At 37.3% G+C, this 71,723-nt stretch overlaps 1 protein-coding gene across 1 annotated transcript; it reads left to right on the top strand.

Annotated features, from left to right (window-relative positions):
- The first annotated feature begins 20,939 nt into the window (after positions 1-20,939).
- Positions 20,940-67,247, top strand: LOC114092549 (complement C5-like). Its single transcript, XM_071600407.1, has 19 exons — positions 20,940-21,010; positions 29,734-29,926; positions 35,110-35,272; positions 37,910-37,980; positions 41,040-41,131; positions 43,697-43,779; positions 46,271-46,361; positions 47,962-48,076; positions 49,325-49,451; positions 50,035-50,150; positions 52,066-52,251; positions 53,499-53,702; positions 54,483-54,692; positions 54,813-54,962; positions 55,918-56,047; positions 58,117-58,182; positions 59,603-59,800; positions 66,187-66,282; positions 67,243-67,247. The coding sequence occupies exons 1-19, from the start codon at positions 20,940-20,942 to the stop codon at positions 67,245-67,247; spliced, it is 2,367 nt and encodes a 788-aa protein (XP_071456508.1).
- The last annotated feature ends 4,476 nt before the right edge of the window (positions 67,248-71,723 follow it).

The raw sequence follows: 71,723 nt of genomic DNA, 5'->3' as shown, positions 1-71,723 counted from the left end.
CCTACTTGATCATGGTGCACAATTTTTTTGATGTGTTTTTGTATCTGATTCGCCAGAATTTTATTGAGGATTTTTGCATCTAGGTTCATTAGAGATATTGGTCTGTAGTTTTCTTTCTTTGAGGTGTCTTTGTCTGGTTTCAGAATCAGGGTGATGTTGGCCTCATAGCAGGAATTTGGAAGAGCTCCCTCTTTTTCTATTTCCTGAAATAACTTGAAAAGTATTGGTATTAATTCTTCCTAAAATGTTTTGTAAAACTCTGCTGTATACCCATCCGGTCCTGGGCTTTTCTTGGTTGGTAGTCTTTTGATTGCTTCTTCTATTTCATCCATTAATATTGGTCTGTTCAAATTGTGTGTATCCTCCTGACTCAGTCTAGGCAAATCATATGACTTAAGAAATTTATCGATGTCTTCACTATATTCTATTTTATTGGAATACAGGTTTTCAAAATAATTCCTAATTATCTTCTGTATTTCTGTAGTATCTGTTGTGATGTTGCCTTTTTCATCCCGTATGTTAGTAATTTGAGTTCTCTCTCTTCTTCTCTTTGTTAGCATGGCTAAGGGTCTGTCGATCTTATTTATTTTTTCGAAGAATCAACTTTTAGTTTTGTCAATTTTTTCAGTAGTTTCTTTTGTTTCCATTTCATTGATTTCCACTCTGATTTTAATTATTTCTTGCCTTCTGCTACATTTGCTGTTGTTTTGCTCTTCCTTTTCTAGGGCTTTGAGATGAAGTGTGAGCTCATTTATTTGTTGGTTTTTTCTTTTTTTGAGGAATGACCTCCAGGCAATGAATTTCCCTCTTAAAACTGCTTTCATTGTGTCCCATAGATTCCGATATGTTGTGTCTGTATTTTCATTTATCTCTAAGAATTTTTTGATTTCCTCCTTTATGTCTTCTGTAACCCATTGATCATTCAGTAACATATTGTTCATTTTCCATGTGATGTAGGATTTTTCCTTCCTTCTTTTATCATTGATTTCCAGTTTCATTCCATTATGATCAGATAAAATGCATGGTATTATCTCCACCCCTTTATATTTACTGAGGGTTGCCCTATGGCATAATATATGGTCTATTTTTGAGAAGGATCCATGTGCTGCTGAGAAAAAGGTATATCCACTTGATGATGGTTGATATATTCTATATATGTCAATTAAGTCTAGGTTATTGATTGTGATATTGAGTTCTATAGTTTCTTTATTCAACTTTTGTTTGGAGGATCTGTCCAATGGTGAGAGAGGTGTGTTGAAGTCACCCATAATTATTGTGTTGTGGTCTATTTGATTCTGGAACTTGAGGAGAATTTGTTTTATAAACGTCGCAGCACCATTATTTGGTGTATAAATATTGATAATTGTTATGTCTTGTTGGTGAATGTTTCCTTTTAACAGTATATAATGTCCTTCCTTATCCCTTTTGCTTAACTTAGTCTTGAAGTCGATTTTATTCGATATGAGGATGGCCACCCCTGCTTGCTTACGAGGACCGTGTGCATGGTATATTTTTTCCCAAACTTTCACCTTCAGCCTGTGTATGTCTTTTCCAATCAGATGTGTCTCCTGGAGGCAGCATATTATTGGATTTGTTTTTTTAATCCATGTTACCAGCCTGTGTCGCTTTATTGGAGAGTTTAGGCCATTAACGTTTAAAGTGACTATTGATAGATGGTTTGTACTTCCAGCCATGTTTGATTATTTATCTTTTTTTTTTTTTAATTTCGTTTGTTTCTCCATGATTAGCTTTCCCCCCGCCCTCTGTCTTTACTGAGGCACTTCCCACTGATGGTTTTGGTTATTGTTTTTCATTTCTTCCTCGTGTAGTGTTTTGCTCAAGATGCTTTGCAATGCTGGTTTTCTGGCTGCAAATTCTTTTAACTTTTGTTTATCATGAAAGATTTTTATTTCGTTGTCATACCTGAAGCTTAATTTTGCTGGATACAAAATTCTTGGTTGGCATCCATTGTCTTTCAGTGTTTGAAATACGTTGTTCCAGGATCTTCTCGCTTTCAGCGTCTGTGATGAAAAATCCGTTGTTAACCTTATTAGTTTACCCCTGAATGTAATCTGCCTCCTTTCTCTTGTAGCTTTTAATATTTTCTCTTTGTTCTGTATATTGGATATCTTCATAACAATGTGTCTTGGCGTTGGTCTACTGTGATTTTGTATGCTCGGTGTCCTGTATGCATCTACAATTTGTATATCCGTTTCCTTTTTTATTTCTGGAAAGTTTTCTATAATTATTTCATTCAGCAGGTTGCTCATTCCCTTGGTTTGAACCTGTATACCTTCCTCTATCCCTATGACTCTTAAGTTTGGTTTTTTTATGTTATCCCATATGTCTTGGATGTTTTTCTCGTGATTTTTTACCAGCCTTTCTGAGTTGGCTAGACTCTTTTCAAGATGATATATTTTGTCTTCATTATCTGACATTCTGGCTTCTACTCGCTCCACTCTGTTAGTGATACTCTCATTTGAGTTTTTAATTTGGTTTATAGTTTCCTTCATTTCTAGAATTATTGTTTGATTTTTTTTATAATCTCTATCTCTTGATAAAGATGCTTAATTTCTTCTTTTATCTGTTTATGTAATTCATTTTTAATGTGTTCTTTCACTGTTTGAATTTGCTGTCTCATATCCTCTTTAAGGTTCCATTCCATCTGTCTAAGGTAAACCTTGAGTTCTTTATTTGACCATTTTTCTGATGCCTCTAGGTGCTCCTGAATATTTAGGCTGTTCTTCATTGTTTGTACTTCTTTTCTTCCTTGCTTTTTCATGCTGCTCATGTTACTTCTTGTTCTGTTTGACTGCTGAGTTACTGTTTACTCCTATAAATTTATTTGATGCTTGGGAGGAAAGGTATTAGAAGGGAAGGGAAGAAATCACTAAAGAGAATGAGAGTAGGCAGGTAGAATTCAAGGAAGGGGGAATAAGGAAATTGAAAAGAAATGAAAAGACAAAAGAAAAAAAATAGAAAAGAAAAAAAAATTTAAAAAAAAATAAATAAATAAAATTAAAATTAAAAAAATAATAAAAAAATTAAAAAACAACAAAAAAAGAAAATGAAAAAAAAAACACAAATTAAAAAAAAATTAATAAATGCAGTCTTAGAGTTTGATTAACTTCTCTTCCAGTAGGTGGAGCTGTTCCCACTGGGCCAAGCTTCTCCTCTCAATACGCGGGAACCAATCACTGTGCAGCAGCTCCTCCTCCCAGACTGGGCGGGTCTCCAATCCTGAGTGCCTAGGGCCTTCTCTTGTGTCTAGTCACTTCCCCACTTTTCCTCAAGCCAGGCCCCGCTCACCGGTGACGCTCACCACAATACTGGCTACACACCAGGTCTGGTGCTCTCGGGAGCCCTATTTTCATGAACGACTGGGCACACTCTCCATGTTTGCCATTCCCTCAGACCCTAAGTTTGTAGAGCTTGGGGCTGAGAACCCTCAGCGAATTTTGCTTGCCCTCCGGTAGCCATGCCCCCGGTAGCTGGTGCAAGAGACCTCAGTTGTCAGCACTGGTGGGAGCGGTAGCCAGGAGTTCCGCGCCACGGGTCCCGCGCCACTCCTGATTCCCTCGGTCTGGCTATCGCACTCACGGGAGAGCTGGGAGGGGCCCTTAAGGTTTCCCCGCTGTGTGGAAAGGGAAGGCTAGGGGGTTACACACCTGTCGCCGCCGGTTTCAATGGAGTTATCTCCTCTGCAGCATTCTGGTGACGTCAGTTCTCTGCCATGGTGGTATCCCATGCAAATGGCGACAGTTCATTCCCTTTGCCGGGTGACCAATGCAACGGGTGGGTCCTGACTGGCTCTCCCAAGCCCCGTTTCAATCCTGTGGCCACTGCCTATGAAGGCTCAGTTGGCATTAACCTCCGTAGGTTCAGAAGGGCCAACCAGTTGTTTCAGCGGGATCGTTTAGTGCTGAGTCACAGCAGTTTGTCTGCGAGAAGCAGGCGAACGGGAGCTTGAATTCAGCCAATCCGGGCTGTAAAACATAATTTTCTATATAAAAAATCATGTTCTGGGACTGGAGTTGTAGCTCAGTGGTAGAGCGCTCCTCTAGCACGCGCGAGGCCCTGGGTTCATCCTCAGTACCACATAAAAATAAAATAAAGGTAATGTGTCCAACTACAACTAAAACAAAATATTAAAAAATCATGTCCTATGTCTAAATTTAAATGCTGTATTAGACCTGTGAATATTGATATATGAATTTGACCTGAGTCTATGCAAGTAGGATGGCTTTTCACCTTTTACAAAATACCAAATTTCATGGGCTGACTTGCAAAGCCCTTGATAATCTTTCCTAAATGTATTGGGTTTGTTATTTAACTCTCCACTCTCTATTCATTTTGTGAGTATAGATCTTAAAACCCTACTATGGGCCAGTCCTGTGAGAATGCAATTGTGAATGAGATAGACAGTTTCTATCCTGAAAGACATTGTAGTGGGGTGGAAAATATACAAAAATAAGACACTATAGCAGTGGAGTACAATTCAAGATTTGGCATTGTTCTGGATAAATCTATTTATGGATTTGGGCTTAGAAGGCAAAGACCTACAATGTATAGTGTTTCGTAAAACTCTCCCCAGTTACCCAATAAGCAGCATAGGCTGCTTCCGATGCTCAGGTTTCAGGGGACACTGTCACTCCAGGAATTCAGAAGACCTTCCCTGATATTTGGGGTTTACTGTAAAGAGGACCAGGTCAAGGTCTTATGTTCTAAGATCCTGTCAGGTGAACCCAGATACACATACACCACACACCACCTGAATCCAAACTTTTATTTACCATTCTCTTCACCAAGACTAGAGAGACTTTCCCATATGATTGAAATGGCAGACCTAGAGAATATGTAAGACCAGAACAGCTTCCATCTTTCAAAATATTATGTCCATCTTTCAAATATTTTCAGCTCTAAATTCCTATCCTTTCATTCTTAATAATTTTGTAAGTTAACACTTTGAATTTCTATAAAAGGGAAAGCACTTCTTTTCAGAAGAATGCCAGCTAATAGATAAAATGACAGAATTAGGAGTTCATCATTTTGCAACTCTTAATATATTTTATTCAAAATTCACCAATATAAGTACCATTGAATGAAATATTGTTGGAAAAATAACAGCCATTTGAGATCAAATGGTTACATATTTATTACAAGGAGAAAATCACTTTCCTAATGTGAACTGAGGAAAAAGAGAAATAAATCACTTACTTTATTTTTATTTATTTATTTTTGTTGGCAACATATCTTTCCCAAATTTCATTGTAATGATTCACATGTGTTAAACAGTTACATGTATTTAACACATATACATCATCCTTGGTCATGATATACAATTTTTTTGATGTATTGGTGAATTTCGTTTGTTAATATTTCATCTAGTATTTTGGCACAATGTTCTTCCGAGATATTGACCTCTATTCTTGTGGTGTTTTCTCTGGCTTAATTCAAGATGATACTGGCTTCACAAAAAATATATGAGACTATTCCTTCCAGTTCTATTTGTCTAGAAAAGTTCAATAAACATTGGTATTAATTCTTCTGTGAATGTTTGGTAAAATTCAGCTATGAAGCCATCTGGTCCTGAACTGTTCTTTGATAGGAAGATTTTAATTACTTCTAAGTTTTCCAATTTGTTGGCATGTAATTGGTCATAATAGCCCCTTAAGATCTTTTTTATTCCTATCACATCTGTTGTAATATCTGCACTTTCATTTTTTTGTCTTCTTTTTTTTTCATTAGATTCTCATTAAGCATTTGTGATTTTGTTTATTTTTAACTATTAGTTCTATTGATGATCCCCCATCTATGGTTTTTCTATTCTCAAGTTATTTCTTTTTGATCTCTATTGTTTCCTTCCTTCTGTTAATTTGGGGCTTAGTTTGTTCCTCTTTCTGTGATAATATTAGACTATTTGTCATCTTTCTTTTTTAAAAATATTTTTTTTTGGTTGTAGATGAACACAATATTTTTATTTTATTTATTTATTTTTTTATGTGGTGCTGAGGATTGAACCCAGTGCCTCACGCATGTGAGGCAAGCTTTCAACCAGTGAGCTACAACCCCAGCCCTCATCTTTCTTCTTTATTAATGAATGCATTTATAAATTGAACTTCCCTCTTAAAACTGCTTTTACTGCACTCTGTTAATTTCATTACGATGGATTTTCATTTGTGATTTGTCTCAAAATAATTTTAAAATACTATTTTGAATTTTTTTATCCATTGGGTTATTCAGGAACATGTTGTTTAATTTTCATGTTTTATGAAGTTTCTAAGGTTTCTTTTTCTATTTCTATTTTCATATCATTGTTATGATTCAATCTTCTTTAATTTGTTAAGACTTCTTTTGAGCACTAACGTATAGTCTGTCCTGGAGTATGATCCATATGCACTAGAAAACTAATGTGTATGACTGTGGGTGCCACAATGGCCTACAGGAATTTGTGGCAGTGGTGGTGGCAGTAAAGGTTTTTGAGGTCCTTTTATTCAAAAAAGAATTAAAAATTAATTTTAAAAATTTAAATTAATACTTTATTTATTTATTTCTTTTTTTTAGGTTTTTTTTTTTTTTTTTTTTTAATTTTTATTGTGGGTTGTTCAAAACATTACAAATTTCTTGACATATCCTATTCCACACTTTGATTCAAGTGGGTTATGAACTCCCACCTTCACCCCATACACAGATTGCAGAATCACATCAGTTACACATCCATTGATTTACAAATTGCCATACTAGTGTCTGTTGTGCTCCGCTGCCTTTCCCATCCTCCACCCTCCCCCCTCCCCACCTCTCCCCTCCCCTCCCCTCCTCTCTCTCTACCTCCTCCACTGTATAACCCTGAGGGTCTCCTTCCATTACCATGCAATTTCCCTTCTCTCTCCCTTTCCCTCCCACCTCTCATCCCTGTTAAATGTTAATCTTCTTCTCCTGTTCTTCATCCCTACACTGTTCTTAGTTACTCTCCTTATATCAAAGAAGACATTTGGCATTTGTTTTTTAGGGATTGGCTAGCTTCACTTAGAATAATCTGCTCTAATGCCATCCATTTCCCTGTAAATTCTATGATTTTGTCATTTTTTAATGCAGAGTAATACTCCATTGTGTATAAATGCCACATTTTTTTTATCCATTCGTCTATTGAAGGGCATCTAGGTTGGTTCCACAGTCTTGCTATTGTGAACTGTGCTGCTATGAACATCGATGTAGCAGTGTCCCTGTAGCATGCTCTTTTTAGGTCTTTAGGGAATAGACCAAGAAGGGGAATAGCTGGGTCAAATGGTGGCTCCATTCCCAGCTTTCCAAGAAATCTCCATACTGCTTTCCAAATTGGCTGCACCAATCTGCAGTCCCACCAGCAATATACAAGTGTACCCTTTTCCCCACATCCTCGCCAGCACTTGTTGTTGTTTGACTTCCTAATGGCTGCCAATCTTACTGGAGTGAGATGGTATCTTAGGGTGGTTTTGATTTGCATTTCTCTGACAGCTAGAGATGTTGAGCATTTTTTCATGTACTTGTTGATTGACTGTATGTCCTCCTCTGAGAAGTGTCTGTTCAGGTCCTTGGCCCATTTGTTGATTGGGTTGTTTGTTTTCTTATTGTCTAATTTTTTGAGTTCTTTGTATACTCTGGATATTAGGGCTCTATCTGAAGTGTGAGGAGTAAAGATTTGTTCCCAGGGTGTAGGCTCCCTATTTACCTCTCTTATTGTTTCTTTTGCTGAGAAAAAACTTTTTAGTTTGAGTAAGTCCCATTTGTTGATTCTAGTTATTAACTTTTGTGCTATGGGTGTCCTATTGAGGAATTTGGAGCCCGACCCCACAGTATGTAGATCGTAGCCAACTTTTTCTTCTATCAGACGCCGTGTCTCTGATTTGATATCAAGCTCCTTGATCCATTTTGAATTCACTTTTGTGCATGGCGAGAGAAAGGGATTCAGTTTCATTTTGTTGCATATGGATTTCCAGTTTTCCCAGCACCATTTGTTGAAGATGCTATCCTTCCTCCATTGCATGCTTTTAGCCCCTTTATCAAATATAAGATAGTTGTAGTTTTGTGGATTGGTTTCTGTGTCCTCTATTCTGTACCATTGGTCCACCCACCTGTTTTGGTACCAGTACCATGCTGTTTTTGTTACTATTGCTCTGTAGTATAGTTTGAAGTCTGGTATCGCTATACCGCCTGATTCACACTTCCTGCTTAGCATTGTTTTTGCTATTCTGGGTCTTTTATTTTTCCATATGAATTTCATGATTGCTTTCTCTATTTCTACAAGAAATGCCGTTGGGATTTTGATTGGCATTGCATTAAACCTATAGAGAACTTTTGGTAATATCGCCATTTTGATGATGTTAGTTCTGCCTATCCATGAACAGGGTATATTTTTCCATCTTCTAAGATCTTCTTCTATTTCTCTCTTTAGGGTTCTGTAGTTTTCATTGTATAAGTCTTTCACCTCTTTTGTTAGGTTGATTCCCAAGTATTTTATTTTTTTTGAAGATATTTTGAATGGAGTGGTTGTCCTCATTTCCATTTCAGAGGATTTGTCGCTGATATACAGGAATGCCTTTGATTTATGCGTGTTGATTTTATATCCTGCCACTTTGCTGAATTCATTTATTAGCTCTAATAGTTTCTTTGTAGAGCCTTTTGGGTCTGCTAGGTATAGAATCATATCATCTGCAAATAGTGATAATTTAAGTTCTTCTTTTCCTATTTTTATGCCTTTAATTTCTTTCGTCTGTCTAATTGCTCTGGCCAGTGTTTCGAGAACTATGTTGAACAGAAGTGGAGAGAGAGGGCATCCCTGTCTAGTTCCAGATTTTAGAGGGAATGCCTTCAGTTTTTCTCCATTCAGAATGATGCTAGCCTGAGGCTTAGCATAGATTGCTTTTACAATATTGAGGTATGTTCCTGTTATCCCTAGTTTTTCTAGAGTTTTGAACATAAAGGGATGCTGTACTTTGTCAAATGCTTTTTCCGCATCTATCGAGATGATCATATGGTTCTTATTTTTAAGTCTATTGATGTGGTGAATAACATTTATTGATTTCCGTATATTGAACCAGCCTTGCATCCCTGGGATGAATCCTACTTGATCATGGTGTACAATTTTTTTGATATGTTTTTGTATCCGATTCGCCAGAATTTTATTGAGGATTTTTGCATCTAGGTTCATTAGAGATATTGGTCTGTAGTTTTCTTTCTTTGAAGTGTCTTTGTCTGGTTTAGGTATCAGGGTGATGTTGGCCTCATAGAATGAATTTGGAAGTTCTCCCTCCTTTTCTATTTCCTGAAGTAGCTTGAAAAGTATTGGTATTAGTTCTTCTTTAAAGGTTTTGTAAAATTCTGCTGTATACCCATCTGGACCTGGGCTTTTCTTAGTTGGAAGTCTTTTTATGGTTTCTTCTATTTCCTCAATTGATATTGGTCTGTTTAGGTTTTCTATATCCTCCTGACTCAATCTGGGCAGATCATATGACTTAAGAAATTTATCTATGCCTTCACTATCTTCTAATTTGTTGGAGTATAAGGATTCAAAATAGTTTTTGATTATCTTCTGTATTTCTGAAGTGTCTGTTGTGATATTGCCTTTTTCATCCCGTATGCTAGTAATTTGAGTTCTCTCTCTTCTTCTCTTCGCTAGCATGGCTAAGGGTCTGTCGATTTTGTTTATTTTTTCAAAGAACCAACTTTTAGTTTTGTCAATTTTTTCAATTGTTTCTTTTGTTTCGATTTCATTAATTTCAGCTCTGATTTTAATTATTTCTTGCCTTCTACTTCTTTTGCTGTTGTTTTGCTCTTCTTTTTCAAGGATTTTGAGATGAAGTATGAGATCATTTATTTGTTGGTTTTTTCTTTTTTTAAGGAATGAACTCCAAGCAATGAATTTTCCTCTTAGAACTGCTTTCAATGTGTACCATAGATTCCGATATGTTGTGTCTGTGTTTTCATTTATCTCTAAGAATTTTTTAATTTCCTTCTTGATGTCTTCTATAACCCATTGATCATTCAGTAACCTATTGTTCATTCTCCAAGTGATGTATGCTTTTTCCTTCCTTCTTTTATCGTTGATTTTCAGTTTCATTCCATTATGATCAGATAAGATGCATGGTATTATCTCTACTCCTTTATATTGTCTAAGAGTTGCCCTGTGACATAATATATGATCTATTTTTGAGAAGGATCCATGTGCTGCTGAGAAAAAAGTGTAACTGCTTGATGTTGGGTGGTATATTCTATATATGTCAATTAGGTCTAGGTTATTAATAGTGTTATTGAGTTCTATAGTTTCCTTATTCAACTTTTGTTTGGAAGATCTGTCCAGTGGCGAGAGAGGTGTGTTGAAGTCTCCCATGATTATGGTATGGTGATCTATTAGACTCTTGAACTTGAGAAGAGTTTGTTTGACGAACATAGCTGCACCATTGTTTGTTGCATAAATATTTATGATTGTTATGTCTTGTTGGTGAATGGTTCCCTTAAGCAGTATGTAGTGTCCCTCTTTATCTCTTTTGATTAACTTTGGCTTGAAATCTATTTTATTTGATATGAGTATGGACACTCCTGCTTGTTTCCGAAGTCCATATGAGTGATATGATTTTTCCCAACCTTTCACCTTCAGCCTATGTATGTCTTTTCCTATCAAATGCGTCTCCTGTAGGCAGCATATTGTTGGGTCTTGTTTTGTGATCCATTCTACTAGCCTGTGTCTCTTAATTGGTGAGTTTAAGCCATTAACATTTAGGGTTATTATTGAGATATGGGTTGTTCTTCCAGCCATATTTGTTTATTTCTGTTACTAAACATGGTTTGTTTTCCTCTTTGATTATTCCCCCCCCTTTACTGTCCTACCTCCCACTGTTGGTTTTCATTGTTATTTTCTATTTCCTCTTCCTGTAATGCTTTGGCGAGGATGTTTTGAAGAGATGGTTTTCTAGCTGCGAATTCTTTAAACTTTTGTTTATCGTGGAAGGTTTTAATTTCATCTTCCATCCTGAAGCTTAATTTCGCTGGATACACAATTCTTGGTTGGAACCCATTTTCTTTCAGTGTTTGAAATATGTTATTCCAGGATCTTCTAGCTTTCAGAGTCTGTGTTGACAGATCAGCTGTTATCCTGATTGGCTTACCCCTAAATGTAATCTGCTTCCTTTCTCTTGTAGCTTTTAAAATTCTCTCCTTATTCTGTATGTTGGGCATCTTCATTATGATGTGTCTAGGTGTGGATCTCTTATGATTTTGCACATTCGGCGTCCTGTAAGCTTCTAGGATTTGGGGTTCTGTCTCATTCTTCAAGTCTGGGAAGTTTTCTTGTATTATTTCATTGAATAGACTTCTCATTCCTTTGGTTTGGAGCTCTGTACCTTCCTGTATCCCAATGACTCTTAAGTTTGGTCTCTTAATGTTATCCCATATTTCTTGGATGTTCTGCTCATGGTTTCTTAACAGTCTTGCTGAGCTGTCTATGTTCTTTTCCAGTTGAAATACTTTGTCTTCATTGTCTGATGTTCTATCTTCTAAGTGTTCTACTCTGCTGGTAGTATTCTCCATTGAGTTTTTAAGTTGGTTTATTGCTTCCTGCATTTCTAGGATTTCTGTTTGTTTGTTTTTTATAACCTCTATCTCCCTGTATAGTTGATCCTTTGCTTCCTGGATTTGTTTGCGTAATTCGTCGTCGAAGTGATCTTTCATTGTCTGATTTTGCTGTTTAATGTCTTCCTTGATACTCCAGATCATCTGAAGCATGTATATCCTGAATTCTTTATCTGACATTCCATCTGCTGCAGCTGTTACCTCTTCTAAAGTTGCGTTGACCTGCATTGCTTGTGGTCCTTTCTTTCCTTGTCTTTTCGTACTGCTTGCGTATCTTTCCTGCAGGTGCGGGCGGCGGCTCTGCTCTCTCCTTATTCCAATTGGGGTGTCGTGGCTACCACGCCGGCAGGTCACTGGGCCTGTTCTGGGAGCTGGCGGCGGCTCTGTTCTGCCCCTACTCCAATTGGGGTGACGAGTGTACCACGCCGGCAGGCCACCGGGCCTGATCCGCCGGTCGGTTGCAGGTTTGCCTACCCTGCAGGTGCGGGCGGCGGCTCTACTCTGCCCCTACTGCAAATGGGGTGACGTGTCTGTCGTACCGGCAGGCCACTGGGCCTGTCCCGCTGGTCGGTCGCAGATCTGCCCACCTTTCGGGCACGGGTGGAGGCTCTGCTCTGCCCCTACTCCAATTAGGGTGTCATGGCTACCCCGCCTGCAGGACGCTGGGCCTGTTCCTGGCACGGGCGGCGACTCTGCGCTGCCACTACTCCAATTAGGGTGGTGTTTGTACCACGCCGGCAGGCTCCTGGGCCTGATCCGCCGGTCTGTTGTAGGTCTGCCTACCTTGGAGGCGCGGGCGGCGGATCTGCCCTGCCCCTCCTACCACGCCTGCGGACCCCTGGGCCTGATCTGCAGGTTGATCACTGGTCTGCTCACCCTGCGGGCACGGGTGGCAGTTCCGCTCCGCCCCCACTCCAATTGGGGTCACGTGACCACCACACCGGCAGGGCCTGATCCGGGCGTGGGAGAAGGATCTGCTCTGCCCCTACTCCAGTTGGGGTGACGTGTGTACCACACTGGCAGGCCACTGGGCCTGACCCGCCAGGCTGACACAGGTCTGTTTACCTTGCAAGCACGAACCGCAGCTCTGCCCTGCCCCTCCTACCACGCCCATGTACCACTGGGTCGCGGGTCTGCCCACCTTGCGGTTGCGGGTGGCGGCTCCGCTCCGCCCCCTCTCCAATTGGGGTCACGCGGTCACCACGCTGGCGAGCCGCTGGGCCTGCTCCGGGCGCTGGCGGCGGCCCGGCTCCTTCCCTCTGGCTCGACGACAAATTGAGGAGACTCGGGTGACTGTGCCTCACCCCCCCTACCAGGAGACCAACTGCTTATGTCACCACTGGTATTGATGAAGTTCCCTCCTCCGCCGCTTTCTGCAGACGTCAGATCTCTGCCATGTTGGTATCCTATGCGAATGGCAGCATTTCGTTCCCCTTGCCGGGCAACCAAAGCACCGGGTGAGTCCTGACCGGCCCTCAGCAGGACCCGGACCGAGAAGCAGTTTCCGCGGGCTCCTAGCCCCGGGCCAGGGAAGTTCCGGGAGCCGGAACTCGGCCACTCCGTGCTCGGTGTAAGCTCCTATAAATGTAAGCTCCAAGAAGCAGTCCCCGCGGGCTCAGTTCCGGGAGCCGGAACTCGGCTGCCCCGCGCTCGGTATTCACTCTGATAAGATCAGGTTCTAAGAAGCACCCAGGCGCTGAGCCCTAGCAATCTGTCTGCAAGCCGCAGGCGAATTGCAGCCTGAAATTACCTGTTCTATGGCTGAATGAGCTGCGGTCAGTCAAAAACAGGGGTGGTGACGTCAGTTTACCAACATGGTGGCTGCTGGCCTCCTCTGTGGTCTGACCGGTGTGGAGAACCGAGATGGACCTCTTCCTTCCCCCGTCTCGAACCCAGAATTCAGCCCTGAGTACAGTGCTTGCGCGGCTGGCAGAAACTGCAGCGCTGTAACCCTGCGTCTCTATCCCAGACTTTAGCCGCGGGGCGATTTGCTGAATAAGCAGTGTTACCCTCCGTGCGACAAACCTCTCGCGTTTGAGTCCCCGTAGCCGATCCTCGTGCGATGGAAATCCTTCCTCCAGGTTCCGGAGCACCCCACTATTGCTGGAAATTCCTAACAAAATATCCTTTAGCCGTCCTGACTTGTCATACTCCCACACAGTGAAGCAGCACACGGGGACAATGCACTCCCCTCGCCGCCATCTTCCTATTTATTTTTTGGTTGGACACAATACCTTCTTTTATTTATTTTTGTGTGGTGCTGAGGATTGAACCCAGGGCCTTGCATGTGTTAGGCAAGCGCTCTACCACTGGGCCACAACCCCAGCCCAAGGTCCTTTTGTTCTTTATAAATTACCTGACTCAGGCATTTTGTTAGAGCAACAGAAAATGGACTAAGAAAATGTGGTTTGGTATTAATTTATTTTTACCATTTCATTTGGCATTTAGCACATTCTTTCAATTTGACAACTCATGTCCTCTGTTTTTGGAGAATATTCTTAATTATTCCATTAGTGATGGTTCCCTCCTATTTTCTGTTCTCTCTCTCTCTCTTTTTTTTTTTTTTTTTGCCAGCTGCTGAAATTCCTAGCCTGCTTCTGTAATTGCCTTGTCCATTTTTCTTCTGTTTAGTATCAGTTTAGTTTTTTGCTTTATTTTTTTTTTTAACTACTCAACTTAGTTTTCCAAAGTTTTGTATTTATGCTATTAGATTTTTAAGGTCTAAGGACTAATTTTGTTGTCTGAATGCTACCTTTTTTGTGATATCATATATATATAATGATGTTTTTACATATGTAATGTCTTTCCTTATTTTAAGAGCATATTAATGGCTGGGTGTGGTGGCACACTCCTGTAATCCCCGTGTTTTGGAGGCTGAGACAGGAAGATCATGAGTTCAAAGCCCAGCCTCAGCAATTTTGTGAGGCCCTAAGCGACTTAGTTATATCCTATCTCAAAAAAAAAAAAAAAGCTGGGGATGTAGTTAAGCACCCCTGGGTTCAATCCCTAGTACCAAAACAAACAAAAAGTATATTAATGAAAGGTTTTGTTATTGTTGTCATTGTGGGTTAGAATAATTTTCTTCACTCTGTACACCCTTTCCCCAAGTTTTTATTTTCCCCTGAATATTTTGGTCTTGATTTTCCATGTTGGAGGCCTGGTAATACTTTGCTGTGTTGAGGAGGGAAGATCTTGACAGATTCATTTTTCAACAGGCTGAGTTTAATATGGTAATTAGATACACAAGTGTAGCTATTCAGTAAGGCAATTAGATATACAATCAGTTGTTCAGGAGGGAGATTCAGGAGATTAAATGAAGGTGTGTTGGCATGTATAGATTGTATCCCAAGGGATGCAATTGGATACAATTGCTTAATGAATAGATTTAGACAAAACAGGGATCTGAGTCCTGAGTCCTGGGGCACCACAACATGGAAGGGGAGAGGTTCCTACTAGAGATATAAATTTGGAAGTCATCAGTAGAGAAATGGTATTTGCAGTGATAACTCCTCCTTGTGAAGGAATGGAAGGGGATAACATTTTTCCATAGTTACTTAAAATAGTCAAATAGCGTGATGAGGAGCCTGCTGAGTTCTGCATCTTCCATAGGAACACAGGTAAGTACTTTCCCATCTGCCTTTAAATTCTAAGCCAAGCACACAGCAACTCAGTGATTTTCACCCAGGGACCAGTTTGCCCTGCCTCTAACTGGGAATATTTGCTAAAGTCAGGGATGTTTTGTTGTTATTACTCAGAAGGTTCTAATGACTTCTAGTGGGTAGAAGCCAGGCTTGCTTCTAGGCAGCCCTTCAGTGCACAGGGTAGCTGCCCATAAGAAGGAATCATTCCATACAAAATGTCAATCATGCTGTGATTGAGAAACATTAAGACATTCTTACCACTATTACTTTTTTTCCTCCCATTTGTGACAAGATTGGGGAAACAACTCTAAAAATTTCAGTATTTCAGAATATCAAATATTTGTGGCCTCCATTATGCAACTACTAATAACAGTGCAAAATGTGACCAGAACGTTTTTTTGGTTTTTTTTTAGGGGGCTCCAAATATTGTCACTAAGTCAATGGTTACTGAGTCCATGCATAAGAATGAGTACAAGAAATAAAAATTGTCTTTCAGGGACTACAATTTGGAGATTTGTGTAAAAAAGACTGATCCAATGTTGAATGAGCCCTTGAAATAAAGTTTTGTTTTTTTCCTGCAGATGTGTATGTGTGAATGAATGTTTGACATCCTAGGTTTTATCCATCTGTGCTTGCATTTTATCTTGGAGAATAATTTCATTATTACTTTGCATAATGTGTACTAGCTGTCTATCTTTTTGATGGAACAAAGAATACAAATAGGACCTAGAGATGGCAACTTGTTCAGGATCTGAGCAGGAACCAATCCACCCTCAGCCTAACTTTTAACATCATCTCCTCTGGCCCATTTTATTGTGTGTAGATTTGACAAGAATTTGAAAAGGGCTCAAGTATCTTTTATGTCATTGCCATAAATCTGGAGGGGGGTGTCCCCATTGTATATATTAGACCTAGTGCCTGTTCTCATGGAAATTATCATCTGGTGGAGATAAATAGACAAGTAAAGAGACAATTACAAAATTTGTGTCCCTATCCAGCAGCCATACCTGATGTACCTAAAAACTTGTAGTTTGGTATTGGTTCATGCATGCAATTGAGTTCAGGCTGGAGGAAGCGTAGGACAGCAATAGTTCATAGCTTCCCTGTCTGTGTTCTGGCCAGTGTGGCTTATTTCTAGTCCCGGATTTCTGCAACATCTCAGCATTTAGGAGGTTGTTTTGGGACGTCATATCTGCTCTACAGAGGATTAGTACAGGCTTCGTGGTACCCATCTCAATCCAGATCCATTTCAGGGAAGCCTCACAAACGTCTCCAGCCATGAGACATTCTCCATGAAGTTCAGGATAACAGTCCATCATCATTCATGTTCCTTAAATTTAAAGTGTTTCCCTAGAAGTAAAACCTGAAACGGGAACATTTGCATGAAATGGCTTATCTCCAAGACTGATCTCACAGTAGCAGAGAGAAAAGCACAAGAAAGCAAAGACTGAGGCTTGGCCTCAGCCCGATCTCATGGGGGCTCAGAAGCACAAATGCTGCCACAAAGTTGTCCCACCTTGAGGCCATTGAGTAAGCCTGTTGCACTGCCAGCTGTTGACTGTCTACCACTCTCAGGGAAAGAATGGAACTTCTAAGATATTGCTGGGCAAACTGTCTTCCATGAATGAGCTGGGTTAACTGCAGAAGTGCAGAGTAAGGAAACTTCGACAGCCAACACTTAGCACTTGTAGGATGGGAGTAATAGGTCAGTAAAAAGTGATCTGGTCAGCAGGTCAATGGCCTCTACTACACCCAGAAAATATGCACAACCAGAGCAGCCTCCAGACAGTTTGTGTCTGTGTCCAGTTTGAAACATTTTCCTAGAGACTAGCATTTGAGTGTCTTTTCTATTTTACATATCAAAATCAAGTTTCTCCTCTGAATTCTGGAATTACCTGGGAACATTAAAAGGTTGCCGTTTAAGTTTAGAGGTTTCCCTCTCCATGTTTCTCCTATTTAACATTAATAATTCACTTGACGACTAATTTAACCAAATTCTTCAATCTGAGTTCACAAAAAGTGCAGTTTCAAGAAAGGTTCTTCTGTCAATGACCTAAAAGCTACGCCAGGCATAGACATTTTAAGCATAGTCTGTGCTTTTTTTTTCTACTTGGGTAGAAGCTGGGGACAGGAGCAAATGTCAATGAAAAATGCTATTTTCATTTGAAATGTATCTTGGTTTTATTTTTGTAGAAAGCAGAATTTAGTCAACGCCACTGTTAATAGATTGGATCCATGGTGTCCCCCAAATTTCCTGAGTTAATACAGGAATAGTCAGAGGTGAGATGATTGGATTATGAGAACTATAACTTGATCACTCCCTCCTGGACAGTAACTTATAGGCATGTGGAGTGAGGCTGGATGAGGTTGTCACTGGGGGATGCCCTGGAAGGGTGCATCTTCCCTCTCGCCCCACCCACTCTGAAGAAAGGTATGGGAAACTGTTCTCAAGGATCAGCTGGGAATGTAAATGGGGAACAACGGGTAAATAGCAGGGCTGTTCCACTCTTCTTCACCTATAGCAGCTTCTCTCTGTTGTCATTTTTGAACTTCCCTCTCAGACTTTTTTCAATAAATGTTTTGGTAGCTCAGTATATATTTCAGCCCATTTAAATACACACATATCCAATGGGAAACAATAGGCTAATGAGAGATATTTACTCATAAGTTTCCCTAACTGGATGTAGCTTGCATTCGGAGATTCCCTTCCACACTGCTATCCAGGGAAAGCACTTATAAAGGCTCTTGAGTGTGCCATGTTCTCCAGAGCCAGAAGCAGTAATTCATGTGTTACCCATAGTTCCAAATATGTGTCAAACCGAGGGTATAAGAAGATTAAGAAGAACTGTATGAAGGCATGAGACTATGGGCTGAGCCAAAAAGCAGGCTGAGGAGCAAATGTGTTATACCCAGAACAACCAAGTGCCGCTCTTCCACTGTCGAACATACCAAGCATAATCCCAGGTCTCAATTGAGAATGATCTAATTCTGGGGAGACACCTCTGTTTCTCTGGTGGCCTCCAGAGATTGAACAGGCCTGTGTAAATTACATGAAGCAGTTATGGGCCATACCACCTCTTCTGCACCAGCCAGGCAGCAGGTACCTAAAGCCAGCAATCTGGTGGGCAAAATTTCTGAAAACAGTAATACACAAAATATTGATACATTTTGTTCTCTGATTTAAAACCCATTAATATTTCCTCCCTATGAGTTGTTTGGTTTTTAAAATGGTATATAATAGCTGAACAAATTTCATAAAAATTTACAGCCTAGGAGCTGGTGTTGTAGCTTAGTGGTAGTGTGCTTACCTAGCATGTGTGAGGCACTGGGTTTGATTCTCAGCACCATATATAAATAAAGGTCCATGGACAACTAAAAAATATTTTAAAAATTTACAGCCTAGCAGATAGCAGTGCACAATAGAGTTGTTTGGTATAATGATGTAAGCCCTGATTTTAAAATAATATTTGCAACTACTGGAAGATATCTATAAGCCCTTCCCTAAGACTCAGTGATGTTGTCTGAATTGCTTCAAATAATCCTGGAATTGTGAAAAGAAAAGAAAATCATACAGAATAAAATCATTTATCATCAGTGTAGGGGGTATGGCTCAGTGGTAGAGAATTGACTGGCATGTGTGAGGCACTGGGTTTGATCCTCAGCACCACATAAAAATGAGTAAAATAAAAGTATTGTGTCCATCTACAACTAAAAAATATTTTTAAAAATTATATAATTTTTATCATATATATAAAAAGAGATCTATAGTTTGAATTAATAGAAAACAAGTTTTTAGACTTTTTTAAATTAAGTAAGTGTGAGATAAGTATTCAAAGACTGTCCATTTAAATATGTAAAATTATTACCCTTCTAGGAGCACTTTCATGTCATGGTGACTTCAGGGAATCATCATACTTCAGACCCTTGGCTGTAGGGAAGAATGGGAACTTGGAGGCTGGAGAACCAAGTAGGACTGGACCAGGAGGGGCCCTGTGAACCAGGTTAAATCATTTAGCTTCCACTTTGAGGCCAGAATCCAGGTTAAGTGACCATCAAAGCTTCTGCCAGATTTGAGATTCTTCTGTTTTAGAAATGTAGTATTTGTACAAAAATAAAATAAAACCAAAGACTCACTCAAAGTTCGCATTGTACAAATAAAGAAAATTCCATCTTTGATCCACATTTAAAAGACAGATTTAAAAAAACTTTTAGTTAAACTTTTAGTTAAATTTTAATTGAAAAATCTATAAACTGTTGAACTTCAGTTCTATTCAGAATCTTTGAACTCCATTGTTCTGTAAATATTTTCTACCAGTGGAACATGAAAATACCACTTATTAGTATTTACCCTATAGCACAAACAAATAAACTTGTTTGCACTTAAAACAACATATTACCCCACACCTTAAATTTCCCTTCCTGAAAATGATGGCAAAAGTGTTTTGTTTGTTTTAACTTGACCCATCTTTTACATCTGAATCATTTTACAGATTTTCTTTTGAGACAAGTGGCCTTAGATGTTCAGATAATAGTGGCAGATTTCTGCCATTTCAATGATATTTATTAGAGAAACCTTAGTGAAATATTTATGTCAAATTTTCTTTTATATTGTAAATAGAACCTTATTAATTCAATGCAAGCAATGTCAATGTGACCATAAATATTCAATTTATAGAAATATGTTTAGAGACATCTGTTTTATTTAAAATAGAGTACCTATTATATTCTAAAGTGGAAATGAATAATAATAAAGGTATAAATTTAGAAATGTCTTATTAATACAAAACATCATAAAAATAAACATAATTATTAAAGAATTTTTAAAAAAATATAGTACGATATTCCATTGTTATATAGTTTTATTTTTTGAGCTCTTATTTTAAATTATTAAAATCTTTACTGAAACATGATTTTTTACATAAATATATTTTATTTCTCAATGTATATTAATCTTTAAATGAGCAGTATATATGAATTGAGAGATATTGGAGGATATGCATTCCCCACTAAACACTAAAGTGTTTGGTTGGTACTTAGAGAATGATGGCAGCATCCTGAGCATGACATGCTGGTTTCCAGTCACAATCTTTTCTCTGCCTAATGTTCAGCTCCTTCCCTAGACTGGGGAAGACAAGGAACTATTCCTTGGACTCCCTTTACAGATGTAGGTTATCCTTAGACCATTTCCAACACCAAGGATGGACCCAACCAGGTCTTCTCTAAAAGAGACAACCTCATGAGCCTTGACTATTTCAGACTCCTTCTGAAGTCATCTCCGTTTAAAATGGAACCCAGGTAAGATTTTGTCAGTATCAGAAACAAATGGGATTTACCAGATGCATGCAGAAAATGATCAAACACAGAGAAGAAAGGGAAAATGTGTGGCTTCCTGGTTTTTAGCATTGAGCCATTCTTCATAGTGCCAATTCTGGTATTAGAGTTCTTTTATTTGTATTTATAAAAGTAAGTTCCCCCTGGGTTGGGTGTAAATTTCTCCAAAATACCTCCTATCCTTATTCCTAGGTATGAAAGGGTGTTTTCGTTCCAATTTTAGTTTTCTTATTTAGAGATTCCCTCTTTCAGAATTAATAATTAACCAGAAAACTAATTTATCCAACTCTTTAAACTCAATTTATTTGAAAGGAAAGTAGGCTTCAAGCAGGTTATGTCCATGGTTTTATACCACCTCTAGCCATGGGCCTTTTGGAAATACTTTGTTTTTTAATTTTCCTGGAGAAAAGTTTGGGACAGGGACAGGAACAAATGTGAGTAAAACAACTCATCTTCATTTTGTAATGTATCTTATAGTGATGAGTGAAAAAGCAAATTCAACAGATTGTGTTGATTTGAATATAACTCTCTCCTTCTGAGAGCACCAAATAGGTAGTCTCATTTCTGAATGAGAAAACCAAGGCAGCGTTTTGATTTGATAAGTGACTAACAAAGTGACAGCTTTTATGAGATTGTTATTTATAAAAATGTACATAAGTGATTACTCACATTCCACTTCAAAAAGGCACAAAGTCAACTCAAGATAATAACTTAATTTTGTCATTTCTTGCTTATTTGTATTCAGTACTTAGTTTGACTTGTGTTTTTCATGGACTACACACAGTTAAGCCAGAGTTACATGGGGGTCAATTCTAATACTGCGATTTGAAAATTTATTGTTGTAATTAATTATGTCTACATTTCTGAGCTGATTCTTTACAACTTTTAGTGGTATTGAAAGCCTGTACATTTTTAATTATGTCTTAAAAATAATGATCTCATATCTAGAAATAATATTTAAGTACTGAAAAGTAACCAGGTATTATCTAATAGAACCAACTTGTTTCATATGTGAGGGTAAGTCCAGAGAGGGCAAGGGATTGGCCAAAGGTCACACTCCTAGAGAGAGAGAGAGGGGCAGGACTTTCATTCATGTGTTCTCATTATCACCAATTTTTTCCAGTGTCAAAAAATGTGCATATAAACATGTTAAATGTATTATAAATATAAATATATACTTAGAATATCATAAATTTGTAGTATTTTCTCATTTCTAGTCTTTAGATTTTATCACATGGCCACAATCACACCATTACCTTAATTAATTTTTATTTCTTTTTGAAAGACAAACAATTGAAGCTCATAGAAGTTTGTATTAATTGACTTTACATTAGTGGCAGAACTAGGGATAGAACCTGGGATCCTAAGATCCTTGTCCAAGGACATTCTGAATTCTTCCCCACTACATTGCATTGGCCCTTAATAGAAAGCACCTCCTCACCTGCTCTGAAGACGTGAGAGTGTGCTGTTTACAACATGGTAATTAATTACTTTGACTATTTGACTGACTGATCAAATATTTATGGAACACCTAGCATGTAATAGCACTGAGGGTATTACAGATGAGAAAAGATAATTCCTAGAGATTATCTTTCATACAAGGAAAAGATGAATAAATGAACCAATGAATGAAAGAATAAATGAGAGTAGGTAGTTATTAGTATTTTGAAGTGAAAAGCACAAAGATAAAAAGTTGATGAAGCACTATTTAAAAATATGGACAGGAGGGTTCTGTTAAGGAGATGACACTCGAGCAGATGTTGAAGAAGTGAGGAAGGAAGCCATGCAATCATCTGGGGAAAACATTCTAGGTAAAGGCCAAAGATGCAGTCTCACCTCTCTGCAAGCTCAGTGGCCTGATCCTCTGCAGCTGTTGAAAGAAAATGAAAATATAAAATTCCTCATATGGCTAGATCATAATACTGGTACATCAGTAAGAATTCCAGAACCATTTTTAAGGACTTCTAAACACTAAATAGGTTATGTGTCACTTCTCCCACCACGTAAACAACTCAGTACTGAACTAAAAAATATAAACTTTTAAAAAATACTGAAAATAAAATAGCCTTTTATTTCTAGATTTTTCTATTTTTCCATATTTTATTGGTGCATTATAATCATACATAATGTGGTATTTGATGTTACATATTCATACATGCACACAATATAACAACATAATTTGATCAGTATTTTTCCCCAGTAGCTACCCTTTCCATCCTCCCCTCTCTATCCCTGGTCCCTTTCCAATACTCTACTGGTCTCTGATTTTTCATGAGGTCCTTCCTTGCTGCACACCTTCATTTCCTTTTTCCTCTCTAGCTTCCATATATGAGAGAAAACATCTGAGCCTGTACTTTCTGAGTTTGCCTTATTTCACTTAAGATAATGTTCTCAAGTTTCTTCCATTCTTCTTTATGGCTTAATAAACTCCGTTTTGTTTGTGTGTGTGTGTGTGTGTGTGTGTGTGCGTGTGTGTGTGTTTGTATAAAATATATAATATTTTCTTTATTCATCCACTGATGGATGCCTAGGCTAGTTCCATAGATTGGATTTTGTGAATTGTGCTGCTATAAATGTGTATGTATGTATCACTGTAATATGATGACATTAATCCTTTAGAATAAATACGAAGTAGTTGTATAGCTGAGTCATGTTCCATTCCTAGTCTTTTGAGAAAACTCTATACTGATTTCCATAGTATTTATACTAATTTACAATATCAACCGTGTATATAAGTTCCTTTTTCTACACATCCTCCCCAGTATTTATTATTGTTTATATTCTTGATGGTTGCCATTCTAACTGGAGTGAGGTAAGATACCACTGTAGTTTTGATTTACATTTCCCTGGTTGCTAAAGATATTTGAACATTTCTTCATGTATTTATTGGCCACTTATATTTTTTCTTTTGAGGAATTCTTCTTAATTTATTTGCCCACCTATTAATTGGGATATTTGCTTTTTTCTGGCATTCAGTTTATTGAATTTTTTATATATTTTAGATATGAATCCTCTGTCAAACAGTAAATAACAAAGATTTTCTTCTATGTTTTAAGATTCTCTTTTCATACTCTTAATTGTTTCCTCTACTTTGCAGAGGGTTTTTCATTTGAAGTCATCCTTTTTATTAATTCTTGGTATTATTTCCTGAGTTTTAGGAGTCCTAATGAAGAAATTGTTGCCTATATATATATATATATATATAGAGAGAGAGAGAGAGAGAGAGAGAGAGAGAGAGACACTCTATATTTTCTTCTAGGAGTTATATAGTTTCTGGTCAATTTCCTAGGTCTTCGATTCATTTTGAGTTGATTTTTGTGCAGGGTGGTAGATAAGGGTCTGGTCTCATCCTTCTACTTATGGATAACCAGTTTCCCAGCACCATTGTTTAAAAAGCTGTCTTTTCTCCAGTGTTTTTTTTAGCACCTTTATCAAGGATCAGACAACTGGATATGTGGGTTTTCCTCTGTATTTGTATTCTGTACCATTGGTCTATATGCCTGCTTTTATGCCAGTACTATGCAGTTTTTGTTTGTCTGGTACTGGGGATTGAACCCAGGAACACTTAGCCACTGAGCCGCATCCCCAGCCTTTTTTTAATTTAAATATTTTTTAGCTGTCAATGGATCCTTATTTTATTTATTTACATGTGGTGCTGAAACTCGAACTCAGTGCCTTACACATGCTAGGCAAGAGCTCTACCACTGAGCCACAACCCTAGCCCCTCCCTAGCCCTTTGTTTTTTGGTGGGGGAGTATGGGGATTGAATTCAGGGGCACTTGACCACTGAGCCACATTCCTAGACTATTTTGTATTTTATTAGAGACACGGCCTCACTGAGTTGCTTAGTGCCTCTCTAAATTGCTGAGGCTAGCTTTGAACTTGCTATTCTCCTCCTCAGCCTCCAGAGCTACAGGGATTACAGGTGTGTGCCATTGCACCTGGCTCCCTGCAGTTTTTATTATCATTGCTCTATAGTATAATTTGAAGTCAATATTGTTATGCCTCCAGCATTGCTTTTTTGGCTTAGAATTCCTTTGGCTACTCTAGATTTTTTTTCTTCCAAATGAATTGTAGGTTTTTTTTTCTATTTCTGTGAAAAATGTCATTGTTATTTTGATAGGGATTGCATGGTCAGGTTAGAAAAATATTGAATCTATATATTGCTTTTGGTAATATGGCCATTTTAATAATATTAATTTTGCTGATCCATGAAAATGGCAGTTTTTTCCATTTTCTAGTATTTTCTTCAATTTCTTTCTTCAATATTCCATTGTTTTTGTGGTAGAGGTCTTTTATCTCCTTGATTAGATTTTTATTCCTAGGGTTTTTGTCAGCTTCTTTGTTTTTTTGTACCAGGGATTGAACTCAGAGGCATTTGGCCACTGAGCCACATTCTTGGCCATGTATTTTGGGTGTGTGTGTGTGTGTGTGTATTTTTTTTTCTTACAAACAGGGTCTTCTGAGTTGTTTAGGGCCTCATTAAATTGCTGAGGCTGGCTTTGAACTCAAGATCCTCCTGCCTCTGTCTCCTGTGCAGCTGGGGATTACTGGTGTGCGCCACAGTGCCAGCCTATTTTCCTGATTTCTTTATCAGCAAATTCATTATTCATGCATAGGAAAGCCATTGATTTTTGTATGTTGATTTTTTTAACTTCCTACTTTGCTGAATTTCTTAGTTCTGACAGTCTTCTGGTGGAGCTTTTTAGATCTTCTACATATAAGGTCATGTCTGCAAACAGTGATAACTTGACTTCTTCCTTTTCTGTTTTTATCCCTTTTATTTTCTTCTCTTGTGTAATTGTGCTGGTAAAAATGTCCAATACTACACTGGATAGGAGTGTTCAGATTGGACACCCCTAGATTTTTCTGATTGCAAAATTCTTATTAAATTCAATTTAAGACAGCTATTGAAAGTGTTAAATCCAGAAACAGGTTATTCAGCTTCAGTTTTTAAGAACCTGAACATATTAATTGGCAGTTTGTTCATCTGAAAATGGGAGCAGTAATAGGACTTTCCTCACTTAATAGGTGTAGCAAAATAATAGTTTTTATATTTTTATGGTTTCCATAGGAGGTGTCTCCCAGAAGCTCATGTATGAGACAAAGTAAGAATGTTCAGAGTTGAAAAGACTAGATTATGAGAGCTGTAACCTGATAAATGGGTTAATTCACTGATATGGATTAAATGGGTGGTAGCTGTAGGCAGATAGGGTGTGGCTGGAGGAAGGAGGTCACTGGGGGACACCTGTGGGGTTTATACTTTGTCTCTTAAGAGCAGAGTGCTTTCTCTTCTTCCTGGTTGCCATGTCCTTAGCTTCTTTCATCTGCCTTGTGCTTTTTTTTTTTTTAAAGAGAGAGAGAGAGAATTTTTAATATTTAATTTTTGGTTTTCGGCGGACACAACATCTTTGTTTGTATGTGGTCCTGAGGATCGAACCTGGGCCACACGCATGCCAGGTGAGCGCGCTACCGTTTGAGCCACATCCCCAGCCCTGCCTTGTGCTTTTATCATGATGTTCTGCCTCAGGCCCAAAGCTATGAAGTCAGCTGACCATGGATTGAGCCTCTAAAACTATGAATCAAAATAAGCTTTTTGTCCTCTACATTGTTCTGGTAAGGTCTTTTGGTTACAGTGGTGTAAAAGATGACCAAAACAAAAGTTGATACCAGGAGTAGGGTTAATGCTTTGACTACCCTGACCATGTACTTCAAAAGCCTTCAGAGCTGGATTAAAGGGGAGGGAGAATTTTGAAAAATCTAGAGATAAAAGCTGAAAAACTTAAAAAATGTTGTAAGTAGAGCTGAATGGGTGAATCTAGTGGGGGCTCAGAATGCTGACAGAACTGCAGACAGTAAATACTGACTGGGCTCATGAGGTTTCAGAGGAGAAAGAGGACTCTATTGAAAATTGGACTGGAGGCCATTAATGTTACATTCAGACAAAAAAAAAAGTTGCTTATATTTTGTACATGTCCTAACACCTACCGTGAGACTAAATTGAAAAGTGCTGGACTAATTTATCTGGCAGAGGAAATTTCAAGGCAGTACAACATTCATGGAGTGGCATAAATATTGCTGATGAATTTTAGCCAAGTTTACTGTGATAATCAGGAAAGAATCCAGAGAAGAAAGATATGAAAAATATCCAATTTGGTTAAACAAGTGCGAATAAAACTGGGACTATGAACATTTTAGTTGTCAAAGAGATTAAAACCACTAAAAAGATGCTAACCACTGTACTCAAAACAATAAGAAAGATGGCTTAAGGGCATCTTAGAAATTGACAAGCCTATGCCCCTTCGGCTTAAGGGTATAGAAGTAAAAATTTATTTGAGAAGAGACAAAGGAGTACCCTGCTTACACAGGGGAGCCTAGGAAGTTTTTGTTTATTTGTTTTTGGTTTTTTTTTTGTTTGTTTGTTTTTTAAACAATGATCAGCCACCCAGGCACTCAGAGGCTGCTGCAGGTATGGTTCCAGGAGGTTTGGCTACTGCTGAAGATGGTGGGAAACCACACAGTCCCTGTGAGCATCCCCTGAGGATGTGATGCATAAAGATGTGAGAAAGAAGCTGAAGCTGCAATGGAAACCCTCAAGATCGAGGGATAACAGTACTATGAAATGTCTGGCAAGGAAAGCTGCTGGAATTGAGCAGAGGCAAGCCAAGAGAGGACCATATGTACTACAGTCAACAAGGCCATAGAGCAAAACTACATAAGCCTTTTAGAAAAACCATTACAATGCCATGTGCCCCAGATACTAGACATGGAGCTACCGGATTTGATTGCTGAGCTAAATTATAATCCTGCTTTGGTCTCATCCTTTCTTTTTACGTTCTTATTTCCTCCTTGCAAAATGAAAATGTTTATATGACATATATAACTTGCCATTGATCTTCACAAGGGAAAGTATCCAAGGGTTTGCCTTGAGTCTCAGATAAGATTTGGATATGGACTTTCAACAGTGCTATTAAGACTATGGGACTCTAAAAAAAATGAATGTATTTTATATTGTGAGATGACATAAACATTTGGAGGTCAAAGGTGGGATGCTATGGTTTAGAAACGATGTGTTCCCCAAAAGCTCATGTATGAGACAATGTAAGAATGTTCAGAAGTGAAATGATTAAATTATAAGAGCAGTAACTTAGTAGATTTATCACTGATACAGGTTAACTGGGTGGTTGCTGTGGGCAGGGAAAGTGTGGCTGGAGGAAGTAAGTCACTGGGGACACAATTTTGGGGTTTATATTTTGTCTCTGTTGAGCACAGTGCTCTCTCTCTCTCTGCTTCCTGGTTGCCATGTCCTGAGCTGCTGTCATCTGCCACGCCCTTTCAATGCCATGTTCTGCCTCATCTCAGGCTCAGAGCTATGGAGTTAATTGACTATGAACTGAAATCTCTCGAATCAGGAGCCAAAATGAACTGTTCCTCCTCTACATTGTTCTTGTCAGATCTTTTGATCACAGAGACATAAAAAGCTGACTAAAACATATGTGTATGAATATATAGGTGCTTAGGATGGAGCCTAGCACATAGTAAATATTTGATAAAGGTATCTTTGTTACAAGCTTTCATTGTTTTGAGGAAAATGCCTGAGAAAAACAACTTAAAGGAGGAAAAACTTATTTTGGCTCATGATTTCAGAGGTTTCAGACTATTGTTAGCTGGTTGCATTGTTTTGGGTCTGAGGCAAAGCAGAACATCATGACAGTGGGAGGGTGGAGGAGAAGGCTACTTACCATATGACAGCCAGGAAGCAGAGAAAGGAGGAAAGAAAGAAAAAGAAAGTGCAGTGCAATAATTCTGCCCAGTGTGGTGGTGGGTGCCCCCCAAGCCTGTCGGAACACTTCACTTAGTCAATCACTAAGGCCTTTGGGGTTGATAAATGCTTCATATGCAGCTCTCACTATTAAAATTAGATACTTCAGTGATACATAAAAATATTCTATTTATTATAAGTGCATCTAATAAGACAATGAAAAGTTACACATCTTAAAACTTGTGTTTTAAAGCTTGTATAGGTTCATTTCTATTCTTATATAAAGGCATAAAAGTAAAATGGAGGCAACAGCCAATGGTTGGAACAGTGCTTGTAACTTTAACCTCAATTATATACATTATATACAACTGGGACCCTAATGTAAATTTTCACCTCATTTACTTGAGATATTGATCAAATTAATCTCTGATCACTAAAACAGGAATAATAATAGCACCTACATCACCGGCTTATAAAGATGAGAAGAGCTCTATGGAAGTGCCAACATGCTCTGACACATCACTACCCAAGTTACTGCCTTTATGATTATTGTTATTTTTGTTACCTCACAGAACTCCATCACTACTGCCAGATACCTTCCTCCAGCTAACTCATATTCTGCGTCTTTATACCCTCACTAGAAAGGCATCTTTCTAAGATCAGTTCTTTTGAACTAACTTAGTGAAATTGGTGGATCTTATTCTTAATGTTGAGTACTAAGTATGCTGGGTGCTGTCATATACATGCTCTTATTTAATCCTGACCACAGTCTGGTTTAAAGAAAATACATGCTGAAATTTTAACAGATGTATTATTTTGGACTCAGGGAAAATTAGTGACTTTACCTCAGTCATTCAGCCAGCAGATGGCAGGGTTGAAATTCAGTTTTTAGCACCTGTATTTTTTTTTTTTTTTTAACTTCAATGGGAGAAAGAGAGAGAGAGAGGGAGGAAGAGAGGGAGGAAGAGAAAGGAAAAAGGGGGACGGAAGAAAGGAAGTAAAAGGAAAGAGAAAGGGAGAAAAGGAGATAGAGAGGGAGGAAAGGAAGGAAGAAAGGAAAGAAGGAAGACAGGGAAGGAGGGAGGGAGGGAGGGAGAAAAACAAGTGCCCACTTCTATGTTGCCGTGAATACCATGGAGTTCTCCCTGGCTGCTATTATTACCTTTCCAAACATAAACAAAATCCCCAGCTCTATTTCCCAGGTCTTAATTCCAACCTCTTTTTTTCTTAGAAACTATGCTGAAATTATCATAGATCACAAAATAAATTTTTATTTTTAAGTATTATTTAAGTTGAAATATGTCTATTTTAAGTTGAATCTCACAAGTGAGAGAAAAAAATCAGTGTAAGAACACATGTCTTATAAAGATACTGAACTTTTTCCTATTTCAACAGCTATGTCATTTCAGCACCGAACATATTTCATGTTGGAGCATCTGAAAATATTGTAATTCAAGTTTATGGATACACTGAAGCATTTGATGCAACAGTCTCTATTAAAAGTTATCCTGATAAAAAAATTAGTTACTCTTCAAGCTATGTTATTTTATCCCCAGAAAATAAATTCCAAAACTCTACAATCTTAACGGTATGTATTTATCCTTCATTTTATTTTTATATGCAGAATATTTCTGATAAAATATGTACAAAATTTGAATATTGATAAACATAAGATTTGACCATTTGCACCACGCTACCACTATGTAATTATTAGATGATTATCAGTTGATAATGCTAATCTGAGTGAAATAGAAAATTCTAAACTGAAAAATTGTGTCTTCAATACAAGTGAATGTTCAGATTCTAATTGGGAAGTAAAATTGTGTGCATTTGTTTAAACGCAAATATTCTAAAACCATAGCTTCCAAAAGTAATAAGACTATTGACTACTAAAGTGAATAGCTCTCATCAGCATTCCACAGTAAATAGAAATATCAACCTTGACCAAATAACTTCTTCTATTAAGATACTGCAGTACAGACTTGAGGATGCTTATGATTCATTTCTTATTTAAAATTCTGATATTTAAAAAGAATCAGAAAAATTAAACATCAAAGTTGAAAGGACCTCTGGGACTCATTTGCATCATTGTTTCTCTCCAATGAGTTGTTTAAAAAGAAATTAAAAATTTAAATTTTATAAAGAGCTTAAAATTATGTTACTTTTCTAATTTTTGAACTCATTTTGTACATCTGTCTTGATTTTTAAAAATATTTATTTTTTAGTGTTAGTTGGATACAATACCTTTATTTTATTTATTTATGTTTATGTGGTGCTGAAGATAGAACCTAGGGCCTTGCACATGCTAAGAAAATGCTCTACCGCTGAGCCACACCCCAAGCCCTGTTTTTACTTTTTAATTCTGTAAAAGTCATAAGCATAAGATTCTACCTTATATTAGGTTTATATTTATTTATGTCTTTTTAAAATATGTTATAAATAATCAAGTGTCAATGCTGAGAATCTTTTATATATTTTATCCTTTAAAAAATGTATAGAGCTAGGCGCAGTGGTGCACACCAATTAATCCTAGCAATTTAGGAGATTAAGGCAGGAGGATCACAAGTTCAAAGATAATTTCAGCTATTTATCAAGGCCGTGTCTCAAAATTAAAAAATGATTGGGTATGTTGCTCAGTGTAAGATCCCCTTGGGCTCATTCCCCAGTTAAAAAGGTGGTGCATATTTCATTTATTTATTTATTTATTTATTTATTTTTGAGGCTATTGTGAATGGAGTAGTTTTCCTAATTTCTCTTTCAGTGGATTCACCACTGATGTATAGGAATGTGTTTGATTTATGGGTGTTGATTTTATATCCTGCTACTTTGCTGAATTCATTTATTAGTTCTAGAAGTTTCCTGGTGGAATTTTTTGGGTCTTCTAGATATAGAATTATGTCATTGGCAAATAGTGATAGTTTGAGTTCTTCTTTACCTATTTGTATCCTTTTAATTTCTTTCTTTTGTCTAATTGCCCTGGCTAAAATTTCAAGGATGATGTTGAATAGAAGTGGTAAAAGAGGACATTCTTGTCTTGTTCCAGTTTTTAGCAGGAATGCTTTCAAATTTTCTCCATTTAGAATGACACTGGCCTTGGGTTTAGCATATACAGCTTTTAAAATGTTGAGGTATGTTCCTACTATCTCTAGGTTTTCTAATGTTTTGAACATGAAGGTGTGCTGTATTTTTTCAAATGCTTTTTTTGCATCTATTGAGATGATCAAATGATTCTTGTTTTTAAGTCTATTAATATGATGAATTACATTTATTACTTTCCATATGTTGAACCAACCCTGCATCTCTGGGATGAACCCTACTTGATCATCGTGCACTCTCCTTTTGATATGTTTTTGTATGCAATTTGCCAGAATTTTACTGAGAATTTTTGCATCTATGTTCGTTAGGGATATTGGTCTGAAGTTTTTTTTTCCTTGTTGTGTCTTTGTCTGGTTTTGATATCAGGGTGATATTAACCTCATAGAATAAGTTTGGAAGGGTTCCCTCCTTTTCTATTTCATGGAATACTTTTAAGAATATTGGTGTTAATTCTTCTTTGAAAGTCTTTTAATTCTGTAAAACAATCCATCTGGTCCTGGACTTTTCTTGGCTGGTAGGCTTTTGATGGCTTTTTCTATTTCATTACTTGAACTTGATCTATTTAAATCATGTATGACCTCCTCATTCAGTTTGGATAGGTCATATGTTTCTAGAAATTAAATAAAATACCTGGCAATCAATCTAACAAAAGAGGTGAAAGACTTCTACAATGAAAACTACAAAGCACTAAAAGAAAAAAAGAAATTGAAGAAAACCTCAGAAGATGGAAATATCTCCCATGTACCTGGGTAGGCAGAATTAATATTGTCAAAATGGCCATACTACCAAAAACGTTATACAGATTTAATGCAATTCCTATTAAAATTCCAATGACATTCTTCATATAAATAGACAAAGCAATCATAAAATTTATTTGGAAAAATAAGAGACCTAGAATAATTAAAGCAATCCTTAGCAAGAAAAGTGAAGGAGGAAGCATCACAATACCAGACCTTAAACTATACTACAAAGCTGTAGTAATAAAAACAGCGTGATATTGGCACCAAAATAGACTTGTAGACCATTGGTACAGAATAGAGGACACAGAGACAAACCCTGCCTGACATAAATGTAGTTATTTCATATTAGACAAAGGTATCAAAAACATTCACTGGAGAAAAGTTAGCCTATTCAACAAATGGTGCTGGCAAAACTGGAAATCCATATGTAGCAAAATGAAATTAAACCTCTGTCTCTCACCCTGCACAAAAATCAACTCAAAGTGGATCAAAGACTTAGGCACTAAAACAGACCCTGTGCCTAATAGAAGAAAAAATAGGCCCAAATCTTCACCACATTGGCCTTAACAAGACTCCTAAAGCATAAGAAGTAAAATCAAGAATCAATAAATGGGAAGGATTAAAAAGCTTCTTCTCAACAAAGGAAACAATTAATAAAGTGAGGAGAGAGCCTACAGATCGGGAGAAAATCTTTACCACATGCACCTCCAATAAAGCATTCTTCTCTAGGATATATAAAGAACTCAAAAAACTTAACACCCCGCCCCCCCCAAAAAACAAATAACCCAATCAATAAATTGGCTAAGAAACTGAACAAATACTTCAAAGAAAAAGAAATACAATTGATCAACAAATATATGAAAAAGTGTTCAACATCTCTAGCAATTAGAGAAATGTAAATCAAAGCTACTGTAAGATTTCATCTCACTCCTGTCAGAATGCCAATCATCAAGAATACAGGCAACAATAAATGTTGGTGAGGATGTGGTGGAAAAGGTACACTCATACATTGCTGGTGGGACTGCAAATTGGAGCAACCACTATGGAAAGCAATATGGAGATTCCTCAGAAAATTGGGAATAGAACTACCATTTGACCCATCTATCCCACTCCTTAGTTTATATCCAAAGGACTTAAAATCAGCATACTACAGGGACACAGCCACATCAATGTTTATAGCAGCTCAATTCACAATAGCTAGACTATGGAACCAACCTAGGTGTCCCTCAATAGATGAATAGATAAAGAAAATGTGGTATATATACTCGATGGAATATTACTCAGCTTTAAAGAAGGGTAAAATTATGGCATTTGCTAGTAAATGGTTGGAGTTGGAGAATATCATGCTAAGCAAAATAAGCCAATCCAACAAAACCAAAGGCTGAATGTTTTCTCTAATATGCAGATGCTAATTCACAATAAGGCAGGACACACTGGGAAGAATAGTGTTACCTTAGATTAGGTAGAGGAAAGTGATAGAAGGGAAGGGGAGGGGATGTGGAGATAGGAAATATAGCAGAATGAAACAGAAATTATTACTGTATGTATATGTGCGTCTACATCACCAATAATGATTCTGCAACATGTACACTCAGAGAAATGAGAAATTATATCCCATCTATGAGATGATATATCATAGTGCATAAATGCATTTTATTGTCGTGTATAACTAATTAAAACAAATAAATTTTTTTAAAAAGGTGGTGCATATATTACTCATGTTTAAGGAAAATCAATCTTAATAAATTCTAGCCAGCATAGGGATACTTCATGAAACTTCTGATGGCAAATACTAATACTTTCAGGTTTATTAAGAATTAAAATTCATTCCCCACAAGTGTTATTTTCAGTAAGCACTCCTTATCTGATAAGTTGTAAGGTTGCTACTAGCTACCTGTGGTGTTCACCTTTAAATTTAAACCAATCAATGTTTATGAAGCATTTAATTTTATCTTAACATTCCAATGTATCTTTTCTGCCAATTGTTAGATGTTGTGCCACTATCTTCTAAGGACAAGTCCATTGACCCACGTTCAAATCTTATTCATTACAGGTTACACTACAGAATCATGCGTGTTCTGTAGTGTTTCTTAAGAGTGGAGAAGGAAATCAAGATGCTTTGCATAGTAATCTGAGCATAGAATACTACAGATTTTTACAATGTTTTCAAAATTTCTACAATAATCTCAAATATGTAATTCTATAGCTTTGGTTTTAGTATTTATTTTCAACGTGTTTTAAATCCTAATTTTCTGAGAAACACTGTGCTTCCTTTTATTACATATTTTTTGTGTAAAATCACATATCATTGAAGGTAAAGGGGATGAGTATAATTATATGCTCAGATTGGGAAGCGTGCACCGTGGCCCAGGAGCAGCAGTGTGTGATGGGCACAGAGTGTGCAGAGCCTAAGCCAGGCTGCCAGAGGCCGTGGAGAGCAGGGCTCATCAGGGAGCCGACCAGGCAGAAGTTTCTCATCAGTTCTGTAGCAGTGGCTGCATTAAGAATGTGTAAATTTAGCAAACATAGAACCAAGAAGACTTCCCGTTTTGTTTGTTTGGTTTTTTGTTTTTGAGAGAGAGAGAATTTTTTAATATTTATTTTTCAGTTTTCGGTGGACACAACATCTTTTATTTTTATGTGGTGCTGAGGATCGAACCCAGCGCCCCGCGCATGCCAGGCAAGCGCCTTACCCCTTGAGCCACATCCCCAGCCCCAACTGTCCCGTTCTTAAAGATAAGGTTGATAATAATTGACACTGAAAGGGCTTTGGGTAAATTTAATTGACTCTTCTGAATCCCAATCTACTTCACTAATGGTGAGATACACACACTCATTTTTTATTTTAATGAGGTTGCAGTGGTGTTGAGAAAGTCAACTTGTCCTAGAACCCTAGAATTACTTTTCTCTTTTCTAGCAATATTTTCTTTTACAGATACAACCCAAACAACTGTCTGGAGAACAAGGCTCTGTTTCATATGTGTATTTGGAAGTCGTATCAAAGCATTTTTCAAAATCAAAAAAAATGCCAATAAGCTATGACAATGGATATCTCTTCGTTCATACAGACAAACCTGTTTACACTCCACACCAGTCAGGTAGAGTGCAAGATTCTTCCTTCTCTGGGGAAAATTGACACTGTGTTGTAGAACTTTTTAACACCTGAAATTGGAGACAGGTTTTCAACCCTGCTCAAGAGACTCAGTCCTAAAGACTTTTATATTTGCAAATAGCATTTTAATTTAGGGAGAAATTGCTAAATAAATTATGGAATAAACAATTTAATTATCTGGTCTGTCACAGTTATTTCACTTATTAAACTTTGTAAAATGTTGGGCTTACCTATTAAACAAATGTAAGACTTAATTACAAATACAATTTTGGCAATGGGAAAATAACTTATTATAGAACCACATACATGAAAAATTTACTCTGGAGCAGATCCCCAAACTGGGGAAACAAATCCAAGCCAAGGGGATTAGATGTTTCAGCAGAGAATACACCAGCTCACAGAAATGTGTGGATATTAATTTTCAAAGAGTTTCTACCTGAGAAAATGTCTGTTAAACACACTGTTTTGTTAGAGGGGAAAAGCAGAATAGCCAGTCTAACCCTAGTGAGGAGTGCCTGGAAATATTCTCAGTGGACCAAAAGTTAAACCCAGAAAAGCATGATTCTGCCCACACGGTCATGTATGCAAAGCCTTCACCTCTCCATCTCTCCTCCTCACCATCTTTGCCTCTTGACCACGCCAGAGACAGGATTATGAGAGATGTGTCTGTACACGGGGGAGCCTCTGACATTTTATTAGTGATAGTTTTGGGGAAAGAAGGCAGAACCAGTAGGTTTTGTTGAAAATTTTGGCACACAGTGGGGACTTGCTAAATGTTGGTGGAGTTGGCATCAACACTGAGGTGGGACATGGCAGTACCACTACCTCTTCAGCAGGGGCACCTGTTACAATCCTCTCAATGGAAAGGTCTAGAGAGGGTGGGGATATTGCCATCATGTTAGACAGAATGTCCTTGCTGGAGCAGTGCCATCTCCTGCCCCTTGAGGATGGCTTGGTGACAAGTTAACAGTCTCTACCCCACACAAGTCAGGTCTTTTAAGCTTGATCATACCTAGAAACAAGCACAACCTCGCCCTTTCTTCTTCCTGTATTAATGATGCTCCTTGACTGGGTCCTGTTTACCCTGCCTACCATCTAGGGTCAGAGTCACTATCCAGTAAGTACCTAGTCTAATACCCAATATCTGGGACCTTTCATGGCTATCAGTGCTTTCCTTAACAATGGCCTTGTTATTTACTGATCCTGTAAATCATATTGGGCTTATAATACCAATCCAGTTTTATTATGTGGATAGAACTTTGGCCATGAAATGATTTAGGCATCAGCAAAACCTTACAGAAATTACAACATGTCCTTAGAAGGCACTTGGTCAGTGTTTATCAAACAGCAAAGAGGTGGAAGATGAACAGAGGATATGTTTTTAAAGTAGGGATGTATTAATTGACAGAAAGAAAATTAACAATATAAGCCCCTGGCATTACACTTCTTTTTTAAAATATTTATTTATTTATTAGTTTAGTTGGACACAAACGTTTATTCATTTATTTTTATGTGGTTCTGAGGATCGAACCCAGGGCCTCACATGAGCTAGGCAAGCGTTCTACCACTGAGCCACAACCCCAGCCCCCTGGCATTACACTTCTAAGAATGAGAAAATATTGGAAAGACCTGACGTAATAAATGTAACAAAAACATATAATTTAAAGCTGCCTTTTGCAATAAAGCTATTTGGGGCCTTGTTGGATTTTGTAGGTGATAAAGTATGTAAGGTCTGATTCAAACTCCCAACTTTTCATTGAAATCTTTAACCCTAATATAAAACAATATTTTATTCTTTTATATAACCATATGGTAGATGTCACTATTTTGCTACTTATGATATCTGTAACAAATAATGGCCTAATATAACTAATTTTATACTATAGTTATATTTATCATGACTTGTTTAATAAAATAAATTGTACTTTAAATTCACTGGGAGAGCTGGGTGCAGTGGTGGATGCCTGTAATCCCAGCACATCTGGAGGCTGAGGAAGGAGGATCAAAAGTTCAAGGCTAGCCTCAGCAAGTTAGTGGGGCCCTAAGCAACTTACTGAGACCCTGTCTCAAAATAAAAGATAAAAAGGGCTTCTGATGTGGCTCAGTAGTTGAATACTCCTGAATTCAATCAATATTTGGAACCAAAATTTAAAAAAAAAAGAAATTACTGGAGAAGTAACTCTTTAAAGAAATTCTAGAGGATTCCCTTTAACATAAAGCATTTTTAGAAATATCAACATCTACAAAGTGACATTTTCTTTCTTTTAAGTATTTTTTTTTTTTTTTTTTTGGTACCAGGGATTGAACTCAGGGACACTCAACTACTGAGCCATATCCCCAGCCCTATTTTGTATTTCATTTAGAGACAGGGTCTCACTGAGTTGCTTAGCACCTCGCCATTTCTGAGGCTGGCCTGGAACTTGCAATTCTCCTGTCTCAGCCTCCTGAGCCACTGGGATTACAAGCGTGTGCCACTGTGCCTGGCTTTAAATATAGATTATCAGGTATTGATTGTTTATTAAGTTTTTAAAATGATAATTTTTCTTTTAAGGATGATTGTTTTTAAACATCAAAATATTCTTATGCTTAGCACAGTTTTTGATTATATTAATTTTTTTTACAGTAAAGGTTAGAGTTTATTCTCTGAATGATGATTGGAAGCCTGCCAAAAGAAAAACTGTTTTAACTTTCATTGTAAGTATATGATTTATTTAAATAATATTAACTCAAAAGTCCTATTCTATAATCCTGTCCTTACTCTACACTCAATCATTCAATATCCCATAAATGGTTATTAAGCATCTACTATCAAAATAGCATTATAGATGTATATGTCTATAATATAAATACATTAAAAAAACTAATAAAAATTAAATCTCAACAAGTTGAAGAATTTTATTTTATTTAAACTGTTTAAATACATCCTTTATTATTTCATCTTTAAGAATACCCATCAATCACTAAGAATTAGTTGAATATCTGTCTTATGCATTGATTTTTGATTTGCATGATTTAAGATGAAGAATTATAATCCATAGTTCTTACTTTTAAGGAACTTAGGGTTTAATAACTAGTATGCTAACATGTGTGGAAATTTTTGTTGGACTATGACATGAGCAATTATTAGCCATTTGTCAGACATGACATACATAACAAAAGATGTGTAATAAACTTCCATGGTCTTACCCAGTTAGTAAGAATATAATAAACTGACAATTTTACCCAGTTTCCACACATACCTAGGATATTTTTTATGGGGAAATAAAATACTTCAATTACTCATAACTACTCACTTATTAATAGTAGGTATAGGGGTAATGATCTTTTATAATAGGCTGGGTCACCTCTTCTGAAAAATAACAAATCCTTGTCAGAATTCAAGTACAAAAGAGTAGATACTAGAGAGAAAAACTATAGTAGAATATAAATTAAACCAATTATGCAGTAGGAAAAATAATGTAGGTGACAGAAGCTCAGAGGAAAGCAAAATAGGGTGAGAGTGAAGGCATATGTAATGCTTTCTGGAATAAATAAAGAAACCCTTGAACTGGGCCTTATTGAAAGGAATTGACTTGAATTTTTGCTGCTACAACTAAAAGAACTGACAAACAATTTTAGGAGTTTATTTTTATTTTAGGAGTTTATTTTATTTCCAAAAACAGGAAGGAAGTGGCTTTAAACAAACAAAGAGGTCTCAGACTGTAGATGACCAGCTTCATTGCTCTGGGCCCAATATCAGGCTGGATATGTTGCAGGAGTGTGGTAGAGGAAAGCAGGTCAAGGCATGGCCACCAAGAAGCAGAGGGGCTGGGGGCAGGTGCCCCCACATCATGGACAAAATATAAACCCTAAGTGCATACCCCCAATAACCCACCTCCTCCAGCCATACCCTGCTTGCCTACAGCTAACCACCCAATTAATCCTTTCAAGTGGATTCATGCACTGATTAGATTAATACTCTTATAACCAAATCGTGTCACTTCTTACACATGAGTTTTTGGAGGACATCTAATATCTAAACCGTAACACAGACATAGGTTCTTTTACAATAATAAATACCATTCCATTTAAGAAACAGCATGAGTTCATCTATGGAGCAGGAAGACTAAAAAGTGAGAAGAGTAAATAAACTCCAGACTGATAGACTGTCTGGAAGAGAACTAAGCAGAAGCAACCTCAGCTCTATTGGAGAATACCAGAGCTATGGACGCAGGCTCTCTAGCCCAGGTCTCATGGTTGAACGTGAGTGAAGCCGAATCCTGGCATCACACAGAAAATGGATGCCAGTGATCCCAAGTAAGAGCTTCCCCAGGGAGGGGAAGGAAGAGGAGCTGATCCAACAGCTGCAGGGAGTCAGTAAATTTCCTGAAAAGATTACTCAGAAAGATCATATTAGATGGATCCTGTAAACTGATGATTAGATGAAGAACAGCAGGGAAGCTACTTAGCTACAAGTGTAGTTTCTTCCTCAAAATAGGCTTTTGTAATTGTTACAGTTTGTCATTCAAGAGGAAAAAAAAGCTTAAAATTCCAACCATGAATTTCAATCTGGATAAATAGTGCTTAGATTTTCATTTAAGGTTCAACCTGACCTCCAAGTGTAGTTCCAAGACCCACAAAACCTCATCCTAATAATATGCTAAACCAAATGCAAAATGAAGCATGCAGGGACATTTTATGAGAACTTTCAAGTTGGTTTAGTCATGTGTGAGGCACTGGGTTCGATCCCCAGCACCATAAAAACAAACAAAAAACTAAATAAACAAAGATAAATTTAAACAGTGCCCACACTGCACATTTATAAATTGTCTAGCTAATAAAATTCAGTTTGCAGAATATTTGCGTTGGAGAATTTTAAGTGAACACATATAAAAAATAAATTCTGATATTTCTAAAGCCTGCTAGGCTCACATTTCATTTATTAGAAGCCTCAGGGATACTTTGCTGTTGTTTACATTTTGTTACACTTCTTTATTAAATTGTGAAATAGAGAGTAGAACCTCTTCCAAATGATGAGGACAGACAGGAGAGCTTCCAAAAACAGGAAGGAAGTGGCTTTAAACAAACAATATTTGCCTTCAATAACATTAAACAGAATTTTGTCTTTCATATTTAATTTGAAAAGAGGCGTGTTGGTTGGTAAGTGGTTTTGCAGGTCAAAGATCATATAATTAGTTGAAATTTGTTAAAATGTGGTTTCTGGGCTTTCAGGGCTGCTGTGGGTTGAGTATGTGCCCCAAGCTCAGGTGAGGCAGTGTTGGGAGGTGGGGTCAGGGGAGGAGTCAGAAGGCTCCACCCTGATGAATGAATTAGGCCATTCTCAGGGGAGCAGGTGATTTCTCTGGGAGAGGATTTGTCATCAGAGCAAACTCTTTCCCATAATAAAATAAATAAAATAAACTCCTAAAATAAAAATAAACTCCTAAAATTGTTTGTCAGTTCTTTTAGTTGTAGCAGCAAAAATTCAAGTCAATTCCTTTCAATAAGGCCCAGTTCAAGGGTTTCTTTATTTATTCCAGAAAGCATTACATATGCCTTCACTCTCACCCTATTTTGCCCTTCCTCTTTTCCACCATAAGGGAAACAGGACCAGGGTCCCCCCAGATGCCAGCACCATCCTCTTGGACTTCCAAGGCTCCAGAACAGTGAGCCTAAATAAATCTCTGTTCTTCACCAATTGCCCAGTCTCTCAGATATTCCATCCAGCCACAGAAAATAAACTAAGACAAGGGTGTGTTTGTTTTTATTTTAAGGATCCTGAAGGATCAGAAGTTGACATAGTAGAAGAAAATGATTATACTGGGATTATCTCTTTTCCTGACTTCAAGATTCCATCTAATCCTATGTATGTAAAAATAAGTTTACTTGATAAAGTTCCCTCTACAAAGCACATCAGGAACTTTTGACCTTGAAGCAGACAGTCAAATGGAGCCACCTAGTGTTAACAAAAGATGTCACAAATGTGGATATGCAAAGTCTTCAGTCTTTGGAAAAGTTGGATCAGTTCCTTGGGGGATGGGGTCATCCTTAGTACTAGAGCCTGGCCAGAGGAGTTGATAGACCTTGCAGGAGGCAGAAGTAGGAGATTTGGTTAAGCCCAGGAGATGGGGGCCAGGATGGGCTACATAGTGAGACCATGTCTCAAAAGAGGAAAAAAAAAATCCCAGTACTTCTCATTCATTATCTTAACATACAGAAATAACAATTGGGAAGAGACAAAAATAGTCCTTGGGATTCTTTTCATCAAAAGCATCACCTCCCACCTCTGAAGGAATCCTGTAGGCTATGGGTCCAAGAGACTGGCGTGGTGCCATTCCTTGCCTGGGTGTTAGATAATCAGGTCCTCTGTAGTTTCTGTCTGCATAGACCACCAGAAGGCAGAGTCCAACGTGGGGACAGTTGGACTGTCATTTCCTCATTAGTCTTCACGTGAAAGGACTTAAAATCGTGTCTGCACAGGATCTGATGTAACACACCAATAATGAACACATTCCTGGCATGTGTAAATCACCATGGGAAGCAGAGGTGCCCAATGGAAATCAAGAATCCACAATACCTGCTTTGAAGGAACTTAAAATAGAGGAGGACTCATACCACAAGGGCACTTAGAGATGGCTACATTGTAACTTTGAGGCACAATATTTTTATGGTCATTTCTCCTCTGTCCTCTAGAGGGGAGTTAACATTTAATTCATTATATTATCAAGTCATTTCCTAAAAATTTGGACTGAAATTGGGTGACTTTGATAATTTGAATGATTTACAAATTGTGTCCTTTCTTGAAAATGCTACATGCCGTAGAGTACAGAATCAAGCCTATTACTTCACTACTATTATGGTGTCTCTATCTTGTGTCACTGGAAGATAATGTACTGGCAATGGGAATCTGACTGACCAGTAGTTTCCCCAGCCTGTTGCCCATGTTTAGAGTGTGCTTCACCTTGTCCTTCACAGAGCAAGCTTCCTGTCATCTTTAGGCCTCAGGGAAAATGCTGCCTTTGCAAAAAGGCTATCGATCTATGGAGTCCCTCACTTTCTTTATCTCCATATTTGTGTATTTTTTTCATGACACTTATTTCAATATGGTAGTTGTTTACCTTTTAATCAGCTTGCCTTTTCTTCCACACTATTTTGTAAACTCCTTGAGGGCAGGGGCCTTGTCCATATAGCTCACTGATATATCACAGCACTTCAACATAATAGGCTCTTGGTAAATACTCATTGAGTTATGATGATACTAATAATCATAGTCATAATATTAACATTAATTGACAATCAATCTTATGGTAGGTGTTCTTTTTGTCATTTCAAAATAAGGTTAAGTAAACTTACTCAAGTTAAACCTGTTAGTAAATAGAAAAGTGACAATTTGAACTCATGTGGCCTATTAGCTCCATGAAGAACAGGTTTCTTCTATTTTGTTCTTTTTTTGGGGGGGTGGGGATACTTAATCACTGAGCCACATCTCCAGAACTTTTTGTTTTTTATTTTTATTTTGAGATAGGGTCTTGCTAAGTTGCTTAGGGCCTTGCTAAGTTGTTGAGACTGTCTTTGAACTTGTGATCCTCCTGCTTCAGCCTCCTGAGCCACTGGGATTACAGATGTATGCCATCATGCCCAGCTATTTTGTTCATTTTTACATCTCTAGTGCATTATCTAGTGCTCAGTAAATATTTTTGAATAAAGGTTGTTTGGTAAGTAGATCATTTTCCTTCTTAAAGAAACCATAACTTGTCTCCAACCAGAATTTCATTTACAAAAGGTGTGAATATTATTATCCACATATGCTTGACCTATATATTGTGTATGTTTCCAGATTTATTATTATTATGAATTTGCTGCTCTATTGGGACTTCAGTGTTATGGTAACATAGTTCAGCTCCAGGATTAAATAAATTTCAAGTTATCATCAATTCTTCAAATCAAAGCTTATGAATCTAAATTAAGTTAAAATAGGTGGGTATCATAATGCAAACCTATAATCTTAGTGACTCCAGAGGCTGAAGTGGGAGGATCACAAGTTCGAGGTCACCCTGCTATCTTAGATAGACCCTATCTCAAAAGAAAAGAAAAAAAGGCTGGGGTTGTAGCTCAGTGGTAGAGAGCCCCTGGGTTCAATCTCCAATACCTCAAAGAAAAAGAATAAAAACAAAGCCTTGGAAAAATAAACCAATATACGAAGAACTAATTACTAAAAATTTCTATAATCCCCAAAATATTCAATTTTTCTGTTTATTGTTTAAAAATATCACGTAAACAAAACATTTACTTAGAAGATATATATAAACATGTGTATAAGTATATATATTTTTTCATTGTAACTTCTTTAAAATAGGAATTTATTCAGTTTCCCTGAGTGAATTAAAAATATTTTATCACAGCTATAATATTAAACATCTTGCTTCCACAGATTCGGTGTATGGACAATTAAAGCTAAATATAAAGAGGACTTCTCAACAACTGGAGCCACATACTTTCAAATTAAAAAATATGGTAATTTCTAACAATTAAAAGTCTACCTGCTAAAAGTTAGGGCTTTTGCAGTAATTCTTTTAATTAGTGTGCCTAAAGCAAAATCTTCACAGATGAAGATAGGGCTGCCTGCTGGTGTGGCTGAGGACTTGTTGAATGTCTAAGTTCTGAGTTCAATGTTGCTTTTGTTAACCTTGAGCAAGTCACCAGCTTCTCTGTGCTTGGGTTCCTCTTCATAGAGTTGGAAGAGCCTAGTCCCCTAAAGAGCTTGACTATTAAGTCCTTTGGAGAATGATGATTTTAGGAGAAATAAACAGATGAGGAGAGTAAAACTCAGGAAAACAAATAAATGAATAACTCAAGTCTCAGTCACTTAGTGACAGAAGAAAGATGATCGAGTTTCCTTATAAAGTCCAGTGCTATGCTCCTTCCAGCTCACAAATCCCTAACATTAATTTGAAATTTCAGGTACTCTTATTTGAAATCAATCATATTAATGAACTAACAATTAACATGTGAATAGCTCAATCTCTGCAGTTCTTATAGTAGTTTAATAGAATATTCATATGCTCTGCTATCAACTTTAACTTTCTTCAGCTTGAAGTCATTTTTCATTCTCTCAGGAGATTCACAATGATAGAAGGATCAATACTTAACAAAAAGTTTAACATCAAGGAAAACAGTACCAAAAATTTTATACTGAAACACAACCTGAAAGATTATAGGCTCCCAGAGGCATGGTATTCAAACTGACCTCATTTTTTCCTCATGCTTCTGCTACTTTCTGTAGCCACCCTGGTCTGTTCATCACTAGGTTCTCTCCTGGACAACTGCTAAAGCCTCCCATCTGGTGTCTCTGCTTCCAAGTGACCTTGATTGGTATTAGCCAAAGAAAAAAAAAAGAAAGAAAGAAAGAACCCCAAAACTTCTTATTCCTCTCATGATGAAAATCAAAATCCTTATTTAGACTTTGCCCTGTCTAGCTCTTCCTCATCCTCACTTGAGTTCACTCCTGACCTCGCTGACCTGCAGCACTGGGGGCTTTACACGTGATGTTCCCTCTGCTTCCAACACTCTTCCCTTCCCTCCTTGCCCAGCCAGCTCCTGCTCATGCTCATGTCCAAGTTGAAAAGCCACAGGAAGCTTTCCTTGAACTCCTTTCCCTGCATGGGATCCCTGTACGTCACATCAGTGCCCATCATTGTAGCTTGGGTGTGTATCTGTGTAATTAGATACCTGTCCTATCTTTCCTGCTTGTTCCTGTCTGTCTTAGTCATCCCTGTGTCCCTGTTGATCGGTGTGTGCTGCTATATGGTGAGCAGGTGTCAGCTGGAGAGAGCACACCTGCCTTGGTCTCTGAAGAACAGGAACACAGCCCACAGCAACAGACTGCTTCATTCTGTTTCTTCTACTTTCAATGTCTAGAAGACCTGTGAGCCACAGCTGCAGCTGACTCACCCCTCTCTAGGTCACTCTCTGTCCACAATATCCATTCCATGCAATCACCCAGTTTTCTATTAACTGTAGTGCAGGTCATCAGAATCCGAATCCATGACCCTTGGATGTAGCCTGAGTTAGCATAAAGAGAAGACAGTGCCATTTCAACAGATTGAATCATTTTCTCTTGGGCAATCAAGACACTAAAGAGATAAAAGAAAAAAAATTAGACCCCTGTCTCCTTTTGGTCCTATTTTAAAATTTGACATTGATGTTCATTCTTATCTCTAATTGGGAGTTCTCTCTCCCTTTTCCAACATCAGAGTTGCATGCTGGCACTTGCAGACTAGATGCATTTTTTTTTACTAGATGAAAATGGGAGATGCTAAATAGACCAGAATTTTCCTTTTTTTTATATAGTGATTTTTTATTTATTTATTTTTTTATTGGTTGTTCAAAACATTACAAAGCTCATGATATATCATCTTTCATACATTTGACTCAATTGGGTTATGAACTCCCATTTTTACCCCAAATACAAATTGCAGAATCACATCGGTTACACGCTCACATTTTTACATAATGGCATATTAGTGACTGTTGTATTCTGCTACTTTTTCTATCCCCTACTATCCACCCTCCTCTCCCCTCCCATCTTCGCTCTCTACCTCATCTGCTGTTGTTCAACAGAATTTTCCTTTTATATTCTCAATTTAATAAATACTCATTGAACACATACTTTGTAAAGGACTTAGGAGAAGGGTGAAGGGAGATATATAAAAATGGAGAACAGCCTTTTGTCTGTTTTGAAGGAGCCCATATTTAGTGGAGGGAGTAACCTGTTGCCTGTAATGTACGTTATAACCAAAATGGAAGAAGCCAGGGGCTTCCAGTGGGGAGGCTGGACTGAGTGGGTGAAGGCTTCCCAGGGGCATTGTTGCTGATGGCAGTGGTGATGCCAAGGCAGATGTGGTGTTGATGGTGCAGCCTGCCCAGGTACCAGCAAGGAGAGCCCTTTGCTGTGTTTTCAAGGCCTAATTCACCTGGTAATATTCCTCCTCCTTTCTATTTTCAGTCTTGCCACATTTTTCTGTATCAATAGAACCAGAAGGCAATTTCATTGGTTACAAGAACTTTAAGAATTTTGAAATTACTATAAAAGCAAGGTAAGAAAGTTTTGTGGGTTTTTTTTAATTACCCAGCTAAACTAGGAAAGATTGTGCTCATAGTTTATTTGCTTATTCTGATTTTAGCTGATTCTGATTTTAGTTTTGTTGGTTATTCATCAGTGGGCGGCAGGGGAAGAAGAAGAAATAAAGAAAAAAGGAAAAGGTCCTAAATATTTAAACTCTATGTATTCATTTAGAAACCAGGATGACTTAGCATATCTGGGCTGAAATATGAATTCTTCACTTCTTGTCATTTTTAGTGGCTTACTCAGCCAGCAAAAGCTCCATAACTTTAAAAACCCAATGCCTTGAAACCACCACTGTTTACGAGTCAGCTGGGCAGTTCTGCTGACCTGGGCCAGGCTGATGTCAGCTAGGCTCACCCTACAATATAATGTAGTTGTTAATAACCAAGTGTGCTCCACTCAGTACACAGGTCATCTTGGGGGTGGGGTGGCGAGTACAGGTAGGTCTTATTCACTAGCTGTCAATAGCTGGCAGGGGTGGAGGCTAAGAGTGCTTGGACCATACAGGTATCCTACCCAGCAGGCTAGCCTTCAGCAGCAGCAGTGCTCTGACAGAAATGCAATCAGAAAAGTTCTCAGGAGCCTACGCTTGGTACTGGCACACTCTTACTTCCACCATATTCTTTTGTCCAAAGCAAGTTACAAGGCCAGCCCAGAGGAAGTAGGCTCCTCCCATGCCTTCTGCAGGCAAGGGCTGCCAATGTTGTGGATCCAGGGAGAGGGAGAGAATTGGGGTTAGTGTTGTAGCAAGCTATCACAAGAACCAAGGTCATTTAGAAATGTCAATATAATGTAGTTGTTAATAACCAATTTATATAGCTACCTGGGCAAGGTGGTTTTTTGAGAACTCCGTATATCAGTACATTTAATTTTCCAACAACTCTCCATAGCACAAGTACAAAATTGAGGTGGATAAATGCTAGATAAGTTGCACACGATCACACAGCTAGTAAGTTGCACAGCTTGTTGGTTCTGGAGTCCGTGCCCTCCAACACTACCCCATACTGCTTCTCTTGTAAGCATTTACTCTTACCTGAAATAGTGTCAGTTAGTCTATACCCCTGTAAATGGCACACTTGAGAGAAAATTATAGAAACTAAGCTCTTGTAATGGAGGCAGTGTTTTCAAACCATGAATGAGGAAAGTTAGCTCTTGCTATAGTATTATTTGAGATGCAGAAAATTCACTTTATTACTTAGTTCTAAATTAAAAAGGAATATGCTGTTGTTGTTTTTTTTAAAGAAGTTTTAACTAACAGGAAGATCAGGCATGCTACTTTTAAAGAAACACACATGAAACAAGGAGTTGCTTCCCACTGATGTCAAGATCATCCAGGAAGTAACATGGGCTGGAGGAAGGGCCTGAAGCTGAGTGTCTTCATCTCCCCAAGATCAGCTCTATCATTTCTCTCATAGTAATAAAAATCCGTACTCTAGATTTCTTACTGTGGCTTTATGAAGTGTAACCGTGGATGGAAGTGTATCAAGTGCTTTATGTGATTTCAAATTGCTACTTTTTATCTGAATCTTGTAAGTGTTTGGACAAAACTATTTTATGGTATTGTTTGACAGATATTTCTACAATAAAACAGTTACTGAGGCTGAAGTTTATGTCACTTTTGGAATAAGAGAAGACGTAAAAGATGATCAAAAGGAAATGATGCCAAAAGCAATGCAAAACACCAAGGTGAGATGCTGTGTTCACTCATACCTAAGGATGCCGTGAGAGCTGTGAGGTATTTCAAAACCCTCTGGTCCAATCCCTCGTTCAGCATAGGTGTGGAAGCTGAAGCTTAATACCCTCCATTGGCTTCTGGTTGCCCTTGAGATAAAGACCAGGGCATCATCCTCTTGCCAGCTGAACTTGTTCCATTTCTCCATTCCTTCCCCAAACATCAAAGATTATCCTTTCCAAAATGTCAATGTCAAGGGGGAATATTCCTTCCTTTTCATAATGGCTTATTTACTTATCTATCATTTTCAACATTAAACTCTTTGCAGGTCCAAATCATTCCCACCATATGACCGGAGACAACATATCTCCTTGCAAAGTGTAGATTTCTATAAATATTTGGGAGACTATTTGTTCATGGTTAAGGGCTAGTGATTGTTAGAACTGAGATTAGAGCCCTGGCCCCTTTTCCTCTCTTCAGTATTGTTTACATTATACCATGGGTGATAAGAGTTTATGTCATTTTACCTTACTTTTGCATACTCATGTATTTTTCATCAATTATTTATTCTCTGCTTTTTAAAAATCCTTATGTGTTTAGAATATAAGTTTAATGTCTTTAAAATGCAAAATTCTACCCTTGATGCTGAGATTTAAAGCTAAATCAGGGAAGGTGTGTAGCTGAGTCATAGACTAAGTTCTTAGTATGTGTGAGGCCCTGGGTCCAATCCTTAGCGTCCTTTAAAAAAAAAAGATAAAGTAAATAAAGCTAAACCATATAAAAATGCCCAGCTTCAAGTCAAAGTATTTTAGAATAAAAAATAAGGCAAAGTAATAAATATGACATGGCTTCACCTGATACCCCTTTACTTTGTGATATGTTTTATAGTTAGTGTTTAAAATTATAAATAGCCAAGTACAAATTAAATATAAATTCAACAAACTTTTGGCTAATGGCAGATGCAGCATGAGAGGCCTCTGAAGGTAGATTAGGACTCAGAGGTTGGAAGAAGTATCTGTGTTTCTAGTACCCAAAAGGCCTAATGTTCCCTGTCATCTTCCAGCCTCCTCCATATCTGTAGCTCTACACAGATGAAGCAGGAAGCAACTGCTGGGCCTAACTGTGGCCTCACTCATCTATTTTACTGACAATGCCAAAACAGTCATTCAACATTTGCCTTCAATTTAAGGCTAGTTAGTACAGATTGTTAAATTTTCCTTGTAAGTTATGTAAAATGACTTATATTTTCCCTTCTTAAAAAGTTGATAAATGGAACTGCTCGTGTCACGTTTGATTCTGAAACAGCAGTAAAAGAGCTGTCATATCACAGTCTACAAGAGTTAAACAACAAATACCTTTATATTGCTGTAACAGTCAAAGAGTCTACAGGTAAGTGTGTGTGTGTGTGTGTGTGTGTGTAAAACTTTCTCTTAGGAAGTATTTAGAGAGCATAAAAGTGGTAGAAATGATTTCTAGGGCTCCTTTACATTTTATTTTCATTTATAGTTAAATTTTATGTATTACTTTTTATTTCACTGAAGACTGGGATTAGAGAAGAGCTCTACCACTCTGTAGTAATTGGCAAGCCACTGGGACTCTAGGATCTCAATAACTGAAAAAGGATAATACTGCCGGGCTGATATCCAAAATGGCTCTGCAGGCCATCTAGCTTGAATATCGGGTACTCCGGTGTTTTCTCCTGGTGAGAATCAAAATCAACATGAGATTATGTGTGTAAAACTGTTTGATGCAATGCCTGTATATGTGAGTTATTCCTGTTACCACGTTCTGGACTCCTTATCTGTACAGTAAGGGGGTTGAACCTAATGCTTCCTAATGCCCTTTTAGATACCATCTGTGCAGGAAGGGAGTGAGAGAAAGAGTAAGTCTGTGGAATCCTAGAGACAATGTAGATACCCATACAGATCATTAGACTTCAAATATGCTAATACCACGCTTGCCATTTCTTTAGGTGGGTTTTTTGAAGAGGCAGAAGTACCTGGCATCAAATATGTTCTCTCTCCCTACAAACTAAACTTGATTGCTACTTCTTTTTTCTTGAAGCCTGGGATTCCATATTCTATCAAGGTAAGTGGGGCTGGGGAGAACCTGCTGAATATGCTTGTCTTTTTCTGTGTATAGAGGTAGGAAAGAGAAGGGCACTGGAGAGGCAAATCACAGAGGGACTCCTTGTCAGGTCAAACCCGCCTGTGGACACAGGTGTGGCACATTGCAGACCAGTGCAGCCTTGTGGGTGATTGACATTTAGGGTCATGCCATTATTTAGTAAGCCAGGCTTGCATTATGCATCTCCTCAATAAACACTGCATTACATTAGTGTAAATAAAACTGTCAATCCAAAATTCAAAAACACTAACATTTATACAACTACAATGCACCAATGAAAAGAATGGAAAAATACTAATATTTAAAATTATTTGGTGACAATGTTTATTATTTACAGTGGGCCACTGAATTTTAAGAGAGCAAGATTGACCAAACTCAAAGAATGCATTGGATGTGCTTATAGCTTCTTACATAACTACATAATATATCTTTATTTCTTAAAGAGCCTTAAGCTGAAGAGGTCATTCTTTGAAAATAGACCCCTTTCTCTCATCATTTGTTTCTGCTGTGTCTAAGTGCCTTTCTGTGGGCTTTTCTTTCTCTGCCATCTCTGTGCACAACCCTGTCTGGGCTCTCCTTTCTCTGTGTTGCGCTCCGTCCTTCCTATTTTGACACTTTTTGTCTCTGACTCTATTTCTTCTGTCTTTTTTGCTCCCTTCTTTGTCTTAAATTTTCTCTTTTTCCTCTACTCTTCCTTTATTAAATGCTGATAGTATGGAGTCAAAGCATCCTTTTAATTTTTTATTATATTTATTATCGTTAAATATATTATTAAAATAATGTTATGTATTATAATTATTAAATGGAAATTTTTATTTTGCCTTTAATTTAGAAAGCCTAGAGCATGATGTTTTAATTCTTTCTTTGAAAACCTATTACTTACTGTTAATAAAATCCTTGGGTATACAGTCAGCCCTCCATGTCATTGGTGTCTGTATATGTGGATTCCACCTGCAGATTGAACTGCATAGACTTTTTTCCTTATTATAATTCCCTACACAATTCAGCATGACAACTATTTACATGAGGTTTCAATTATACTAGATATTATAAGGAATCTAGAGATGACTTAAAGTATAAGTCTATTCTGCCAGAATTTTATAGGAACCTTGAACATCCTCCGAGAACCAATGTGTCTTGGATACAGAGGAACAACTATATTTAAAATGCATCACTTACAACTTATTTACAGTAGGCCACTGAATTTTAAGAGAGCAATATTGACCAAACTCAAAGCATACATTAGATGTGCTTATAGCTTCTTAGATAACTATACAATATGAGTATGTATATACCCATCATATACAGTGATATGTAACATATTAAAATATGAAATATTATGAGATTTAATATATATTTATGTAACATGTAAAAATAAAACAAAGATATCCTTAGTGAAATCACATATATATATATATATATATATGTGTGTGTGTGTGTGTGTGTGTATGTATATATCATATATAATCATAGATATGTGTGTGAGAATTAGAAGATAAGAAAGAAATGTATCCATTTATTGTTTCTCATACACAAAAATATTGTTCCCAGAAGCCATTGCTTCATTTTCTCCATTATTCAGTCCTAATATAATTAAAGAAATGCAAAGGTGGGTTACATAGATCTTGTCACATCTTTGTTGCCATAATGAAATGATGTTTGTATTCTGAGTCAGGTTGATATGTGGGGGAATCCATTCAAGATGATTAAACTAAATAGAATTTAACATTTCTATATGTCAAGAACACAATCTTACTGAATTAACAACCATAATGAATTTATGCATTGGTGGAGAGGAAGGAAAATGATTCAGACTTGTTGAGTTTTCAAAGACATGATAAGCTGTTGACATGGATGGAATTGTTCTGACAAACAGGTGCAGGTTAAGGATTCTCTGGACCAGTTGGTAGGCGGGGTCCCTGTAACCCTGAATGCACAAACCATCAATGAAAACCGAGAGATGGCTGACTTGGAACCACAGAAAAGCATCACAGGTCTCAATGATGGAGTAGCCTCCTTTGTGGTTAACCTCCCATCTGGAGTGACGGCACTGGAGTTTGATGTGAGCTGAATCTCTGGCTATATTTTCTAGGACAGTGTGTACTTTTGACTGTATGTTTTGGCAAAGTGTAGAGAACAGATGTGGCAGATTTTATACATGAGTCCAGTTAACAGTTCTACAATTTTGAAAACAAACCAAATGACTACGAGAGATAATCTTCTAACCCACTGAATGGTTCTTAAGGAAGATCAATCCACCCCCCCCCCCTTTTTTTTTTTGGTTTGGGAATTAACTATTTTCTCTTACACCAATAAAATTATATTAGAATCCAGAAATTTCAGAATAGGTATAGCAGTGGACATCAGTGGTAAGAATCCCCCTTCCACACACACACCCATTCTTTGTCTCTTTTCAGGGCCACACAAGGGTGAAATGTGAATGCCTCCTTTTTGTCTAATGCACAAACCACTCTACTTTAGGGACAATCATCTTCTCTCCCAGCAAATAATGTTTAGGTTCCCAGTCTCAACCCAGGTATAACTAACTACACAGATCAATGACTGCAGCATGCACAGATTCACTTGAGCCCTTACTGAATACTTAGGCATTGTGCTAAGAGATTTCTGAGGAACAAATTCATTTATCAGCAGTAAGAGTTGGAAAATATCATCTTTGCCATTTTGTGTCAGAGGAAAGGAGACTTCTACCTCTGTTTTGATCAAATAACTTGTCCAGAATTAATAAGTGGCAGCACCAGGATGCAAACCAATGTGTACCTGACCCCAGATCACAAGCTAGTAATCTTTCTGCTGTCTGAAGGCAGATTTTCCTGCCACGATATCATTTCTGTCCCACCTGTGTTTAGGAGCATTCCTCTGTATCATTACTTCACAAAGATGGTGTCTGTGATGTTCATTCATAACTTCTGCCCTCCAGTACTTGAGTTGGTGCTACCTCCCATCATTTTCCCTCTCTTCCCTCAGTCCCTGCCCTCCCATCCCCAGAAAGAGTAGTCCAGCTCACGTGGTATTTCAGGAAGGGAGCTGGTATTTGTTCCTGGAGCATCTTTCTCTCTTCATTTCACCAAACTTTTCCACCATGGCCCATAATCCCATCATTATTTACCATAGTCTTTACAAAATTACTTGAAACTGCAGCTGTACAAACATGGAGTACTAGAGGATTTTTTTTCCCCTTAGCATTTAGAATTGTGAAATTTAGAAATTGAAAAAGTAAAGAATTTAAAAGACGTTTTACAAAAAGCTTGACACACAGTTCATGTGTCTTTTTGAAATTTTCCTTTTCAGGTCAAAACTGATGCTTCAGATCTTCCAGAAGAAAATCAGGCCAGCATAGATTACCGAGCAATAGCATACTCATCTCCCAGCCAGAGTTACCTTTATATTGATTGGACTGGAAACTATAAGCCTCTGCTAGTAGGAGAATATCTGAACATTACTGTTACATCCAAAAGTCCGTATATTGACAAAATAACTCAGTATAATTACTTGGTAAGTACATTAATGATAGACTTTCATCTTATTTTCCCATCCTGAACATTTTGTTCTTTGGTTTATAGAGAAACATTAGAATGATGCTTTGCATTTATAAATACAAACCATTTTCATGAACAGTTAAAGGGATCTTTGAAGACATTTTGACTTTACATGATATTTTTTAACCCTAACCTCCAATATACAATATAATCTATGTTTAAAAATCTGAATCCCCAAATAAGATACATTTAACTTATTATTTTGGTGGTACTGAAGATTGAACCTGGGGCCCACATATGCTACGCAAGTACACTACCACCAAGCTACATCCCTAACCTCTTTTAACATATTTATTTTGAGAAAAGATATTGCTAAGTTGCCCATGCTGACCTCAAACTTGTGATCCTCCTGCCTTAGCCCCTTGAGTATCTGTAATTATAGGCATTCATGGCCAGGGCAAGTGCATCTATTTGTTTTCTTCTTTTTTCCTGGTACTAGAGATTGAACCCAGAGCACTCCACACCTGAGCTACATCCTCAAGTCCTTTTTATTTTTTATTTTGAGACAGGATCTTGCTGAATTCCTCTCTAATTTCTAGATATGTCATTTTGAACTAAAATCAGTCTGACTTTTACTTAGTTTCTAAGCCTCAGATTCTCCAGTGGGGGTACTATGCCTCTCTTCTCTACTGTAAGAACTGGAACATACACATATGTCAAATTTTTTCTTCAAGCTCCATCCTGATGCACAGGTTTTGTTTTTATACTTATTTTCACTGCCACTGTTTATTTTTAGATTTTATCCAGGGGCAAAATTGTACACTTTGGCACAAGAGAGAAGGTTATAGATTCTTCTTATCAAAGTATAAACATCCCAGTGACTCAGAACATGGTTCCTTCAGCTCAACTTCTGGTCTATTACATCGTCATTGGAGAGCAGACTGCAGAATTAGTGTCCGACTCAGTCTGCCTAAATGTCGAAGAGAAGTGTGACAGTCAGCTCCAGGTGAGACACAAATTATATGTCACAACTGGATTTTCTTCTGAAGGAAGGAGGCTGTGAAAGTGGCTGCCTCTGAACAGTTCTGTCACATACAAATGTTTTTTTCTTTTTCCCATGACCTAGGTTCATTCGCCTCTAGATGCAGATGCATATTCTCCAGGCCAAACTATATGTATTAATTTGGCAACTGAGTCAGAGTCATGGGTGGCAGTCACAGCAGTGGACAGTGCTGTGTATGGAGTCCAAGGAAGAGCCAGAAAGCCCATAGAAAGGGTTAAGTTGTGCTGTTCTGGGGTCACTGTAAGAAGTGTGGCTCAGTGCAGTCTTCAGCAGGGTGGCCACCAGGACAGGTTGGGGGAAAGTTTGGGCAACACGGCCTGCTTCTCCACAAGGTCCTCAGCACAGTGGGTCTTAGGAAGGTCAACCACTGTCAGCTAATATTTAAGCACAAATCAGTGCTTTTTTGCTTTCCAAATAGAGATCCAAGCACTTTAAAAACACACGATCATGGTAGCAATTGTATTTATGGGGCAAAAGCACCCTCAACTCAGAGAGCTGGAGGATTTAGGGTAGCATGTGGTGGTGGGGACAGAAGCAGCACAAGAGAAGCCTGGACACAAAATCTTTGGGTTGGTTTATTTAACTCAATAAATCTTTGGCGCAGAAGAATTTGACAATGACTCAATTCCCTAAGTTCCCGTTTATTTCCACTACACTCAGCTATTATTGTCTTGGCTTGGGTTTGCTTGAACAAGGGAAGAACAAACTAAGAAACAGCAAAGTTAAAACTACTCACAGAGGAGAGGACATTTGAAGTCAAAATTAAAACTGATTTAGAACAGTCCTTCCTCACTTAGAACCTAGAGCCTTCTCTTGGAAACATAAGAGGGTATGTTCTTTTTCTATTTAGCAACTAAAAATTCATTTGTTGATTTGCTCCTTCATGATTTCACCTATTCATTCATTTGTTTTAGACATTGATTGCAGCATGTATTCTATGTACAAAACACCTTGGGTCAATTTCTAAGAATCTTCAGTCCTGGGTGAATTTTGAATAGGCATGTATTTATAATTATAAAATCACAAAACTGAGGCATGGAGATGGGAGATTTTGTCCTGGATAAACCTGTGCCCTGTGCATCTCACAGGTTGCGCTAACCACTCAATGGCTAGTACCTTTAGTTCTTCACACACCTGAAGAAGCTCATCCTTTTGCCTTTCTGGACAGGCGTTCCAAGCTCTAGAGAAGAGTGACCTGGGCTGTGGGGCCGGTGGTGGCCGAGACAATGCAGATGTGTTTCATTTGGCTGGACTCACCTTCCTCACCAATGCGAATGCAGAGGACTCCCAAGACTATGGTAAAGCCTGCGTTTATCACTGAGATTGACTTTGATCATTTGCTTCCCAACTCTCCTTTTTGTCCCTTTTCCAGAATATTCCCCACAATGATCTTAGAATGCTGTGACTACATAACTCCCCTGTATAAGGTGTTCCAGCGGCCTTCAAGATAAAGAACAAGTTCTTTAGAATAGTACTCAACACCTTCTGTGATCTTCTCCCGGATCTTCCAACAATTTCTCGTCCTGCTGTTCCTGCCTGTCTACACAGCACCAGGTGTAGCTCTGATCTGCTGCTGTGCTCTTCATACCTTCGGGCCTTTACTCACAGGAACTGCTTTCCCCTTTATTAGCCTGGAGAAGCAAGTAGAAGAATCCTCTCCTCTGGGGGGCCTCTTCCCCACACAGAATTGATCACTTCCTTATGCTTTAATAGGAGGGTCTTGTAGGACCAGGTCTACTTATAACATGACAGCACTGGGTCATTCATATCCTCACACTCAGTTATAGTCCTGTCTCACCCACAGCCATGTGGGCTCTTCACGGGCAGCGACCACATCTTAATCACTGTCCTTTGGTTTTAGAATGGTTCATAATTACTCTTGGTACTCTAGTATTCATATTTGTATTTGTAATAATATAGCTCAAAGAAAAAACAAGAAAAAATAAATTAGTCAACAAATCTTTGTTTACTCTAAATGCTTAGATAGTTCTCTATAATCTGGGGTCAAAAAGTTTACAGGATTCAAAACCTAATTCAGATTTAAAAAAAAAAAATCAAACTATAGATCATGAGCTCCACTATGCTGAAACAAGTCCTATTAAGATGTGTACTTCCCCAATCTTTTTTTTTTTGTGTGTGTGTGTGTTGGTGCTGGGGTTTGAACCATGGGCCTTGTGCATGTGATGCAAGCACTCATATAACTGAGCTGTATCTCCAGCCCTATGATTTCATCTCACTCCAGTCAGAATGGCAATTATCCAGAATCCAACAATAAGTGCTGATGAGGATGTAGGGGAAAAAGGCACCCTCATACACTGCTGGTGGGACTCCAAATTGGCGCAAACAATCTGGAAAGTAGTATGGAGCTTCCTTAAAAATCTTGGAGCCACCATTCGATACAGCTATCCTACTCTTTGGTCTATACCCAAAAGACTTAAAATCAGCATACTATAGTGACACAGCCACATCAATGTTCGCAGCAGCTCAATTCACAATAGCTAAACTGTGAAACCAACCTAGATGCCCTTCAACAGATGAATGGATGAAGAAACTGTGGTATATATACACAATGGACTATTACTCAGCATTAAAAGAGAATAAAATCATGGCATCTACAGCTAAATGGATGGAACTGGAGAATATCATGCTAAGTGAAGTAAGCCAATCCCAAAAAACAAAAGGCTGGATGTTCTCTCTGATAAGTGGACACTGATTTATAATGGGTGGGGGGCATGGGGAGAATGAGGAACTTTCATTGGGCAAAGGGGAGGGAGGGGTGGGAAGAGGACATGGGGTCAGGATAGATGGTGGAATGAGATGGATATCATTACCCTAGGTACATGTATGACTGCACATATGGTGAGATGCTACAGCTACATTGTGTACAACCAGAGAAATGAAAAGTTTTGCTGTAATTGTGTACAATGAATCAAAATGCATTCTGCTGTCATGTATAACAAATTAGAACAAATTTTAAAAATAAAATAAAAAGATGTGTAGTTTCCAATGCTTAATCAGAAGCAGGCTTTCAAAACCGGTTTCTCAAGTGAATGACTTGTGAATATTTTAAATACTTAGTTTCATGCAATTTTTTTAATAGATTTTTAACTCCCCCTGCTTCTCCTTGTCTCTATCTTTTGCTTTTGTTTTAAGTGAAACTGGTAGAGAAATTCTTAGGCCACGAAAATGTCTACAACAGAAAATACAGGAACTAGGTACTTTAAAAGTTTCATGTGATTATAAAAAGGTTATGATCATATTGGCGATAATTGAATGATATGAATGTTTTAAATAGTTCCATGCAACTTTTTTTTTTTATCAAGCCCCCTTTCTCTTTGTCTCTATCTTTTGTTTTTGTTTTAAATAGATGAACCTGGCAAAGAAATTAAGCTAAGTTCATCAGGAAATCTGCAACAGAGAATAAATGAACAAGGTACTCTAAGAGTTTCATGTAGTTGTAGAACATTTCTACATCATTTGAAATGATGATATGATCATTAAAAACTGGAGAAAATGAAATATTATGTAATTTTACTTAAATAAAATGGGTGGAAAGAAAGATATATATGGATGTCTAGCTCACCTCCCTCAGAAAGATTAATCCAAATAAATCTAGTAGTTCATTTTCTATAATCTTAATATGAGGAGAACAGGTCTATATCAGATCTATCTCTAAAATGTAAATTATTAATTTGAATTTATCACAAATATTTTCTCTCTACAAGCTCCATCTAACAATTAAAATATTTTTCCATTTTATTCTGACAAAATCCATGATTTGAGGGGCTGGGGTTGTGGCTCAATGGTAGAGCACTTGCCTCACATGCATGAGGCACTGGGTTCGATCCTCAGCACCACATAAAAATAAAATAAAGATATTGTGTTCATCTACAAATACAAATATATTTTTTTAAATCCATGATTTGATTAACTTTGGAATATATGTAAAAATATATTTCTTCCATTTCATATATTTAATAGCTAATAACATTCTGGATTATTCTTTGGAAATAAGTCCAGTGGGAATTATTTAAATAGTAATATGATAATCAGTCATGTTAAGTAGAAAGAACATCAATCTGGAATCTGTAGCCTGAGTTCAACTAGTTGTCATTCTTATAGTAATATAATGACTTCTTCCATTTGCATATGAGTTATTATACTTCATTTTTTTTGAGGGGGGATTACTGGGTATTGAACTCAAGGCTGATTTACCACTGAGCCATATCCCCAATCCTTTTAAAAAAATTTGAGACAGAGTTAAGTTGCTGAGGCTGGCCTTGAAATTGACATCCTCCTGCCTCAGCCTCCTGGGTTGCTGGGACTACAGGCTTGTGTTAGTTTGTCTTAGTTACAGTAATTCTAGCTTTCAGTAATTCTCTGTTTTAATGATATGATAGTTGAGAAGTTGATTGAACACTTACAGTGAAGGATGATGGCACTAGTAGACATCTACAAACCATATCCTATAAGGAATATTTGAAAAAGAAGGCTATTTAGCTTATGGAAAATAATTCTTATATAATAACAATATATACTTTCAAATATTTAAAGGCTTCTTAGATATTTAACTTATACTCAAATGCTGCTGAAGCCAAAGTTCCAGGTTTGAAAGTTTATAGTTAACTTGGTTGCAGGAAGCCCTTTAACCATTTAGTGTGAATTGGGATGGACCACCTGGTGGGGTCACATTCTCCCTAATCCTACTGTAGTTCCAAGGACACACTGGAACTATGGCTCCTGTGGATAAGGGGAGCATTTGGTAGTAGAAACTGAGTATTTCTTGAGATTCCTTCTAAACCTGAGATGCTGACTCAGCCTGATCAAGGGCACTTACATTATTACCCTTTTAGCTGCTAAATACAAACATCCAGTGCCAAGGAAGTGTTGCTGTGATGGAGCCCACCGTAATGATGAAGAAACCTGCGAGCAGCGGGCCACACGGATCACCAGAGGTCCAGCCTGCATCAGAGCTTTCAAAGAATGTTGTATCATCGCAAACCAGTACCGAGCTAACACCTCACATAAAGAGATCCTTTTGCTTGGGAAGAGTAAGTATGGCATTTTCTATAAGAATTCTGTCTAATATGGGGAATTTTGTGTAATATTATACTGCCAAGAGAGACAGTTTTCACACTGTAGTTTAAATAGAAACAATAGCGCCTAAATACCCACAGAAAATCTGTTATAATTTTGGGGAATTTGAAGAGATGTAGCACAGAGCAGAGTACACTAGTTCAGAACCAAGACTCAGTGAATGACTATACTCTGTGAGCCCCAAGCAGGAAGCTTGGACCAAATATCTGAGTATGTCTTTGAGTTCTAACATTCTGTGATGCTGTGGCATTACCATCATTGAAAATTCTGTTTATACCTACACTGTCCAAATATAGCAAAAAGCTCTAAATCTAGCATAAGGAGAAGTGTGCTTATAAAAGTTAAAATCTTATTTCGGTTTCTTCCACAATAAACATTTTCAGAATTTATAGAACACTCAATGTGGTTTTAGAATTTTTCAGACTTTGTTTTCCTATAATTTTGTTTACTAGGTATTAATTTGATCTCATGGGGCCTTAGTATATAATTCTAATTTCTCTTCCATATTACACAGTCCTTTGCATATTTGAGAGCATTTATCAAAGCTCACTGAGTTTCCTTTTCTCCAGCCTGAGCACCCCTTTGCTTTGTCATTCTTCCTGTAACTTTGTCCCAAGACATTGGAAGCCTCTCTATAAGCTTTTTTCTCAAATTACGCCATTTAGATCGTCTAAATCTTTCTGTTTCAATATCTTTTTCTCTGTTTCAACCATAAAGTCAAATTGTGTAAACTTTAGTTATTACAGATATGCATAAAGGTATATTTGAAATGTTCAATAATTTTCCTCAGAAATAACTGCTTTCATGAGTTTGGTTTATATTCTGCCACCCCTTTCCACCCCAAATATCCTTACACTATTGTGCATTTATGTATATAGGATAATACTTTATTTACTGTTTAACAACTTGCTTTTTTTTCATATAGTAAAATGTATCTGACATCCTTCCAAGTCAGCCCATATAACCCGACCTCATTTTATTAATAGCAATATACTATGCCACAGCATGGTCGTTCCCTGAGGGGCTTTTTAGTCATTTGGAGTTTTTACTCATATGAATAATGGTGTAGTGAGCATCACTGTTACATAGGTACATGTACATATACACATACAAGCATACATATATGATCTTTACATATTCTTGCAAGCATTTCTACAGAATATATTATTGGAAATGAGATCTCTGAGACATAGGAGCTCTATGTTTAAAATTTGGATATTTTTGCCAAATTGCCTTCTAAAACTTTTTGCCAATGTACACTCTCACCAACAATGTTGTTGATATATATATATATATACATACATACATACACACACACACATAAACAAACACTGGGAACAGTCTCACCATGGCACCATCTTTCCCCATTGTGCTGGATACCTACCTCACATACTGCATCCACAGAGAGCACTGGTTTTTCTGACAGCCATATCACACAGTTCACAGTCAACTACAGTCTGTAAAGACTTTTGCACATATTAAACGGCAAATTTCCCCTTTTTTTATGGTTGGGAAGTTGTATTTCTTAGAGCCAAAGGTAAAGCATTCTTTACCTTATGAGAACATAGTCAAAGCAGTATAAACACAGACTTACCAATTCATTTTTTGTGTGCTTAGATCAAATTCTAGCTCCTCAAGGATTGTATCACATGATCCCCTCTTTTAATAATTTAACTTATTTTGATTTTGAATTCCCTTAAATAATTTTGTTTGTTCTTAAGCTCTTCAGTTTATAGCATCTTCCTTTCCAAGTCTCTTTCTGACTTTTCTGTCAATAAAAATGTAATTGTTTATACATCATTATATTTCCTTCTTTTAATAAGTAAAGAACATTTCTAAAATAAAACAATGCAAAAGAAGTCTAGGAATAGTGCAGTTCCACTTGGAAAATTACATACCATGACTTTGGGAGAAAAGACCACATGGAACTGGTCTATACTAGGAGGCAAGAAGGCATTGTTATTTGTATTTGGATGACATTTTAAAAAGATAATACTTTATTTCCAAGTATTTAATTTGTTTTATTATATTGATAAATGGGGTTTTCCTCCAATCCCCTTTAAAATACATCGTTTTATTTGTTGTAAGTAATTACATTTACAAGGATACAGTGAACACGTTTACATACTATATTATCTTAAAATCCTTCAAGAGCTTCCTGTTACTCTTAGAAGATCCAAAAAGCTTTCATAAAGGGCTGGGGTTATAGCTCAGTGACAGAGTACTTACCTAGTATAAATGAGGCCCTGAGTTTTTCTCCAGCAATGCAAACAAATAAACAAATCAAAAAGCTTCCATAAGAGTTCTCATGGGATCTTCATGATTTGGTCCCAATCTCCCTCTTGAGCCTTATCTTTAAGCATATCTCTGCAGCTTTCCTGAAATGACTTTGTTCTTTATACTGACAATACCTCTTGCCCCTGAAGGCTTATTCACACCCTGTGTCTGGACCTGCCTGTCTTCCTCCATTTCCTTTAGGTCTCTTCTGCATCCTTTAGGTCTTGAGCTTTACAAACCTTTTGGAGAAACCTGCCTGACCCTCTCCTCTACCCAGGTTAGATGATTCTCAGGGAGGCTCCCATGCTACCCTGAACTTATGCTTTGGCCTTTGTCACACAGGGAGTTAGTTGTAACATGTGATCACTATCCTGTCTGCCTGCCTCCTAAAGCTTCAGGAGACCAAAAACTCTGTCTACCTGGTCTCCACTGGGTCCTAAGAGCCCATCACATTAAAGGCTCCTAATTACAGTCTGAAGTCATGAATGAGCCATAAGTGGTTGAAACATTTCTTCCAACAGTATATTTATATGATGACTTTGCTTTACATTATTTAAATTTTTAATGATTCCAAAACAAACTTTAGAAAAACAAATGTAGAGTTGTGTGTGTGTGTGTGTGGGGGGTGTCTTAACTAACAAAAATTTGCTATGTTTCTGAAGTATTGGAGCAAACCATATGAAACTGATGTTTTTTGTAGGTTGAAAGTGAACTAACATCAATTCCAAGTGGTTGAACATACCAGCTTGTTACCCAATACTTTAAAATGGTGATTTCATATCTTCCTCTTTTTCCTCAAACCTTCCATATTTCTTTGAGTCTCTTTCTGAGCTGAAGACCTCACATTTTATTGAGAAAAACAGACCCTATCCATGGGAAAACTCTTATTTTCCCATCACCAAAGGAACAAAACTACCCATGATGTGCACATATTCTCTCCTTTCTGAAGGAGAAAGTGTTCCCTCCTCTTTCTCTAATCCCACCCTCTGATATTTTCAAGGACAAAAACAATTGAGGCATGATTTGTTCTTCACTCTGCTGTTGGGTATTTAATTTCTTTCTTTATTTGACTACTGGTTTGAGGTTAACAACTTGTTGTTTCTGCCCATTTCCTGGTGTAGAAACTGAGAAACTGATGTGATTCCATTTTTGAGAAACCAGCTTCTACCTCAAGGCCTGTCCTAAGGAAGGAGGCGTGACCTTTGTCCTGAGAAAAACCACAGAGCACTCCTAAGCACAAACCCACCCTGCTGAGTTGTTTGTCTGCAAATAACAGGAGAGATCTGTGGCACCAGGTGTCCCTGACTCAGTTAGGCTAGGTGAAGACCCATAGCAACCCCCTAGCAACCACCAATCAGCATGAGACAGGGAAAATACCTGGGATGCCACATGACCCCCCAGCAGTTTATGGTGGTTGATTACATGTTGGGAAACCATGTAGTTTAGCATGTACACCCCTCGTGGCCTAAACCAATCAATTCAAAGGAATCCCCCTCTTGTACTAACCAATTACCCCTACCCAACTTGTTCCCACCATTGAATGTGCTAATAAATGTTAAAAGTTTTTGTTTGACTTTCCTGCGGTATGGAATGATTTGCTGTGTGATGCTGTGACGCATAGAGTATCCCCCAAAAACCTATAAAATCTCACTGGACAAAGGACCGGGACTCACTCCCTGGGACGGCTGCGTTGGGAACAGTTGTGAGTCTAGGCTCAAGCTTGCAATAAAGACTCTTGTGTGCTTGCATCGGATTCGGCTCCTGGAGGTCTATTGGGGTCCCACGAATCTGGCATTACAAAACTACTGGTGAATTTTCAGATTTTTAAAAAGTTCATGTGGAATTAAGTATCATTTTTAAGCAGATGACTATCAAATTTATTCAGGTTGAGTCTCACCCAAAATTCTTGAAACCAGAAATATTTCAGATTTTGGATTTTTAAGACTTTCCAATATTTGCAATTACATAATGAGTTATCTTGGATGTTGGACCCAAGTCTAAACACAAAATTCATTTATATTTTATATACATGTTATATACAAAATAGTCTGAAAGGAATTTTATACAGATTTTAGAGCTAAACATTTCAGATTTTCAGACTATGTATGCAAAATACATCCCTTTTCTCTTTGTCTCTATCTTTTGTCTTTGTTTTAAATGAATGAACCTCAAACTCCAGACTCATATTTCTAACTCTGTACTTGGTTGTCTCACAGATAATTCAAACTCAACATGTCCTAAAGATAACTCTGAATTCTCCCTGTTTTCTAAATGATATCACCACCTAGCCAATTAAGCCAGAAGCCTGAGAATTACCCACTCCATTAGAGAGTGCTGCTGATTCTACCTTCAAAAGTGATCCATCTATTTTTTATTTCTATGGTCTAAGCACAGGCCACCCACACTTCTAGCCTGCATGACTGTCATAGCTCTTCCTAACATACCCCTCCATCTCCTCTTTGCCCTGCTCCAAGTCATTCTCCAACCTGCATCCAAAATGATCTCCTTAATATAGAGCTTGTTCCTGGCCCATCCCTGCTTAAAACTTGCCCATGGTTTTTTCCTGCAGCTAGAATAAAATCCAAACCACAAGGCCCTGTTCCATCTCGAACCTTCCCCTTCTCTCCAAACTTTTTCTTGCACTCTTCCAGTCATACTGATCTTTCAGTTGCTTGACCCCACTAGGGTCTTTATAACCTCAGAGAACCAGCTTCTCCCTCTCCCTGAGTGCCATTCCTCACATGGCTGGCCTCTCCTCCCCTTGCCTTCAGCTTCCATGTCACTGCCTCAAGAGCCACTCCTTTACACCACTCTGCACCACAACAGGGCTCCCCTCTGTTGCTTTACCTGGGTTTAACTGCTTTTTGTCTGTTCCACAAAACCATAAGCTGCATGAAGGCCAGCACCAAGTGTCTTGCTCACCATTGTATCCTTAGCGTCAAGTGCAGTGCCTGGTGCACTGAATATGCTCAATTAACTTAGATGATTTATGGTGGCATCTCTGCAAATGTAATGTCATCAGAAAGTTTATAATACATTTTTTTCTAGATAAGTTCTGAAAACAAATTCTTTCCTCATTCAAATTCAGTTTTTTAAACTGTCATCTTACCTAAACTGAATCTCTCAAAAGCCTCCTCCCTGTCCTGAGTGGTTACTGGCTGACCTTCCAAACTTTCCAGCTAACACAGGTAGAAAATGGTAAACTGGAGGTAGTGAGGAAGGGTCACGACTGGGTTTTCAACTAATATCAGAGAAGTCAAATCTTGAAGTGGTTTCAACTTGCTGACATCCTGAAGCTGAAATGACATAACAGAACTATTGGTATATTTTACTGTAAAAATAATAAACTACCGAAGGGAAATAACAAATAAAGGAAATTTCTCTTAACATGGCAAAAAACCTGTTCATGGAACCCAGGGCTCAAAAGTAGTAGTGTGAAGAGAACAGAAAGGGAGAAGTAAGCGTTCAGCTGATCAGGACAGTGCTGGGGATTTCCGTATGCCATTCCATTTGTCACTCCTCACAATGACCTATGATGGAAATATCATCTTCACTTAGCAGATGAAGAAAGTGAGATTCAAAAAAGTCAGGTGACTTGCCTAAAGCTCAGAGCCTAAGTGAATGCAACAGGATTTGAATTCAAGTCTACATTACATTAAATGTTTTATCTTTTCATGATACTGATTGAACAAATTGAAAAATGGATATAAAAAGGATTTTATTAATCTTCAGATAATTGAGCTGTAATTTAGGGCTAAAAGGCATAGGTTTTGAAGTACAATTCTCATGTTTATTCAAAGAGAAAAGGGTTGGGAAAAAAACTACTCCAAATACCTAATACAGAGACATGTTTTCTCTCCTAAGTGAATGTGCATCACTATTAATAATGCCTATGTCAAATATAAGCTGGAATGAGACCATTATGTAAAATCAGAAATAATAAATATTGATCAAATGCTACTCCTGTTCTCAGGATTGATTGTTACTACCTAAGGATTAACTACTTTGCTGTATATTTATGGCAAATTTAGATTCATGGCTTCCTCTTCCTTTATCCCATAAGATCCAAGACCTCAAATTGATACTCTACAGCATGGTGTGGGCATTGGCTCTGAGACTCTTGGAGAGACTTCCACTCTCACACTGTCAGAGTGGAATGGTAAGAGAGTCACATTACCAGATTTTTATGAAGATGAAATAAAGAAGCATAGATATTGTTAATATCACAGTATTAAACAAATGTTGCTTATTATTTTTGGCCTCTACGGATGAAAGTTTAAGGAACACAGCCTTAGTATTTAGTATTTAAAAGTTTTTAAAGCATTTCACAGATAACATTTCCTCTAAGCCCTATAATACTCCTATAAAAGAAGCAGTACATGATTATTTTCTCCAATCAACACAGTGAATTTTAGAGGGATTAAGGGGTTCTCTAAGGTCACATAAGGAAAGTCTAGGCTGATACTTGAAGTCACTTCTTTAATTTTCTATTTTATGACTGATGTTCTTTAAATTCTAGCATGACCTTTTCAATCTTAAAAAGAACTTAAATAATATTTTTACTTAGAAAATGCTTATTGAACAGCTAACTTATAAATAGATGCCAGAGAAAAGTACACATCATTATCTAATTATGAGAACTAGGACAACAAAATTGTTCTACTATAAAAAGCTAGTGAACTTCCTCTAACACTTAATGGCATAATCAAGATTAACTGCTATATGTGATATAGTTACTATAAGGTTATATAGTCAGAACAAAAGAACTCTTCTAGGCATTCAATAATCTGAATTCTGGTACAAGCTGTGTGGATAAGTAACTTAACCTCTCTGAATGTTTACTTGTAAAATGGGAATGGAATGAAATGATAAATGGGAAAATGCTAAGAGATCAACTCTTAGTTATTGTGGAGCCTATGCAAAATGTGAACTTACTGTATTTAATTACTCTAGAGCATTCTACATTATATTTGAATTTGTATTTTGGTCAATAGAAAAAGTAGAAATATCATTCTTAAAAATCTTAGGTTTTTTAAATCTTTTTTCAATGAACCTTAAAATTTGGGAAAAAATTTCACTACTTTGAATAACTTACTGATCATATCTTGTTGCCTTTCAGATTGAAGACTTGCAAAAATTTCAACTTCTTCCTAGCCATACTGGAATATGCTCAATTTCATTTTCTGCGAGGTTTAGCTTTTGTACATTTCACATATATTCTATGCCTTCTATTTTGCTGGAAACCAAAGGACAAAAATCAAACTTAAATATATAATAATAAAGTTCCTTCCTTATAATTTTGGAATAAATACCCTTGGTTCTATATGGAGTTTGTTTTCATAATTGTGATTTATCAAACCTTGTGATAAATGAGAAAGAAGTAGCTAAAAACAAATTTACCAGAGCATCTAAACTGCCACCTATGCCTGGTAATTATACTCATCTGACTTTCAAATCTCAAGACCTGTAACAGAGGACAGAGGAGTGTGTCCATGCCAGTCCCACTGACCACTGCAAGGAGAATTAGCAGCCAGCCAGGGTAGAGCTGGAAAACTCCACAGCACACACTGTGCTACGTGCTATAATATAAATTAATAATATAATATGACCATAGTTATACACGGGGCCACTGCCAAAAGGTAATTGTGCAGAGGGATATCGAGCCCCTAAAATGATGCTGTGCTTATGAACATAAATATTTTTATAAGAATATGTAGATTTTTAAAACACTTATCATCCATATTGGTAAATTTTCATTGATGAAATTTTCCCCAGGTTATTTGCAATATAGTTGTCAATTTAACTCCATGATCAGTTTTCTACACTGGGCAAAAATATTTAAACCTCTATATTTTCATTTTTATTTTTCCAAATTTTTTTTCATCAGGATTGATTCCTTTTAATACAAATCTTATATTAAGACTTTAGAGTTTATTTTTTCCATTTTGGTTTTGTCTTACCAAGAACTTCTGCAACTGTTAGTTGTTTTACTTTGATTTAATATTTTCCAAATCTAACATATGTGTATACACACACACACACATATACAGATATATGTGGGTATATATATATATATATATATATATATATATATATATATATATATATGAAATCATACACAAACACATATTTTATTTGGCTGGAGGTGTGGCCAAGTGGTAGGACACATGCTTAGCATGTGTGAGGCCCTGGGTTCAATCCTTAACACTAAAAAGACAATACAAAACAAAAAAAGATTTTTCAAGATTTGTTTGTTTTGTCATTTTGTTCATAAATTTCTAAATGTAGTTTTACCTTTTGAGAGTCTTATTGTTTATTTCTCCCTAACATTTATTATGAATTGAAAATAAGATTGAGAGTATATTTTTGTAGCAATGAGTGAACTATATAGGATAAATATGTAGGATTAAAGGTGTTGAAATATCTTTGGATCAAAATAGCAGGGTTAAAAAATTCTGCTTCATATTGACATTCTTTTTTTAAAAAAAAATTTTAGATGTTGATAGAGCTTTATTTTATTTATTTATATGCAGTGCTGAGAATTGAACCCAGTGCCTCACACATGCCAGGCAAGTGCACTACTGCCACAGCCCCAGCCCCTGCCCTCATGTTGACATTATTTTTTGCAATAAAGCAGTGAACAATAGACAACAACTGGGGAACCTTCTTGCCCAAAATGGAATTCAGATAAAATTCCGTATTCAAAAAAATGTATCTACTTCTTTGATAATGCTAAATAATATATTTTTCTGGGCTTAATGCCAGAAGATAAAGACAGTTGTCATATGTCAATCGAAATATAGTGCTTGGCAGGTATAATAACCACACAGTAACTACTTATTAATTTGACATTTTATATTTAAAATATCACCACATTTCCTTTATTCATTTTAAATTACACAAGTAAGACCTGAATATATTCTAAAAAAAAAAATTTAAAAATATAGAAACCTCTCTTCATCAAGACACCATATGCTCTTCCCCCAAAATACCATTGTTCAAAGTCTTGTTCGTCAGCTTTTCATTGCTGTGAAGACAAAAATAACTTATAAAAGAAAGTTTTATTCTATTCCATGGTTTCAGAGGTCTCAGTCCATGATCAGCTGATCCCATTGCTCTGGGCCTGAGGTGAAGCAGAATGTCCTGGAGGAAAGCTGCTCATCTCGTGGCAATGAGGAAACAGAGAAAGGACCAGTGACAGATACTGTCCCTAACATCCCCAGTGAACTGCTTCCTTCAGCCACCCAATAGTCCCTTCAAATTACTAATCCACTGATGAGTTTATATCCCTCATGACTCAATCATTTCTTAAAAGCCCTGCTTCTGATGTTGCTGTACCTACTAACACATGAGATTTGGGTTACATTCCAGATCCATACCATAACAAAAATTAACTATTGTTAAGAGGGTGGTGTGTATGCATCCAGCTCTTTTTATTCATGCCCATTCATATAGTCATGCAGAAAAAGAGAATATTAAAAAATATTTTGTGACAACCAAGTAAAATGCTTTAGAATATTTTAATGGAAATTACTTTGGACACTTTTCCACATTAACACATATAGCTCTAAATCACTTTTTAAAAAAAAGGTCTTAGTATTTTATTGTATATGTACCATAACTTATTTAAACAAACCCCTATTGACAGATTTTTAGTTATTTCTAATTTATATATTTATATAATGCTTAATAAACATTATAATATTGCCATTTCTGTATACATGCATGAATAATATCAGTAGAATAGACATCAAGGAGTAGAGTAAGTACAAACTCAATTAATGAATTGAAGAATAAGTACATTTGAAATTTTGATAAATATTACCAAGCCACCTTCCTTTAGGAAGGCCACTGCTCAAAAATTTATTTAAAATTTCCTACTTCTGCTTCCTACTCTTTTTAAAAAAATTTTAATTAGTGCTTAGAACTATACATGATAGTGGGATTGTGACACATTAATACAAGCACATAACAATTTGCTCCATTTCATTTCCCAGTGCTACCTCTTTCCCTCCCCTCCTTCTACCCCTGACCTTCTTCTAATGCATGGATCCATGCATCAACTTCTTCAACAAGATGCCTAAACTCAAGACAAACCCAAGAATCAATAATTGGGACATCATCCAACTAAAATGCTTCTGCACTGCAAAGGAAACCACTCTCAGGTGAAAAGAGAAGTTACACAATGAGAAATCATCTTAGACAATTACTCTTCTGACAGAGAATTAATATCCAGAATATGTAAAGAACTAAAAATAATCTAAACACCAAAAATAAATAAATAAGCCAATCAATAAATGGGTGAATGGACTAAACCAACATGTCTCAAAAAAAGTACAAATGACTAACAAATAGGTGAAAAAATGTTGAACATATTCAGCAATTAGGAAAATGCAAATTAAAATTACATGGATATTTGATCTGATTCCAGTTAGAATCAGCCATCAAAAATACAAATAACAATAAATGCTGGTAAAGATGCAGAGGGAAATGAATTCTTACAGGCTGTCAATAGGGACCTAGTACAACCACTATGGAAATCCGTATGGAAATTTCTCGAAGACTAGGAGTGGAACCAACACATGATCCTGCTATAACACCCTTCAGTATTTATCCAAAGAATTAAAATTAACATAATCTACAGATACATGTATGCCTCTGTTTATAGCAGCATGATTTACAATAGCCATGTTTTGGAATCAGTCTAGCTGTCCATCAATGGATAAGTGGATAAAGAAAATGTGGTATATATGCATAATGGAGTTTTACTCAGCCATAAAGAAGAATGGAGTTATGTTATTTATAGACATCATATTAAGGAAAATAAGCCAAACTCAGAAAACCAAGGATCATATGTTTTCTCTTTGGTGTAGATGGTAAAGAGAAAAAAAGAGATCTTATGAAAACAGAAAGTAGAGGGAGGGGGTCATGGGAAGGGAGCAGAAGAGGGACAAGAGAAGTAGCGGGGACTGAAATTGATAAAGTTGTGTTATGTGTCTGTATGAATATGTCACAATGAATCCCACTATTATATATAATTATTATGCACCAAAAAATTTTTTTTTAAATAACACTTTTATCAATTTCACTCCATGGTTATTCTATTCTCTATTTGATTTATTTCTGTTTGATCTTTATTACTTCCTTAATTTTGATAATTTGGGGCATAGTTTGTTTTTCTTTTTCTGCATCCTTGAGGCATAACATTAGCCTATTTCTTTGATCTTTCTTCTTTATTAAGGCATGCATTCATTATTTTGAACTTCCCTCTCAGAACTACATTTGCAGCACCCCATAAGTTTCATTATGTTGTATTTTCTTTTAATTGCCTCAAGATATTTTAAACGCCCCCCAACCCCTTTTTTTTTTCTTTTTTGACCCATTCAGGAGCATGTTGTTTGATTTTCACATTTTGTGAAATTGCCAAAATACCTTATTATAGTTCTCTAGTCAAATACCTTAATGTTATTCTTCTTTATACCTGAGCAATACCCATTGTGTATATATACCACATTTTCTTTATCCATTCTTCTATTGATGGGCACCTAGTTTAGCTATTATGAATCATGCTGATATAAACATTGATGTGGTTACATCCCA

Source organism: Marmota flaviventris, chromosome 13, assembly GCF_047511675.1.
Source record: "Marmota flaviventris isolate mMarFla1 chromosome 13, mMarFla1.hap1, whole genome shotgun sequence".
NCBI classification, from domain to species: domain Eukaryota; kingdom Metazoa; phylum Chordata; class Mammalia; order Rodentia; family Sciuridae; genus Marmota; species Marmota flaviventris.
Note: the sequence above shows the minus strand (reverse complement) of the source record. Positions and strands in the feature narration are given on the sequence as shown.

What these genes read in the sequence shown, in the direction of transcription:
- LOC114092549 (XM_071600407.1), top strand. Translation starts at nt 20,940, where the DNA reads ATGGGCCTTTTGGAAATACTTTGTTTTTTAATTTTCCTGGAGAAAAGT. An exon ending in GAAATTACTATAAAAGCAAG is followed by an intron (nt 46,362 to 47,961) that starts GTAAGAAAGTTT and finishes ATTGTTTGACAG; the next exon opens with ATATTTCTACAATAAAACAG. An exon ending in AACAGTCAAAGAGTCTACAG is followed by an intron (nt 49,452 to 50,034) that starts GTAAGTGTGTGT and finishes CCATTTCTTTAG; the next exon opens with GTGGGTTTTTTGAAGAGGCA.